Raw genomic sequence first — 72,089 nt, 5'->3', positions numbered from 1 at the left:
TCCCCTTTCTCTGCTTTTCCTCCCGTCTTCTCATTATGGTCACCAGGTTTCCTTTCTCACTCCCACATCTCTCTCTCTCACTCACCATATTTCCCCGTCTCCTCCCCATTCCTTCTTTCTTTCTCTCCCTCCTTCCCACCTCTGACCTTTAAGTCTGAAGTCTGCAGTCTACAAAGTGTGCCTACCCACACTTGCATATTCAAGTTTGTTTCATTTTGGGTTGGAGAAATTTGACAACTTAATTTATTTATTACCCCTCAGGGACAGAATTAAAGTATTACGACTGACCAATTGAGGTGTTTGTTTGTTTGGTCACAGAAGCGTAATCAAAAACCTCTAAGTCACAATTATTTCTTGAAAAAATCAGATTGGAGGACAACAGATAAAGTTATTTTGGGGACTTTAAGTGATTATGGAGACTTGTTAAATGTGGATAAAGGCTGATTGGCATTGTGGAAAGATGAGTGTGCTGATCTCAGAGAGCATCATTGAGAACACTGAGTTTGTAACTGTAAAATATTTGTCAATATGATACATGGCAATTCTAGAGCAGGACTAACAAACATTTTCCGCAAAGGCTAGAGAGTAAATATTTTCTGCTTTGAGAGCTATAATGTCTCCATCATGATTTCTCAATTCTGCCATTGTAGTGAGAAATTAGCTGCACACAACGTGTAAATAAATGATCATGACTGTGTTCCTACAATAAACCTTTATTCACAAAAATGGAGAGATGGCAGAGTTGGCACACAATGTATAATTTTTGATCTCTGTTCTAGATTCTTATCTTTCACTGCCTATATCTAACCAATCAGCATAACTTAAATAATCTACCTCTAAACAGGTTTTATCATCTTCTTTGTCTTCCTAGGTGCTTATTATGTGACATGCCTTGAGTTAATAAATGCTTATGCATTATCTCTTTTAAACTTTCCCAATGCCTGCCAGTTGTCCTTACTCTCCCAATTTTAAGGCTTAGAAAAATTGAGTAACCTGCCCTACACCATGCAATTGTTAAGTAGCTGGAATATGTCTCATGGGAACACCTATGGTTATAATAATCTCTAATCTCCCATCTGATTTTTTTGCCTCAATTCCCAGCCCTGATCAAAGCTATTAGAATAATTAACCAAATCCCAAACATACTCAGGTTCCTTACTTGATTAAAAGTCTTCAGTGAACTGGCCTCGGCTTACCTCTCCAGCTTTGCTCCAACAGGATCCTCCTTATTTTAACCCACCCCCACCGCATCACATAAACATTCCCACAGTTGAGTTTAGAGACCAGCCACACCAAACTGCTTTCAGTTTCATAAATAAATAAAGCAGCTTCCATGCCACCATAGATTTGTTCAGTTTGTTGTCAATTCCTGATTTCCCCTTTCCCTCCTCCCCTTCCTTTCTCTCACCTCTTTATTATTTTCTGCCTTTCCCTGTGTTTCCAATGTTTTTCCAAGAAAACTTTCTTGACACAACTGTTCAATAGAACCTTTATCATTGTAACCAAATGTTTTTTCTTCATAGCACATATATTTTTGTATGTTTGTTTGCTTTACTGTGTACAATTTTTGTTGTTTTTATATTGTATCTGCCTTTTCTATTATATAGACTCGTATATCATTGGTAGGGACAGAAGGCAGGGAAATTCTGGGCAGAAGAGGAAGGGTCCCCAGCAAGAGCCCCACCCTCAAGCTGAAAACCCTGGAACCACAGCCCAAAGTGAGAACTTACATCCCTGTTTTCCAACTTCAATGTTGCCTTTTCCAAAACCACCCATGGCCCACCCCACCCCCCATCTTGTGCCCATCAAAACCCCAGAACTCAGCCAGCAGAGAGGAGAAGCAGCCTGACATCAGAGACCATGGTTGGACGTAAGAGAGAAGCAGCTTGACTTCAGAGGGACAGCTTGATGGTGAAGTTTGGGAGAGGAGTCCTTCCAGGGATGGCCGGACTCCAGGGAAAGATTACCTTCCCTAGCTGTCCCCTTTTCAACTCCCCTTCCCACTGAGAGCCGCGTTCACTGGCAATAAAATTCCCCACATTTACTATCTTCAGTTCAGTCGTGCAACCTCATTCTCACTGGATGCTAGACAAGAACTCAGGTGCTATGAGTGTGGGTGCAAAAAGGTGTCATACTGATCCTCCACTGAGCTGTTAACATTTAAGCTGTCCACAGATGGCAAAGCTAAGAGGGCACTGTTACACTTCCTCTGGTGATTCAGGGGTCACAGGTACCCTCCCCTAGACACTGCCACAGGGCTGGTATGAAATTCACTCTTGTCGGGGCTCAACAGTGCTCACCCTGCCTCCTGCACACTCTCACCTGTGCTCACCCTACCACAAGGGATGGAGCAGTGAATAAGTGGAGTTCGCCCCTGCCAATGCCCATGCACTCCATTTCCCACCCATGACGGGGTCAGGGAAATATCCTGCTTCACCATCTAGGATGGAATTTTGCTCCTCTTTATGCAGCTAGAAACTTACATAATTTTTAAGAGAGTAGAGAGTCATGTGGATGTGAGGAGGGTACATGAAAAGGGTGACAAAATAATCTGGGGTTATACAAAATATATATTAAGTCTTTGTAAATATGAAAGTGTACCTTGTTGAGAAAGGTCACAGATAGGTACAGATTTATGGGGATTTTATTTGTGAGTTTTTGTTTGGGGAGAGAAAGGAGAGCTATAATGTGAGAGACATGTATTATGATCTAAGCAATGTGACCGAGGTAGGGCTGCACCTATGGCACACACATTGCTTTATAGTGAAGATTTCATCTAGATAAAATAAGTATAGTCATATAATTAATACTACAGAACAGTTATTTCATATCAAATGAAAATATTGTATGAAATAAAATGTTCAAAGCACCGCATTTAGGAGCATTCAAAAACTCTGGTGCTGATAATGACCATCATGTGGAAAATCAACTGTTACAATCTAAGATACAGATTTAAGAATGAAACCCTAAGCAAGAGACCTTTAAAAATAACTGAAACATCTTTTGAGATATTTATCATGTTTATTTTTAAACTATACTGAAAAATAATTTAACATGTAAAAGTACACAATGTTTTTATATCATTTAGGGCAAATATTATCATAGTTTATTAATAATGTATTTGTCTTTTTCTTTATTTTTCACAAGGCAGTAAATTTTACTTTTTTTAGAGTTGCTGTCCTTTTATCTCTGGGACTGATTCTTTAGTATTTCAGTTAAAAAAATTAAATTTAAAATTTAAAAAGCCCACTGATGCTACAAAGTAACATTGTAAGTTAGTTTGGAAGCTCTCCCACTAGATTTTTACCTTGCTGAAGGGGCCACATGGAGGTAAATAACACATTCTAGAGAAATTAGCAAAAAACAGTCACAGTGCTGGCAGTTATATAGCTAGGGATCAACAAGTTGGGGAAAAAGAAGCTTCTTTGTGAATTTACCTGAGAATAGTGTCTACTAATGAACTATTCCAAACACACTGGTGGCCTGAGAGAATCTTCTCCATGTCTCAGAAGTGTAGTGCTTGATAGCTCACACACTTCACTCATAACAACTGTAAGATGATCCCAGCCTGCAGTCCTGTCTCTTAACAAGTATGCAAGGAATTCCCCAGAGACACCCCAGGAGATACATTTCTGCATTATTGTTCACAATCTCAGAAAAGCAAACAGAACATAAAGAAAACTACAGTATCTTATAAATCCCAATTCCATAAAAATAGGAATATGAAGTGCCAGCCTTGAAATTGTCAAAAGATTTTTTTTATCTTTTTTTGGATAATAATGAGAAATATTGTGTAAAGCATCATATCTCATGAAGGGTAACATTGCCTCAAATCACTTAATGGAATACCGTGTCTAAGTCCATTGCTGTTCAACCATAATTAACAGGTAACCATGGGATACGGTGATTATATATGGTTTTTAATATGACTGACTTAATCTACATAAAGCGTGAAGGTAGACAATGACCTATTAGATTTGGTGGCAAATTAAGATCCATACATATATCAACTGATGGAAGTTTACTTCTATTTTACAAAAAAAATTTAATGGTAGTGGTGTGTCCTGAATTGGTGGGTTCTTGGTCTCACTGACTTCAAGAATGAAGCCGCGGACCCTCATGGTGAGTGTTACAGTTCTTAAAGATGGTGTGTCTGGAGTTTGTTCCTTCAGATGCTCAGATGTGTCTGGAGTTTCTTCCTTCTGGTGGGTTTGTGGTCTCGCTGACCTCAAGAGTGAAGCTGCAGACCTTCGCGGTGAGTGTTACAGCTCATAAACGCAGTGTAGACCCAAAGAATGAGCAACAGCAAGATTTATTGCCAAGAGCAAAAGAACAAAGCTTTCACATCATGGAAGGAGACCTAAGCGGGCTGTCGCTGCTGGCTGGGGTGGCCTGCTTTTATTCCCTTATCTGGCCCCACCAACATCCTGCTGATTGGTCCATTTTACAGAGAGCTGATGGCTCTGTTTTGCAGAGAGCTGATTGGTCCATTTTGACAGAGCGCTGATTGGTGCGTTTATAATCCTTTAGCTAGACACAAAAGTTCTCCAAGTCTCCACCAGATTAGCTAGACACAGAGCACTGACTGGTGCATTTACAAACCTTTAGCTAGACACAGAATGCTGACTGGTGCATTTACAATCCTTTAGCTAGACACAAAAGTTCTCCAAGTCCCCATCCGACCTTTAGCTAGACACAAAAGTTCTCCAAGTCCCCACCAGATTAGCTAGACCCAGAGCGCTGATTGGTGCATTTACAAACCTTTAGCTAGACACAGAGTGCTGATTGGTGCATTTACACACCTCTCGCTAGACACAGTGCTGATTGGTGCATTTACAGTCCTTTAGCTGGACAGAAAAGTTCTCCACATCCCCACTGCATCCAGAAGCCCAGTCGGCTTCACCTCTCAATGGCACTGGCTGTGGGACTTTGCAGCACCTAGCCCGGGCACTCTGGCAGCCCAGAGGGAGCTCTTCCCCTGATCAAGCCCAGCAGGCGCTGGCCGGCGGCTCCTAGTGTAGGGCTTGCCCAGCCCACGCTCACCTGGAACCCGCAGTGGCCCATGAGTGCCGCTTGCAACCCCAGCTCCCGCCCGTGCGTCTCCCTCCACACCTCCCCTCGAGCAGAGAGAGCCAGCTCGGGCCTCGGCCAGCCCCTGAGAAGGGCCCCCACAGCGCAGCAGCGGGCTGAAGGGCTCCTTGAGCGAAGCCAGAGCGAACGCTGAGGCCGAGGAGGCGCAAGAGCGAGGGAGGGCTGCTAGCACTTTGTCACCTCTCAGTGGGGTGATGAAATTCTTATGTTCATATTAAAAATCTCTGCAGGGATGATTGGTGTTCATCAAAGCTAATACATTAAAAAACAAACTGGCTATGTTAGTAAATTTCAAGCCTATGATTCTTAAGCTCTCCTTCCTGTGCCCAAACAAAAACTCGCAAATATAATCCCTGTAATTCTGTACCTGTTTGTGACCTTTCTAACAAAAAAATTCATGGAGATGTCACAGGATATTTTAAATGTTCAGGGGAAACCACAGATATATCATACAAACCACTAGACATTAGATTTTTCTACATTCATTTTGAAAATGTCATATTTACAAAGGTGGGATTTAGATTTTTGCTGTGATGTACAGCAAGTACTATAGGAAATGAGGGTGGTGCTCTCCAACGTTTGAAAAGTTGTACAGTGCCCAACTTGTGCATTCATCCCACTAGTAAGTAATTTTGGTTATTTAAAAATAAAATAAGTATGTATTTTTTTCAATTCAGGTCTATTATTTTTTCAAATGGATACTGTGTTCTTAGAACAAAAATAATTGTTGTTTGGACCTTTCTGCTTACTAAACATAACTGTTAGGTTTTGGGGTTTTTTTTTTTTTTGTCCTGTAATCAATGTAAAAAAAATATTGAGAGACGGAGGGTTCTGTGAATCCAGAAAGTTACGAAATCTCTTCTCTGATCTCATACAACATGAGTGCTAAAAAATATAACAAAACGACAAAGGAACAAAAATCTCTAATTGGATATTAGACATCAATGTCAAAAATATTTGATTCAAAACAAAAGGAGATAATTGTGCTATCAACATCTTCATCATTACTACGTACCTAATATAAAACTAATTACTACTACCTGTAATTTCTAATTCTTACGGCAATCCACTTACATAGATATGAATGATGTTTTTGAAGATTTTACCTGAGATCAAGATTATAGAACAAGCAGATGGTCTGTCAGAACAAGTAGATTGCCATGTCTTCTTTCTGCATCCCAACACCTATTTCCTGAAATATTTTTCTTTTATATGCTAAGCATACTTGACACTAAGAATTCTTAAAAGGATACTCAGTTCGTTCTAATTGTGTTTACTTTGGGAATTGAATTTTAAGAAGGAAGCTAATGAACTGAAATATTTGTAGAGTGATGAGGAGAGGAAATTTAATATTAAATTACGTGAAGAATTATTGAAAATGTAAGGATGTTTTCCTAGAAAGAAAATAGTTTTATGGAAACAAAATACTTTTCTAATATTTGAAGGATGATTAATTCAAAGAAACCTCACGTTGATTTCATGTCGCTGGAGTAGAGGGCCATCAGGGAGAAAGATAGTGGCTCGAGATAAATAAGGATTTGCTATAATGAGGGTTTTCCAAAATGGTATGAGTTGCATTTGGAAAGTAATGGCATTTCTATCTTTGCAGGCACTTAATGCAGAGACTTATTGGGGTAATTAGTGGGTCAATTTTATATGTGATGCCTGTGTTGGAAAACATTTGAACTAGAATACATCTAAATTTCCAAAATTACTACTTCCCACAGTCAAGGTTGTACTGGCTACTAATAACAAAATTAGAAATATGATCAAATATTGGATTCCCTATGGCTCAGACGGACTCAGAGAGTTCTGACTGAGAGAGGAATTAGAGTCCAGAAAATCAATTTAAGACAACAACAACTGAAATAAGAAATAAACAAACAAATGCTATTGAGAATTAGGAAGAGTGCAGTTCAGAGGAACCAAAGGTTGGGATTAAAGTCAGCGTAATAGAGCCAAGGAAGTGAACCTGAAAGAAGAGTAAGTCAAGATCAAATTGAGAGTTGGGAGAAGTAAGGTGGAAGGTCTATAATTTAAATTTTAGCGACAATAATTTGGTCCATTTGAGATCTGATTTAGAAATACTGTTGGCCTTGTCAAAATATCACATATTGTGATCATAATTTCATTAAGTTAATGATGTTGGCTGCCTTTTTTTGAATTGTCCCCCTGACATCAGTGTTTGTTATGCCTGAAAATCATGCAAGATGCTAGTTCTGAGAGTGCTGCTTTCCCTGTTTAATTGAAATGAATATCACTTTGCTAATATAGTGACTCAAGCAGGCAACTATAGAAACAACATTTAGATAGAATTAGTCAAAACAAATGCAATCTCTTTCAGGCATTAATAGCTTTATTATCTGGTTTATGAATTTATTTGGAATACATGGAATCCATGTATTCCATGTATCACATGGAATCACATGGAGAATGATTTTGGCTAAACAATCTAGGCAAGAATAAGAACTATGAAACAATTCGAGTGTCTTTTAAGCATACACTGCTGGACAAAAATCTCTCAACACTTTCAGTAAGGATTGAACATTTTTCTTCCCTGGGCTAGAAAAGCTCCAGAATGCCGCCAGTTGAGGCATTCTTGAATAAAGCAGCAGGGGATTGCCAACAGTCTCAGGCCTTGTAATAGATTGTAGGGGACAGAGATGCCTCATTGAGAATCACAGGAACAACTGGCTCCAAATCATCTTGTCTTAGACTCCAAATCTTTTTAACAATGGTGGAAGAGAGTTGCCAAGAGGAAGACTAGAAAAGAGATGTGGGAAGAACTAAAAGAAAGAACCTGATTTCTACTTATGGTAATTTGTATTTTCTGAAGCCACACCTCCCTGTTGTGCAATGAAATGCTGAGAGCAGTAAATGAGAACAGGTTCTTTAACACAACACCACAGTGCCAGAAGCTCTTTAACAGTACTCTCTGCTTACTATTGGGCTCAAAGTCAAATAAATTAGTTGAGAGGCAGCAATAATCTGATGAGCCAGCACAAACTCTATCTGAGTGGAATGCTGTGGTCATCAGGTCTACCTTGCTACCAGCAATTAAAAATTAACCATGGCATTTTCAAAAGAAGAACATAGCAATTCATATGCAGCTTCTTTTCCACTTGACATATGTCTAAACAGCATCTGCTTTCTCAAGTCAAGACAGATACATGCAATGAACCTCTTGTGTGTGCAATGTGCAAAGCTAGGTCATTAACACACCTGCCAGGAAAGCAAGGGGGAAGAAAAAAACATTCTGTCTCTTGGTAAACTCATTCATTTAAAACATCCAGGTTCTCCTGTGCTGTCCTTTGAACATCCCAATTATCTCCTCTTGCCCTTACAAACAAGTGGTGTGAATTTTAATCAGCTGGAATGCAATCAAGGGCTGAAATAAATAGTGTTGTTGAATCATTTTTACAGAGAAAAGACAGTTGCATACCTATACTATATGTGTTTCTGATTTTCACAAGGGTAGAATGCCCTTGCTATGGACTGAAACAAACAATGTTTTATTTTTGTTTCAACCTCTGTTGACTTTCCTCTGCTTTCCTTTCCCCTAGAATGCCAGGGCCTCAATTCCGAGAATAATTAGCAACACCCTCTGGTGATAACAGGGCCACAGCAACCCAACAGTGATATCTTACAGGCGCCAGCTGTGCTTCAGTATTTATTTATTAAGATCACAATATTTACACAGTATGAATTCATTGAGATGGTGGGGGATTGAGTAATGCTCTAGCAGCTAAATTTTATCTGTATTTTTAAATGAAGATGAAAAAACTTCTAGGCTGTGTACTGTTTCCTTCCCTGGACAAAAAAAAAAAAAAAAAAATCAAGCTTCAAATTCCAATCCAGCCCTGTTTTGCTAGCAGTTTGGTGTATATGCCCTAGATGGGCTTTCCAGGCATGCACTGCAGTGACTACTACAGTGAAACCTGCTTGTCCAACACAGAGGGAAAGCTTAACACTGCTATAGGTGCATGGAATGACAAAGCAAAGAAACCAGGCAGTAAGTTTTTATTGGCTGATGACTCTACTCAGCCCAGAGCTGTGAATGAGCAATCTAGACATTTACTCAAAATCTCCACTTCACTTGAATTACTATAGCTTTTCATTGGCTCTTCTGTAAGTATTTGTTATCATGGTGATAGGAAACACATGTTCTGATGTTCCTCTGCAAAGCGATTTGCTCTGTAAAACCCTATCTTAGGGAGGGTTTTTGATGTAGATAGACAATTTTAGGAATTTAGTTTGGAAAAAAAATGTTCAATGTATATTTCAGGTGAGAAAGTAATGAATGGCTGGAACGAGGAATGCATGCATTTTTTTTATCATATGGAACTCCCTGATATTTCTGTCTTGAAGTCCCTCAAGCAAGACTTGGTTCTATTTTTAAAATATAAATATGATTGATTAATGAATAGGAATCCGAGTGTTATAGGAACAACAGGTTCGTATGCCTGCTGTGCAATAACATATTCATTAAGCTGAGACAGCAAAGTTTGCAGCAGAGAAAGAGTTTAATGATTGCAGGACACTGAATGAAGAGAGAGGAGGAGCTCCTCAAATTCATCTCCCCAAAAAGTTCTCGGTTGGGTTTTTTAAGGAGATCATGGAATGTCAGGGGCTGGAAAATTGAAGTCATTGATTGTCAGTGTAAGGAGGGTGAAATCATCAGGGTACAGAAACTGCATTCTTTGGTGAGCTGGCTTCTTGCAGGATCATTTTGACCAGCTGATGTCAGTACTTTCATCAGTATGCAGGACCTGAAGGAATAACTCAAAGAGAAAATTTAACATTTCAAAGTGTTCAAGTTATTATCTATAGAGCAGTTAAGGAGAATTATAATCTTGCAACACAGTCTACATGATTCTAGGACAATAGGAACCAAACCAAGCAGGTCAGAGAGTAAACTGACTTAATGATTTATACTGAATGTGCTGCAAAAATGATTTACTTTTATTTCTCCCTTTCTCTTTCCCTGATTAATTTTATAAAGTTTATAGGGGCACTTTCAATAAGATATTATGGTAAGTGAAATAAGCCAGGCACAAAAAGACAAATGCTACATGATCTCACTTGTATGTGGAACCTAAAGAAATCAAACTCACAGACGCAGAGAGAAAAATGGTGGGGTCGGGTTGGGGAGGGAAGAGGCTAGGGGAAGGGATATGGAGCTGGAGGAGAGGGAAATGGGAAGATGTTGTCAAAGGGTATAAACTTTTGGTTATGCAGGATCAATAATTCTGAAGCTCTAATACAGCACGGTGGGCTATGGTTAATAACACTCTATTGTATACTTCAAATTTGCCAAGAGAGTAGACCTTACATGTTCTTACCGCACACACACACACAAATGGTAATGAAGGAAATTATAACATTTTACCCCAAAATATGGCTCTCTGGAATAATGGCTATTTTAAATTAAAAATTCTTACAGATCAACAGGCTCTGGAAGAGACTTTCCCATCTACATGAAGACAGGATGACCCACCAAGGGGAACGAGAACATTGTTCTTGTTATTATTCCTGTTCTACCTGTTGTTTCATTATCCAGGACAGGAAAGAAGACCAAAAATGTAACCATACCTGAACAGACCCTTTTTCAAGATAATTACTGTCTCCGAGGATCATTTACATTCCAGAGAGAACTATTCACATGTTAATTGCTGTTCCAGATCCAATCACTCTTTTTAGTAATCAGTTATGCCCCTCAATAGAATTTCTCCTCTCCCATCTCTCATAACCTGTTTTACCAGGATCCAAGCCCTCATTCTTTCTGTAACCTTGAGATGACATATAATTTTCTGTACCTCATTAGGAATTTGGGTCTTTATTCTGAATGCTTTAATATACACGTTAAATAAATTTGGATGCCTTTTCTCCTGTTAATCAATCTGCTACGTCAGACATTTTCAGTGAGCCCCCAGGGGCCAAGGGCCTTGGCCCCTACTGTGACTATGTTAGATGATGAATATGTTAATTTACTTGATAGTGGCAGTAAGTTCACAGTGTATACATATATCAAAACGTCATGTTGTATGTCTTAAATATATATATATATATATATATATATTTCTTTTTTGAGATGGAGTCTTGCTCTGTCACCAGGCTGGAGTGCAATGGCACAATCTCAGCTCACTGCAACCTCTGCCTTCCAGGTTCAAGCAATTCTCCTGCCTCAGCCTCCTGAGTAGCTGGGACTACAGGTGCGTGCCACCATGCTCACCTGATTTTTGTATTTTTAGTAGAGATGGGGTTTCACCATGTTGGCCAGGATGGTTTCGATCTCCTGACCTTATGACCTGCCCGCCTCGGCCTCCCAAAGTGCTAGGATTACAGGTGTGAGCCACCATGCCCGGCCATAAATATATAAAATTTTTATAACTCAATTATGCCTCAATAAAGCTGAGATAAAAAAAAGAAATCATAATAGAATGTGAGGCATTTGAATTGTTCTTTTATCATGGTTACCCCAAACAAGTCACATTTTCTTCATTAAATTTTTTCACATTATGAACATATAAGGATATTTGCCATCAAGTTATTAATAGTTCAATATATTATCACCAGCTTTGACCAGGTGTAGCGACTCATACTTTTAATTCCGGCATTTTGGAAGGCCAAAGTAGGAGGATTTCTTGATGCCAGGAGTTCAAGCCCAGCCAGCGCAATATAGTGAGACCCCATCTCTACAAAAAATTTTTCAAAATTAGCCAGGTGTGGTGGTGCATGCCTGTAATTCTACCTACTTAGGAGCCTGAGGCACTAGGATGGCTTAAGCACAGGCGCTTGAGGCTTCAGTGAGCTATGATTGTACTATTGGGCAACAGAATGAGACTGTCTCAAAAAAAATAGCTGAGCATTTTAAAAATATTTTGATTAAGAGGGCTTAATGTAGTTGCGCAGTCTTCAAAATTAATAAATCATTTTCAAAAGTTAATATGAGACATTCTGTCAATATTGAAGAAAGTAGAAAGATTCCAAAATTGAGTTTTGTCAACAAGTAATAATAACGATAGGTTATCCTAATTATTTACAATATTACATCTAAGTATATTATATTTGTAATTATATATAAAACATTGTAAATTATGAAATAATATAATTATTTAGAATAATATGATTATATAATCACACTTAACAAAGAACATTACTGACTAAAAAATCTTTCTTAAAATTGTTTCATATATTTGCATCTACTTTAAGAAAGACTTACCAGACAATAATCTTGCACAAGGTCATAAATTATAAAGTTATTCTCAAGCACTGGTTATTTTCATGCCAGCCTTCTCCTTTTTAAAAATTAAAAAGAGAATAATGCAGCAGTTCAGTTGACATTTAATATTGTATTGTCCATATTACTTTATCTTTCATAGAGCTTATTGCCTTTATTTTATTAAAATATCCCAGAATAATCTAACTTGAATAAGAAATCTAAGTTTCTCTATCATTTTAACTTCTGTTTGGAAAAGTGGCTGCAAAGGAACTTTTTTTTTTATATATAAACTTACTAGTAAAGTAATATGTGCACACAGAGAAGTGAACAGCAGATGATCACACAGATTAATGATTCACATCTGTGTATCCAGACCCAGATCAAAGAATGAATTAATATCAGAAAACAGAATCCCTCTTTGGCACCTCCCATATTCTGGCTGTGCCTTCCAGATAACTACTATTCTGATTTCCATAGGTATAGATTAGTTTAAAGAATATTAACAGTCACAAAATTTGATACTAATTTCTACTTTAACCTTGTTAATATTCTGAATGTTAATGCACTAAAATGATTAAGGATAGCGTAAAGATGGAAAGGGGGTGGGTGATCTTTCCTCCTCATTATAAGGGTCACAGCCAACATGACTATAACAAAACATGGATTAATAAAAGAAAGGCATAACAGATTTACATACTGTGGAAGCTTTCAGAATGAAGACCAAAGACCCTAGGAAAACTATCTTTATCCCTAGAGTTGATGAAGAATGGACAACTGTGTAAAACTGTGATTGGACATAAAGGGTATGATCTAATAAGAACAGACTGAGGAGAGAACCCAGCAAGGCCTATCTGTTCAGATTGTTGATGGAAAAAACAAACTCCATAAAATATTTAAAGAGGCTTATTCTGAGACAATATGAGTGACCGCAGCCCAGGGAGCAGTCTCAAGAGGTCCTGAGAAAATGTGTCTGAGACAGTTGGGTTACAGTTTGGTTTCATACATTTTAGGAAGACAGAAATTGTACATATAATTATAAATCAATACATGGAAGGTGTACATTGGTTCAGCCTAATGGGATGGAATATCTGGAAGCAGGTGCTGGGGGTTAGGGGCTGCGGGGGCAATTAGGTAGATTCATAGATTTTTCTAACTGGCAATTGGTTGAAAAAGTCAAGCTTTATTTAAAGACTTGGGGTCATTAGAAAGAATTGCTTAAGATAAGGGGGTTGCTGAAGCCATGGTTCTTACTATGTAGACGAAGCCTCATAGATAGCAGCCTTCAGTGAGAATAGATGGTAAATGTCTCTTTTCAAACCTTAAATGTGTCAGACTTTCATTTAATCTTCCCTAGATTCTGGAAAGACCTAGAAAGACAAGACCTGGCTGCATTAATGGAGATTCTCCACAGATGCAAATTTCCCCCACAAAAGAAGGGTTTGCAGGGCCATTTCTAAATATGTCAGAAAAATGTATTTTTGAATAAAATATTTTTATTTCCTTCAGGGTGTGTTCTCATGTGATGCTATATCAGCTTCAGGTCAAAAGTGGAAACTTATTGCCGCAGAGAGTCTGTTTTGTTCATCTTATGATCAGCATATCAATGCTGGTCGGTTGTATCTAAACTCCAAAATGGATCCGGGGCATAATAAGATGTGTTGACCACCCTACCTGTCATGGCTGGCAATTAGATTTTTCAGGTTTTTCTGCAGTCCCCTTGGCAAAGAGGCAGTCCACTCATTTTGCTGAGGTGCTTAAAATTTAATTTTTGGTTTACAGGATTTTTCTTGGCTTCTCTGTGCAGCATTCCTTCCTCAGAGAAATACTTTGCTTCTGAGGCCTTTACTTTGGGGTGTCATTTTCTGAGCCCCAGTAATAGCAAGAAAAATGGCTCTGAATTTTAAGTGGAAGAGCATATATGCGTCTGAATAGCAACTGCTGACAGGGAAAACTGCTGTGTTTATATTTAGAACAGAAAACAAGTCTGTTCTATCTTCACTTTACTACAGGCAAAATTCAGTAAGCTGGAAATTTACTGCTGCCTCAGACACTGAGGTTACCTTGTAAATTGCCTGCAAGTGATTTAGTTCAAAGTTACCATGCAAGAAGAGTTCTTCAGTTCTAGAGAGAACTAATAGATAAGATGGTAATATAAACACTAGCTAAAGCTAACAGTGGCTCAGTCTTAGTTGTTATTTTGTTGTTGTTGTTGTTGTTCAGTTTTAAGTAATTATATAAAGTACACATTGAAAGATATTCAGGATTTTTTGATTCTCAAAAGCAGGCAGATTTCTTTAACTTTAATGTTGAGGATTAAATTCTCCAAAATAAGTCATGAGATACATTTTTAAATTTTGTTCATCTAATGTAGTTTAAGGACTATTTTAATACTCATGGCTTATAAATAATGGAGTACATGGAGCAATTTTCTACATAAAAAGCATAGTTCACCAATATTGATATATGAAAGATGGCTTAATAATCCCCTGTAATCCCATGCAATTAGGGAGTATATTTTTGCATGTAAGTAGATATTTAGTGATATCCATTATTAAATATCTTCTTGCACTTGAGATCCTTGAATCTTCTCACTAATGAAGCAACACACCATTAACACTGGCTACTGAAACCCTGGAAATCTTAAATTATATAGAAATTAATGTATAGGCACAGGGTGTACAAACTGATGGGGAAGAAGTCTGCCTTCCTATTGTATATTCTGAGTCTTAGATTAAAATCCTCAAAATTCATCCACTTTTTGGCAGGTTATAAATGAGTGGTCCTAGGACCATGGGGGCAGACAGCCTTCAGGACAACTCCTAATGACTTGAATGTTTCAGATACTCATTATTTCAATAGGCAAGAACCTTCATTCATCAACTAGAATATTACCTCAAATGGAGATGATGTAGGATTATGCCAGCAAGCAAAAAGATAAAACTGTTTAATAATTCAGATTTTTTAAATGGTTTTTTTCTCCATTCAACTAAATGCAGCTCTCCCTAATTTTTGTTTATTTCATCTCATCAATTGTTCATCAAAGATGAATGATTATTAACAGCCTCTGACAAAGTTTTAATGCATGTGGTCAGAAGTGTAGAGTGTTAAAAATAATATCCAACAGGTTAAATAGGACAAAATAAGAGTGATGCCATAAATGCTAAATGTCAATGCTGTGATCATTAAAAACGTTAAATATTTTTCCAAAAGATTCACATTATATAATATATATTTAATATTTTTGTTTGTTATATAGTCAAATAATCCAGGTCTAATAAGTTTTTCACATATTATCTCATTTTTTAGCATTATTTTTTAAATTGATTTATGTCCTCACATAATATGTTAAGGTCGTCAATTTTATGTGTCAACTTACAGGACTAAGGGATGCCATAGAGCTGGTAAAACATTATTTTTTAGTATGTCTGTGTGTGAGGATGTTTCCAGAAGAAAATAACATTTGAATCTGTAGGCTGAGTGAAGAAGATGGTCCTCACCAATGTGCGTGGGCATTATCCAACATGCTGAGAGACTGAATAGAAGATAAAAGCAGAGAAAAGGCAAAATTTGCTCTACATTTTTGAGTGAGGATATACATCTTCTGCCCTCAGACGTTGGCACTTCTTGTTTGGGGGATTTCAGGCTTGCTCCTGGATTTACGCCATTGTCCCTCCAACCTCAGTAGTTCTCAGGGCTTCTGATTTGGACTGGGATTTATACCATTGGGACCTCTGTCCCCAGGCCTTAGGATTCATACTGAATTACACCACTGGCTTTCCTAGTTCTCCAGCAAACAGACAGCAGATTATGGCTTCTCAGCCTCCACAGTTGTATCAGCCAATTCCTATAAGTCGTCTCTTATATATATTATAACATATAATACATTTAAAATATTATATTGTATATAGCATTAGTTCTATTTCTCTAGAGAACCCTGATTAATGCATGTGTATGTACATTTAAATAAATAACTCTGAAATGTATTCAAAATATTGAAATAGGCTGGGTGCAGTGGCTCACACCTGTAATCCCAACATTTGGGGAAGTTCAAGGCAGGTGAATTGCTTGAGCTCAGGAGTTCAAGACCAGCCTGAGCAAAATAGTGAGACCTTGTCTCTGCAAAAAATTTTAAAAATTAGCCAGGCATGGTGGCATGTACCTGTAGTCCCAGCTTCTCAGGAGGCTGAGGCAGAAGGATCTCTTAAGCCTGAGAGGTCAAGGCTGCAGTGAGCCATGATTGTATCATTGCAGTCCAGCCTGGCCTGGGTGACAGGGCAAGACACGGTCTCAAAAAAAAAAAAAAAAAAAAAATTAAAAAAACTATCTATCTATCTATCTATCTATCTATCTATCTATCTATACACACACACATACACACACACACGTTTATATTTACATATTTTTGAGACCATGTCTTGCCTCTCTCACACGTGCGAGAGAGATGTGAGGATGAGAGAAAGAAAGAGAGAGAAACCTTTTACTAGATTTCTTTTCTTTTTGTTTATCTTGCTCTGTCTTCCAAGCTGGAGTGCAGTGGTGACATTTCAGCTCACTGCAATCTCCACCTCCCAGGTTCAAGTGATTCTTCTGTCTCAGCTTCCCAAGTAGCTGGAATTACAGGCATGCACCACCATACCTAGCTAATGTTTTCTGTAGTTTTATTAGGGATGGGGTTTCACCATGTTGGTTAGGCTGCTCTGAAACTCTTCACCTCAAGTGATCTGCCTGCCTTGGCCCCACAAAGAGCTGGGATTACAAGCATGAGCCATTTGCACCTGGTCCTTTCTCTAGATTTCCAAAATTTAAATTTGAAAAACATCTCTTGAAGACAAAATACCCAATGCATTTATTTTAGTCTAATTTACTGCTACTTTCTTTATAAATTGAATCTTTTCACTTGTCCAAGAAGCCTGAGCCACGTGATATTGCTTCTTCTCCCAATCTGGAATTTATAGTAAGAATTCTAGCCATTGCCCTTGGACCTATCCTCAGTGAATGGTGTAGTTTATTCCTGGGCCATGTATGGCAGCATGCATGATCTTAAAAGAAGTGAAATGTTCTTTAGAGAACTTCTATCTAGTCTGTTGTTGCAGTTGTGAAAAAAAATCACTGAATCTGAAACCTTGGGCTTATGTTCATTTTCTATCTGAGAAATACAAACAAAATTCTAAGCCCCACAACCTACTGAATGGACCCTTTCTTGGCCAGGCAACCTTGAAAACTGAGTTCTCAGCCATGACAACATGGGAGGTCAGATACACCTTGTTATAGCCTCTCCATCAATAACCACCATTAGGTTTTCTTCGATAAGGGCTAATCAGAAACTAGCCCTTTCGGAAGACTCCACCGTTGGTATAACCAACTGCCTGACTGCTGCCCCTTCCTTTTGCAGTTCCAACAAAACAACCCATCAGCATCTCTTCCTGGCAGGAGACCATCCACTATGGAGTGGGTCTGGCCGGTCTACAGAGGATGATCAGTAATGGTTTTCCTGTCCTCTGCTTCACCTTTTGACATGAGAGGGCCAGAAACTCCACCCTTGGATCATGCTAACATCTCTATGTTCTGAACATGGATCCCATAGAGAATCATGAAGCTCAATTGCACATGCATATGTTTCTCCTTTCATAAATATTCATTACTCCTCATATAGCTTATTAAATACATATATTTGGTCCCCTTGCTCAGCATAAGTTCCTCTTCCCTCTGTCCCTGTCTCAAAGTGTCTGTTTCTGGCTTCTGACCATAGGCTACTCTTCTCAGTCTGCGAGAATGGCCACTCTTCAGGCCACAACACTTCATGAAAAATAAAGTCCTCCTTTTCAAATATATAAACCTTGTCATTCTTCAGTTGACAATCAGATAATTATTTTAGGTACTTGAATAAGTTTCTCAAACTCCCTAATCATTTCCTTCTTTTTTAATAAAATGAAGATCTTGAGAATTTATTTCACAGAGTAGTAATGAGCTAAACTCTTTCTATTTTCCTCTGTTGAATACTCCATTCTTTTAGGAACCCTATATTCCATTCAATCCTTCCCCTATTGCCACAGGTGTGGAATTATCAGATTCCAGGTGGAATAATCAGACTTGCTCACTCTCTTGGTGAAAGGGAACTGGGATGCAAAAGATGAGTTAATCGAATAATGGTGGGCTTTGTAGTTTCTTATATGCACAAAACAGTGACCAAAACAGACAAAACTCTTGTCCTCATGGAGTTTTCATTCTAGTTCTAAACAACAGTGTTTTTTTTTTTTTTTTTCACACCAACCAATTACTTAATTATCAGCAAACACTGACTGGGTGTCCTACAATTTAACTCTATTCTGACCCTGACCACCTGGAATTAGAACAGGCCATACAGATTAAGGATTCAGTCTCACAAAATATTCCTTACTTCAGATGCCAGTTGCAAATAGAAGATCCCTTAGTTACTCACAACTTCTTTCCAACTTGGCTACAAGTCAGAGTTTCATGGGACTCCCTTCTCGTGTTCAACAATTTGCTGGGACAGCCAACAGAATCCAGGAAAACAGTTTACTTACTATTTACCAATTAGAAATTTTTTTTTCTGACATGGAGTTTTGCTCTTGTTGTCCAGGCTGGAGCGCAATGGCGTGATCTCGGCTCACTGCAACCTCTGCCTCCCAGGTTCAAGCAATTCTCCTGTCTCAGCCTCCTGAGTAGCTGGGATTACAGGTGCATGCCACCACACCACACCTCTATTTTTGGTAGAGAGAAGGTTTCATCATATTAGTCAGGCTCGTCTTGAACTCCTGACCTCAAGTGATCCGCCTGCCTCGGCCTCCCAAAGTGCTGGGATTACAGGTGTGAACCACCACGGCCAGCCTACAAATGCTATTTTAAAGGATACAAATGAACAGTCAGAAGAAAATATACATGGGGTGAGATCCAGAAGGGTCCCAAGCACAGGAACTTCCATTCCAGTGTGCCACCCTCCTGGCATGCACCAACCCAGATGCTCTCCAAACCCATTTTTAGGGTTTCTATGGAGGCTTTATTATTAAGACATGTTTGATTTAATCATTGGCCTTTGGTGATTAAGTCAATCTCTAACCCCACTCCTTTTTCTGAAGATTGGGGGATGGGGCTGAATGTTCTAACCTCTAATTACAGGATTGGTTCCCTTGGCAACCAGGCCTGTATTCTTAGGTACTTTCCAAAAGTCACCTCATTAACATAAACCCAGGTAAGGTTGAAAGGGGCTTGTTATGAATAACAAAAGATACTCCTTTCATCTTTATGCTTCTGAGCTATTTCAGGAACAGGGGTGTTTGCACGGTAGGGGGGCGGGGGAGGGGGGCGGATGTAATAACAAAGACATTTCAATCACCCCTACCACTCAGGAAGTTACAACAATTTTAGAAGTTCTGTGCCAGGAACCAGGGACAAAGAGCAAATATATAATTATTATTATATCATAAAAATCACAAAAACAAACATTTCACTAGTAAAGGCTAGAGTATGTCAATAGTGAAAAGTATTGAGGAGAAAAATAAGCAGCAAGTGGGGAGAAGAAATGCTAGGGCTAGGTGTTTGCAATCTTAAGGATCAGAAAATAATATCACGGAATATGATCCATTGATGTGGTGAAATAAAGAAGCAGGCTCAAGATCTCTCTGACCTCCCCGTTCCCTGCAGCCCTGTCTCAAACCCTCTGTTTCTCCCTAAGCACAAGGAAAGGCTTTACTTTAATATTCCTTTATGCTTTGAGACCACATCTGCCAAAGAAAACACAATTGCCTTCTACTCCTTCCCTGAAATTTTATTACCAGAAGACACGAATGTAACCACATCTGGATGGACTTTGTCACAAGATACTGTCTGTCTCTGGGCTCATTGAAATTCCTAAGAGAATCATTTATAGGATAATGTCTCCCTCCCGGGCCCATTTATCTCTCCTAAAATTATTTACTACTCCTCTAAAATTATCTATAGGCCCCCACTACCCTCTCCCCTATAAATGGGATATTTATACTTCCACCATCTGGCTCTTTTTTGAGTCACATATTTCATATGGCTCTCATGGATACGTGCATGTCAATAAATTTGTATGCCTTTTCTCCTGTTAATCTGTCTATTGTTAGGTTATTTCGGAAGGCTCAAACCTTCAGAGAGGGAGAGGTTCTTTTAATTCCTATGACAATTTTAAGATCTTTATGGTTAAAGAAAATGAAAGCAATACCAGTACAGCATTTTTGGTGCTTATTTCAATTAACGCCTTTGGTTGATACCTCTCTACCCCCAAAATAGTTCATACTATCAGACTCAAAAAATAAAAAACTTAAATGTTATAGAAAAAATAATATTCTAGGGACACTCAATCTCCCACATTATTATAAGAGATCTCTATTGTGATTAATATTAGGTGTCAACTTGACTGGATTGAAGGATGGCTAGATAGCTGGTAAAGTGCTGTTTCTAGGTGTGTCCCTTTGGGTGTTCTCAGAGGAGACTGACATTTGAATCAGTGGACTGGAAGAGGAAGACCCACCCTTAATGTGGATGGGCACCATCCAATCGGTTGCCAGTGCTGCTAGAACAAAGCAGCCAGAGGAAGTTGGGATAAGCTGGCTTGCTAAGTCTCCTGGCTTTCATCTTTCTCCTGCACTGGATGCTTCCTTCTGTTCCCCCTGCCCTTAAACATCATACTCTAGGATCTTTTCCCTTTGAACTCTTGGACCTAAACCAGTGTTTGCCAGAGGCTGTTGGGCCTTTGGCTACAGACTGAAGGTTGTACTGTTGGCTTCCCTGTTTTTGAGGCTTTTGGACTCAGACTGAGCCACTGCTGGCTTCTTTCTCAGCTTGCAGAGAGAGACTATCTTGGGACTTGAATTGTGATTGTGTGAGACAATTCTTTCTAATAAACCCCCTTTCATACATACATATGAAAAGGAGTACATATATGATAATAGTATATGCATTCCCATACATATATCCTATTAATCCGGTCCCTCCAGAGAACCCTGACTAATACAACCTCCATTTAAAAATTGCTGACATAGATTATCAACATTAGAAAAATTCCCTGGGCACTGAGACCATGATAAGCTCCCAGCATCCCTGCAACACTAGCAATGTGCAAAATATAGATTCACCAGTTGGGAATTCAGTAGTTTCTAAGTATATCCCTACCAGTGTGACAACTTATTTATGTGTCACAAACTGAATTGTCTATTCAGTGTCAGTTATTACTTATTTCTTATATACATTTCTCAAAGAGTTACCAGAATTAACAAGTGAATGAGACCATAATTAACCTTGATCCCCAACAACTCATATATATATTTTATACCTGCTATTTTGCATGCCAACTAGTATAAAACATAAACACCTTTTTATTAAAATAATTTTACACTGTGTGAGGGTCTGTTAGCTAAAGAGACAGTAGAGCATCTGAAGTCAGAGGTTACTATATCCCAATTATAATTAATGTGTTTGGTCTACTTTTAGTTGTTTTGATTCCATGCAATTTATTTACTCTGAATGTTTACATCTATATAAAGTCACATATAAATATTATTGTTGTAGGAGTTATGAGAGATTATTTTAGGCAGATAGAAAAAGGTGTCCTTGGGAAGTTTTTATTTTTTAAAGCATCTCCGGAAAAGTTTCTTGTAAAGCCCTGGCTCTTAGAGCCAGGCTGGCAATCTTTGATCTGCAAATTCAGGCCATTAGAAACTGGGTCCACCCAACATGGTGATTCTCATGGCCTTCTTGCCCAGGCTTTTAATAGCTTTGAAGATTGTAACATTGGACTAGAGAAGGAATATACGGGACTCATAAAGAACTAACATGTTCACAAATATGAAGCAAAACAAGAGTTAACTAAATAGACTGCAATCAGAAAGTTAAAGCAAACTTTTTTACTTTTTCTTGGAATATTGCTAACTCTTGTTTTGGTTTTCAGAGTCAAGGAAACTTATTTAAACTGTTTATGGCCTTTAATACTTCAGTAAGGTATACTCCTATGAACAAAATTTGGAGCGTGTTTATTTTTCTCTGCCTGGTTCCTCTAAAATTTGGAGACTATCTGGGAGTACTCTTAACTTATGGCAATATAGTTGTTTACATCAGTGCAATAAGAATCCATTTTTCTTTGTCAACAGGACACAATTGGAAAAACTGATTATTTTACCAAGCTTTGACTGAAAGGGTGTGTTTCCCTTTAAGGAATCAAGCTCGACATGCAGAGCCAACAAAAGCCCCTTTGGGAGAACTGGCCTCATACTTTGTCTACACAGTCCCTGCGCAGGGTTCCTAACCTGTGGTCAGTAAAGAATGTCAATTTCTAACAGGTCTGGAAGCTCCAAGTTTATCTTGGGACCTCAAGAGGAGAGGATCACCCAACTTACAGGCATTAGGGGATACAAACCTATGACTGGGCTCAGCTTCAAAAGTCTTATCTGAAATTCCTTACGGAACAGAGTTTCATCAAAGCCAATCCAAAAGGCCTGTGTAAAAATAACCATTCTTGCTGTACTTTATGCAAATAATCAGGACTAGTATAAGACTAAAGTTTATTCATAATTAGTTTTTACACAAAATGAGGACTGGAGAGAAAAGTTTTGCTCCAAAACTTTTCATACACATTGTCATTAAATCGTAGTCTCATTAATTGTTTTTTAGCTTTTTGCCTACATTTTAGATTAACCCTGCTTATTCCTGTGAATCAAGTGGTGATCTTCTGCAGCTTGAAAAAAAAAAAGAAAAGGATGAGTAATGTAAAAATGTGAATCAATATAATAGTTCTGGGTAATTATCTTGCAAATTCTGCCACGTAATGAAAGTAAGTAAGGTGCCCATAACCCCGAGGTTTCTTTGTTTGGGAAAATAAAACCAAGGAGTTTCATAGACCCCCAAAGGGGAATTCTGTATCTTGGCAAGTAAAATTTTAGATGGAAATTATCTACTACACCACACTTGTGGGAATTGCTATGCTTGCTCTACTGTTTGCTATAGGGTTATACATGGTAGCACCTTCTAACTGAAATATTGGACAGAGAGTTTCCATTGCAGAAGTATTTTGCTTAATTATTAGCCTTATAGCAGGAATAATAGTTAACAAAAAGGAGGGATAAAAGTTTTACTACCACTGAGTCTGCCAGGACTTTTTGTTGGGTTTAGTGATGCACTTTTAAATGAAACATGCTGCTTTTAGATTAACACCTCTAGTAAAGTAGAGGAAAATCTACAGGTACTTAAAGATCAAATCAAAATTATTGACAGGCTCATGGAAAATGCGGCTTCAGCACCACGTGGCTACAATCCCTCTTTAATGAATTCCGGTCTTCTTTATGAAATTGGTTAGCCCCTCTATTAAGTCCTCTTTGGCTTATACCTCTTGTATTAACATTTGAACTCTCTATGCTCAATACTATTGAGCATTACATAAACAATGTTACATTGCTCAATACTATAATTCAAATTGTTTCTTCTCTCCTAGAAGCAATCAAACTCCAAATGGTGCTGTAACCTGAATCACACATGGACATGCCATTCTTTCAAGGACCCTTATATCGACCCCAGGAGGAGCCCTAGCTGTTGTTCCCCATTCAGTGCCCCTCTGCAGCAGGAAACAGCCAGAAAGAGTCATCACCCAAAACGCCCTAACAGCATTTAGTGTGGTATCTCCACAGGGGGGAATGTTGTAGGAATTATTAAGATATTATTTTAGGGAGATATAGATGAAAAGAGGTCCTTGGGAAGTTTTCATTTTTTAAAGCATCTCCAGAAAAGTTTCTTGTAAAGCCCTGGCTCTTAGAGCCAGGCCAGCAACCTTTGACATGCAAGTGCCAGCCATTAGAAACTGGGTCCACCCAACGTGGCGATTCCCGCAGCCTTCTTGCCCTTTCTCCACATGCTCCTGGCAACATGGCCACCCCCACATATGCCCACGTGCGTAGAACATCCATGGCGCCCTGCATTTTCTTATTAAAAGGCTAGGGTGGGAGGGCCAGCTTTTTTGTGGGCTACGTGAATGATATGTCTGGTCAAACCAATCCCCTGAGCTCTGTGCAAATCATACCTCACCTCCTCCACCTGGCTGGTGTCCACCGCACTTGGGGACCTCCTCTTTTGGCTTTGGAGCCCCCTTCCCTCTGTCTCTGTACGGGGTAGCTTCTTCCTTCTGTCTTCTCCCTTCCTTCTTGCCTATTAAACTCTCCACTCCTTAAAACCAGTCCAGGTACGTGTGTCCATGTTGTTTTATCTAAACCAGCATGAGGACCAAGAACCCTGGTGTTCCTCCACTCATCAGAGCCGAATCATTTTGAGCTGTTAAATCCTATAGAAGGCAGGACTAAAGGCTAATGAGTGGGAAAATGATAGAGACAACACATTAAACATGTAGAATATCTCAGTTGTGGAATAATGGAATGAATAAAGAAAGCTAAATAGGAAAATGAAAATCCCTCATCCTCTTCAGGATCCCTCATTGCAATGGTATTTCACACATGGCCTTAGATTTGCCTGCATTACAATTATCAAGTACCTGTTTTATTTCTATTTACTCAAAAAATGGATCAAAAGCAAATAATATAATGTTATAAATTTTATAAATGATATAATGTTGTGAAATGCTATCCTAGAGTTCTATGTCCAGCAAAACTATGTCACAAATTTGTGGTAAATATAAGAAAATAATTACTAACAAAACAATATAGTAAATAGTGACTAATTTGGGAGGCAACAAGTATATATGTTATTATTTCATGCATCCACTTAAAGAATAAAGAACAGAATGTTTAGCTTATTTATTAAGGTAATGATGGAGGGTAATGAGAGGAAACAGAAAATACGTTGAAGTAAATCTCAATTTGCCACAAACATTTTGAAGAGGCTATCTCATAATTTAAAAGACAATTTGTGAGAATATTTTTAGAATGTTCAATTATGCTGTTTACAAAAATACTGGCAAATATATCAGATAAATAATAATGAAAACAAGGTAGATAATTTATAATCCAAATTATAAAATAAATATACATAAGTCCATAGTTATATAAATACATAACTGAATAAATAAGAAGAGACAAATGTTTCTTAGAAAATAATATATACACATGGAATATATACATAATATACATATATTATCTATATTATATTTTCTGTATATATATTCTGCCCTTGAAGAGTTGGACCTTAATCCCTACACCTTGAGTATGGACTGGAGTTAACAATTCTCTGAAGAATAGACTATAGAAAGGGAAAAAAGCAATTCCTTTGTAGAAAACTGGCAAACGCCATATTAACTAAGTGATCAAGGTTATATCATCAGTGATAAAGTATGTTGATATCATGTACTCCCTGACAGAATATAATGAGAGTGGCTTGTAACTGAGGGAGTCTTTTTCCCCAAAACCTATATCTAATCCAAATACAAAACACATTAGACAAACTTACATTGAGAAACATTCCATAGATATCTGAACAATACACGTTAGCCCTCTTATCATCATAAAAACACGAAAAGTGTGAGAAACAGTCACAAAACAGAGGAGGTGAAAGACACATGATAACTAAATGGAATATGGTATTCTGTATTGGCTCCTAGTACAGAAAAAGGACATTAGTGGAAAATTGGAAAAATCAAAATAGTACTTGGAGTTTACTTAAGTAATGTACCACCACTGTTGGTTCTGAGTTTTAACAAGCATACCATGGTTATATAAGATGTTAACATTAGAAGATAGAAATAAAGGAACGCTCTATATCATCTTTGCAACTTTTCGGCCAATCTAAGATTAATCCTAAATAAAAAAGTTTACTAAAAGTAAGAATATAGAAATTTAATATCAGAAAAAATAGACCCCCCAAAATATTTTAGATAAACACATTAATGTTTAATGATAAAAGCAATGATTCACTAGAAATGTATTACTGTTACAAAATATGTATCTGATATCAAGTCCTCAAGAACTTAAAGGGATACAGATTATGAAGTGAAAATTCCAATGACACTCCGAAAACTACTGCTCCAAAACATGTGCCTGATACCAAGTCCTCAAGAATTTAAGGAATACAGATTACACAGTGAAACTTCCAATGAAACCGTGAAATATTAATACAGTTCTCTGGATAACAAGTAACTCATATAGATAAAACTAGAAATTTCATTAACATATTTAAAAAGTTGACCTTACAAGTATTAATAAAGCATGGTGTATAATAATTAGAGAATATACCCTTTCCAGTATCCACAAGAAGTGTTTACAAAAGTTGATTAAGTTCAGGACACAAAGAAGGTCAAACAAAGAGTCAAATGGAAATGAAAAATTCCTGAGAACTGAGAGATAAAGAAAATACTACATCTGCATGTTTTAAGATACACATAAAGATAAATTACTTTTATAGTGTACCCTTGAACTACATGAGAGTTAGGGACACTGATCCCCTGTACAGTCAAAAATCCACATATAACTTTTTTGATTCTCCAAAAACTTAAATGCCGGTAGGCTACTGCTGACAGGAAGCCTTAATGATAACATAACTGATTAACACATATTTTGTAAGTTATATGTATGATATAATGTATTTATTTTTTGTTATATATTATTGTATTATTATATACTATTATTATTTTTGACACAGAATTGCACTCTGTCACCCAGGATGGATTGCAGTGGTGTGATCTTGGCTCACTGCACCCTCCGCCTTATGGGTTCAAGAAATTCTCCTGTCTCAGCCTCCCTAGTAGCTGAGTTTTACAGGTGCCTGCCACCACACCCAGCTAATTTTTGTATTTTAGTAGAGACGGGGTTTCACCACATTGGCCAGGCTGGTCTTGAACACCTGATCTCAAGCAATCCACCTGTCTTAGCCTCCCAAAGTGCTGAGATTACAGGTGTGAGCCACTGCGCCCTACCAATTTCTTCTTATGATAAAGTAAGATAGAGAAAAAAATATGTTATTAACAATCATAAGAAAAAATATATTTACTATTCATTAAGTGGAAGTAGATCATCATAAAGGTCTTCATCCTTATCATCTTCAGATTGAGTATGATGCAGAGGAGGAGAAAAGGAGAGTTGGCCTTGCTGTCTCAGGGGTGACAGACATGAGTGAGGTGGAGAAAGTGGAAAGGGAGGCAGGAGAGGCAGCGATACTGGGTGTAACTTTATGGAAATACATGGTAATTTCTGCCTGACTTTTTTACCTTTTCATTTATCTAAAAATGTTTCTATGCAATATCAATCTTTCCACTATTTGCTCTAGTTTTAGTGCCCATATCATAAAAAGCTGCACCCTGTGAAAGAAATCAAAGCAGTCTGGAATAATTAAAACTCTTTTGCCTGATTGTCTAATATCAATTTGTTTTCTGACACTGCTTCCTCTATGTCTTCTTCCCCATTGTCTGTTACTGATTCAGAAGCAGCCATCTCCATCAAGTGGTTTTTATTACTTCTTGAATTTTTCCAAGATCCATATCTTAAAACCCACACCCCCATTTTTTTTTCTGTATCCACAATCTATTTCATGGTTTTCTTGATTGGCTCCATTGTACATACTGAGAATTCATGTGCAACATCTAGACACTATTTATAGAAGCAAATGATTAACACTGTGTACTAAATGGCAAAACGTTAATGTAAATGTTTAATACTTACAAGTCACTCCTCCTGTAACTTTAAAATGCACTTTGAAATAGTTAAGCTTCAAAATGCATTTAAAACCTTTTTTTCTTTTTTCTCCTTTTTCCCTAGTCTTGACATGTTACTTTGAAGTAAACTGTAGAAACATTTTTTTCCTTAGGAAAAAAAGAAAAAAAAAATGAAAAAAAATAAAGGGCATCCAAATTGGAAAATAGGAAGTCAAATTGTCACTGTTTACTGATGATATGATTGTATTCCTAGAAAACCCCGAAGTCTCATCCAAAAGGCTCCTACAATTGATAAGCAATTCTAGTAAAGCCTCAGGTTACAAAATCAATGTACAGAAATCAGTAGCACTGCTATACACCAACAACGGCAAGGCTGAGAATCAAATCAAGAACTCAATTCCTTTTACAACATCTGCAAAAAAATAATAAAATACTAAGGAATATATTTAAGGAGGTGAAAGATCTCTACAAGGAAAACTACAAAATACTGCTGAAATAAGTCATAGATGATGCAAACAAATGGAAGCACATGCCATGCTCATGGGTGAGAAGAATCAGTATTGTAAAAATGACCATACTGCCCAAAACAATCACAGATTCAATGCAATTCCCATGAAAATGCCATCATTTTCCACAGAACTATAAAAAATAAATCTAAAATTCTTATGAAACCAAAAAAGAGCCCACATAGCCAGAGCAATACTAAGCAAAAGAACAAATCTAAAGGCATCACATTATCAGACTTCAAAGTACTGTATAAGCCTCTAGTTACCAAAACAGCATGGTACTGATATAAACACAGGCACTTAGACCAATGGAACAGAATAGAGAACCCGGAAACAAAGTCAAATGCTTGCAGTCAACTGATCTTTGACAAAGCACACAAAAGCATGAATTGGGGAAAGGACACCCTATTCAATTAATAGTGCTGAGCAAACCAGTAAGCCACATGCAGAAAAATGAAACTGTAAACCCATCTCTCACCTTATATAAAAATCAACTCAAGATGGATCAAAGAGTTAAATCTAAGACCTGAAACCATAAACATTCTAGAAGATAACATCAGAAAAACTCTTTTTGACATTGGTTTAGGCAAAGACCCCAAAAGCAAATACAACAGAAACAGAGAAATAAATAAATGGGACCTCATTAAACTAAAATTGCTTTTGCACAGCAAAAGAAATAATCAGCGGAGTATACAGACAACCAACCGAGTAGGAGAAAATATTCACAAACTATGCATCTGACAAAGGACTAGTATCCACAATCTACAAAGAACTCAAATCATCAAGAAAAAAACAAAACTCCCATCAAAAAGTGGGCAAATGACATGAATAGATATTTCTGAAAAGAAGATATACAAACAGCCAACAAACAAATAAAAAAATGCTCAACATCACTAATAATCAGGGAAATGCAAATTGAAACCACAATAAGATACCACCTTACTCCTGCTAGAATGAACATAATTAGAGTTGTTTTTTTTTTTTTTTAAAAGAATGTTGGCGTGGATAAGCTTGAAAGGAAACACTTTTACACTGCTGGTGGGAATATAAATTAGTACAACAACTATGGAAACCAGTATGGAGATTCCTTAAAGAACTAAAAGTAGATCTACCATTCAATTCAGAAATCCCACTACTGGATATCTACCCAAACAAAAAAAAGTCATTGTACAAAAAATATATTTGCACATGCATGTTTATGGCAGCAAAGCTCACAATTGCGAAGAACCAACCTAAGTGCCCATTGACCAATGAGTGGATACACACACACACACACACACACACACACACACACACACACACACACACCATGGAATACTATTCAGCCATAAAATGGAATGAAATAATGTCTTTTGCAGCAACTTGGATGGAGCTGGAGACATTATTCTAGTTGAAGTAATTCAGGAATGGAAAACCAAATACTGTATGTTCTCAGTTATAAGTGGGAGCTAAGCTATGAGAATGCATAGACATACAGAATGATAGAATGGACTTTGGGGACTTGGAGTGGGGAAGATTGGGAGGCAGTGAGGGATAAAAGATTACATATTGGGTACAGTGTACAGTGTTCGGATAATGGGTGCACTAAAATCTCAAAATTCACCACTAAATAACTTATCAATTTAACCAATAACCACCTATATCCCCCAAACTGTTGAAATAAAAATAAATAAATGAAAATTTTTTAAAAATGCTCTGTGATACTAATTATCACTGCTTGAGCAGTTCCTCTCTCCAGTAAATTGCAGATTGCAGTAAAAATTGATCTCTCATGGTTCTTTTCTAAGAACCCTGTGTGTTTCATTGTGTTTAGTGCAATACTGTAAACCTTGGCTAACACCACTGTACCCATACAAAGGGCCAGTATTGATGCTGAAAGTACTCCCAAGAAACAGTGAAAAGTCATGACATTACAAGAAAGAGTTGAATGCTTGACATGTACCATCATAGATTGAAGTTATGGAAGAGTTGAACCCTTTACAAGATTTTCTAGTATATCTCCGTATCATGGAAGTTCTTAATGATAATTATTTAATTGACTCTTTATAATTACAGTTTAGGATGCAGTTCAATTATTAAAAGATTTATAGATGTGAAATATTTTATTCAAAATGTTGTTTAAAAAACTTGTTTGGCTTCTGTTCTAATGGACATTATGTCTGCATCTAGCATTTTCACTTACTGAGTCCTGACACCTTCTCTCATTTGAATGATGTTGTTAGCCATTCTAAATGAAGTAAATGTTCTTCGAAGCATTATAAATTACTCATTAAGTATCTGATAATGTGTTTAAATGGGCAACTCACCAACAAAGTCTAGGGGAATCAATAAGGAAGCTTAATTCAATCTACTACAGCTCTGCTAGCTAGTATACCATTTAAAAATTTAAGAGTATTTAAACTGCTGAGACATTTCCTGGCATTTTAATAGGCTCTTTTATAACAATATTTTTCCCTTGTATAAGCAATCATGACTATTGTTAATGGAGTCAATTCAAAACTCATTGGCCTTTTATTTTTTGTTTTGTTTTCTTTTTTCTCCTCTTGGGAGGACATCCACCTTAGCCCATCATTTATTACTGACATTCCTGGCAGAATAGAATCAGGTTCACTCATCAGAGATAACAGTAGAGTACATTTCAGGGGGAATAAAGGCGGAACCTTTATAGTATGGAAGATCAATCATATGGAAGAAGAGAAAATACTTCATTCCAGAATTTTAAATAAATACCAGTAGATAGCATTGAATCAAGTTTGGAGAATATCAAAGACTTTCATTTATCTGCCAGTGGTCTATACACTGACAAACAAAATAAAGAGATTTAATCTGAGTTCCAGTTAAATTTGTCTTCACTTTTGCAGCTGCATTAGGTTTTAAAACACCTAATCTGAGTCTTAAAGTTTTATAAGTCTACTTTCCTGCCCGAGAGTTAACCATTGATTACACAAATGACAGCATATCAGCTTTTTTATTGTAAATAATAATAAACTGCTGTGAAGAGCTGTGGCGGCAACTGCAGGCTTGTTTGAAGTAATGCAATTAATATTTAAAAACAATTTGGGTAACGGGAATGTCCACATCGAAAAATCTGTGTGTGTGGGTGTGTGTGTGCACGCATGCAGGTATGTAACTCGTGTCTATCTCTATAATCCCTATCTATGTATTTAAATAAACTTAAAATAGTTCAATAATTATTGATAATTACTGATAAGCTGAAGTCTTTTTAGTCATTTCTGGATGTAACTTCTGAAGCCTCAACTTATATTCAGAAATTTTAACCATGTGTAGAAAAAATTACAACAGTTGGTTTCTTTTCTGATTTCCACAAATAGTAAATGAAAATAACAATTCTCCCTATGTCTGCCAAAAAACAAACTCTGTTGTTTTTCTTATACATGCAAAAACAGGAAGTGGTTTCAAGCTAAATTAGAAGAAAAATAGTAGCTCTCATAATGTTTAATATAGTGTATAGTTTATATGTTTTTTTTTAAAAAAAGCTTGGTAATTTAATGTGTTCCTCTATTATATTTAGTATTCCTCTCTTTTCATTCTTTCTCTTACATTCAAGAACATTAGCCTGTACAGACATTTTGAGTGCTGACTATCCAAATATTAAAAATTAAAAAAATAAAAAATAGTTTTCTTACTCAAAGATTAAGGTCAGTGTTCTATTAACAAGTACTCTGATGGCATTTTGGAGAAAACTATAATTTTTTAAAACATAGAATAGAAATGATTTGTTAAGAAATCTTACCATTTGGCTCATACTAAAAAGGGACCTCTCAAACTGTTGACAAGTAGGAGGCCAGTTGATTTTTTTTTTCTAATTAGAAGAGCCTATTAGTCTTAAAACTTAAAAACTTTCTTTTGAAAGCTAGAATAATCATATTCTTGTAACTCAAACTAGAGTGAATGCAGCTTTTAAAAGGGGCACTTAAACATAATTATTTCAGGAGTGGTAACTCTATGAACTTGTAGGTAGTAAACTCTTAAAAAAATTTCCAAGAAAACAGTAAAGTTAATTTATTTATATACTCGTAATTGATTTAATTTTTTCTTTACAACAGTGCAGATTTACTCACTCAAGTTATATAGGCTTTCAATTAAATTCAATAAGTGTACCTTAAGTACCTACCACATGGAAGGGTCTGCACTAATGCTTTAGGGAATAAAAATAATGAATGACAGTATCTGGTCCCAGGATATTTATATTTTTACTAGACAGGTTGATGAAATTTGATAAAATTTTATACTATATAAAAGTATTAAGAAATCTATAATTATTGCCAAAAATAATTGAGAATTAAAACAATTTTATTGTAATTTCATGTGATAGAAAGCAGCCTGAGCACTCTCCATATGCCATTTTAGCTGATCCTCCTGCAATATGTGTTACCTAGCTATTCTATCAGGAAAGTGAGATTGAGTGAAATTAAGTACATTTCTTTATGCTCCTAATTACTAAGTGGCAGATCTAAGCTACAAACCCAGAACTAGCCGCAAAGACACTAGAAATTGTATTAGGTGAAAATGAACAGGTACAACTTTGGCTAGCAAACATGTTCAAATGATATTTGTTCTCCCACTAAGAGAAACAAGCAAACTTATAAGAATAAATAAATAAAAAGAAATATTAACAAAAAATGATTTTTAAAAAGAACTCGAAAAATCTTAAAGAAATAAGTGGCAAGGAAGTATTATATGCAAATAGACTTTAAGATGTTCAACTTTTTTCATAGTCAAAGAAGTAAAAAGAAATGTTGAAAGTGCGGAGCGCCTCTGCCCGGCCAGCAGCTGCACGGTCTGGGAAGTGAGGAGCGCCCCGCCCTGCCGCAGTGCATCACTCCAGGTGTGAAGTGGCAGCCTTGTGTGTGATATTTCTGCCCTCCCTAAGTTTGCATTTTCGACAGTAAAGCTTACTTTTAAATTAAAATATTTAAATTGGGGAAAAAAGAAAATAAAGAAAAGTTGAAATGTGACTATTTTTCATTTTAGTACGAACTACTTCAAAGTCAATGTTTGTCTCTCTCTCTCTCTCTCTCTCTCTATATATATATATATATATGCCCATTCCCACACTGCTATAAAGAAATACCTAAAATTGGGTAATTTATAAAGAAAAGAGGTTTAATTGGCTCACAGTGTCGCAGGCTGTAAAGGAAGCCTAACAGCTTCTGCTGCTGTGGAGACCTCAGGGAGATTTCAATCGTGGCGGAAGGCAAAGCAGGCGCTGGCACTTCATATGGCTGGAGCAGGAGGAAGAGAGAGAGTGGGGAGCTACTACACACTTTTAAACAACCAGATCTTACCAAAACTCACTCACTATGACTAGAATAGCACAAAGGGGGATGGTGTTAAACCGTTCATGAGAAACGGCCCTCATGATCCAATCACCTCCCACCAAGCCCCACCTCCAACATCGAGGATTACAATTTGGGCAGGGACACAAATCCAAACCATATCAATATGCATGTGGTGAAAAGTGTTATCTCCTCTATTTCTACTCCAATATTTTCCTCCTCCAATCTAAACATGCAATCAATGTATGCCATTTTAGGGTTTTTTTTTTTCCTGTGCATTATGAATATATAGTTTACTAGACAGATAAATATAAAGACAAACAAATGCTTATAAACATAGATATATAGATGAATAAATAGAAAAATAGAAAGACACATTGACATTGATCAAATATGTAATGAATTTTGTTTCACATGAATAGGTTTATACTGTATAGTTTTTGTTTTTTTAATCTTTGTCTTTTCATCTTGACAATACATTTCAGTGATCTTTTCACGTCAATATATCTACCATATTCTTTTTAACAACTATATAGAATGTCATGATATGGATGACCAAATTTACCTAAATGTTTTTCTATTATTTAAAAATAATAGTTATGTGTTACATAACTATTCTATCAGGAAAGTGAGATTTTTTTGGTTTGTTTTTAAAAATAGTTATTTTTTGCTTACAAAATATGGAATATAATAGAACTGACTTCCTTGATTTTCTAGGTTTAATAGAGTGAAAGGTGTGGATTTGATAAATACTGCCCATTTGCTTTTCAGAAAGGCACTATAAATTTACAATATCACCAAAATTTTATGAGAGTTTATTAGTTCCTACATTATTTATGACAAGATTTATATTCAGCTTTTAAAAATTAGGTTATCTCATTAGTTTGTTTGTATTTCCTGAATGATTTGTTTATTCATCCAACCTATTTTTTTAATTGAAAATCTACTGTGTTCCAACTAACATGATTCTAAGACCTGGAGACATAGTGATAAGCTATTCAAGCCAGGATTCCACTCTGTTTTGGAATTTTAATTCTAATGACAGAAAATAGTCAAAACTTATGCTAGTAAAATAGAAATTAAAAAAATTAATAACCATTTGATAATCTTTTATTATAAATTGTGTGTTCATGTATTATGCCCATTACTTAAGGGACTGTATTTTTTACTTAAGACTTTTCTTTTTAAATACATGTAGTTTTCCCCAAATTTTAATTAATGTTTACTTTACACTATTTTAATAATTAAATCTGATAGTAATATAAGAACTGATTTTTTCCAAAACTTGGTTCAACTTTGTCCTCTCTGTTCCATGATTTAGGGCCTCACTCTCAGAATACTTTTCACTTGTAATGGCAAGGTGACTTGGAGTCAAAAAGTCTTGAATGCCCTGAGGTTAAATAAAAAACACAGAGACTCTTCCTGGTCGCTGAAGCAATATTCAGACTGGTTATATCTGGTTTGAATCATATGCTTATCCCTACACTTTCACTGAGATTAAGGAATAGAGTGCTTTAATCAGCTAGAAGTAAACTTCAGCCACAGGCTCTACCTCTAAAGGAGGTGAAGAGAATTCTACCAGAATTCTGTCAACTAAATCGGGGACTATTTCTCCTGAAAATAAATGTTAGAGGGTGAAACCAGAAAACAAATATTAAGATTCTTTTGGAGAACAGATACAGTAAGGGTTTTTGTTAAATTTAGGAACACTGTCATGTTTTTCCATATGGAGTAAGCATAAATATCAAATGATAATGTACTTAGTACCATCAGAAAAATCACCAAGACTATATATTCAAAGCTCAAAATTTTTAGTAAGAGCTTTATTGCTTCCTTTATTTCCCATAATTAATTTATTTAATTTGACCTTGACTGTGAACTCTGCATGAACAAAGATTACACTCATTCATTCATCTTCATCTTCCATTTTCAGAACCCTAGCACATGGTAATTAAAAAGTGTTTACTGAATTAATCCAATGGCTCAAAAATAAACCCTTCATTGATTTATAAGCTCTGCCAATGCTCTCTATTCACATTACATTTACATTAGTGTATATCCAAAATAGATTTCATATTTCTCTGTTCTCCTTGTTTAATCTAGTCAAACTTAGAATCATGTAAATTTAAAGCAAAATTAACCTTAGAAATCACATTTCACTTTATAAATTAATAGAAAATTGACTGAAGGTAAATAGTTGAAACAAGAGAACCTAACAAGTTTCCTCTCAGCTAAGTACTTTATTTGCTATATTTTGAAGAATGATTCAGGAATTTTAGTAATTCTTCCAGAAATTACAGTGCCTCCGTGTTCCTTCCCCTAAAATGCATGTAAACTCAGAACCGTTATTATTAAAACTTTTTATCATCTAGGATCACTCTATTGGCTAAATCTCAAATCCAGTGTGGGTTTGCACTAAAAAGCCCAGTCTCCTCACTCTTTGTTAAAAATCCATGCAAGCGACATGTAATAATACCCTTGATTTCATAGATAATTAAGAACTTCGTTGGATAATACATTTTATCATCTAGGATCACTCTGTTGGTTAAATGTCAAATCCAACGTGGGTTTCCACTCAGAAGCCCAGTCTCCTCTCTCTTTGTTAAAATCTATGCCAGCGACATGTAATAATACCCTTGATTTCATAGATAATTAAGAACTTTGCTGAATAATACATACTAAGTCAAAAATAAGGCCATTATGGCCTAGTTTCCTTAGGCCCTAATGTAAAGGATGTGTGCAATGTGTGGGTAAGTTTCATTTCTGATTTGTATGTTAGTAATTCAACTTAACTTTAGACTTGAGTAAAACTTTCAAGGAAAAAATCTAAATTAACATTCTAGATATAAATAAATCATGGATCATAGTTCCTTGGAAATATAAATTAAAATAGACATTTTCCTACATAGCTTTAGGTGGTATGGGTATCATAAATGAAAGATACACATACATTCAAATCTATGAAAGTTAATTTAATGTTTCACATTTTGCTACAGAGTTTTTCCACAGGTTTTGAACAAACTACTGCTATAAATGATGAATGAGAAATACGTATTGAGGACAATAGCTTTGTTAAAAGCAGTCAGCCAACCTGGGTAGCTTCACAGGTTAGGTATCTGGAAGCAGTCTCTGAAATATATATATATATATTTCTTTTCGAGAAAGAGCCTCACTCTGTCACCCAGGCTGGAGTGCAATGGTGCGATCTTGGCTCACTGCAACCTCCACCTACCAGGTTAAAGCAATTCTCCTACCTCAGCCTCCCAAGTAGCTAGGATTACAGGCACCTGCCACCATGCCCAGCTAATTTTTTGTGTTTTTACTAGAGATAGGTTTCACCATGTTGAGCAGGCTGGTCTTGAACTCCTCACCTCAGGTCATCCACCCGCCTTGGTCTCCTAAAGTGCTGGGATTACAGATGTGAGCCACCATGCTCAGTCTCTGGCCTCTGAAATATTTACATGGAAAAAAATGTTCATTCAGGTAGTTAATCAGGGAGAGTTCTCACTGCCAATACCTCTCTTGGAGTAAGAGTGGAAGGGTTGGGAGAAGGGAGAACATGGGCCACCATATAGCCATAAAGAAACAAGACAAAAAGACCTCTGAATATCATAGCGGCATGAAGCTAAGATGGACCTGCAGAATTGGCCTAAATTGGGGCAAATAATTTGTGCATTCAATATCATGCATATTGATCAGTTATAGGACATATGCTGCTTCAGGAAGATTCCATGACCTTGGGTGGAACAGTTTCCTTCATCTGGGAGCAATCTTCATGAAGAAGTCTGACATGTAAAGTTTTCCTGCCAATAGTCCCAGCAGCTAGGGAATCTCATTTGCCAACTAGGTTCTGCTCTGCAACTAGATTGATGACACTGGGGTAGAATCTTGGGGTTTCTCTAAGTACCCTCTAACACTCTAACATTAAACGAGATGAAAGCACACAAGTATTGCTGTAAAGGACAAACCATTTGTCTAGCAGGACAATGAAGAAACTCAAAAGATTACCTGTTTTTAAACGAGTATAAACATGCCCCAAACATGACATTTTTGATGCCATAAATACAATAGTTTATACCAAACAGTACTCATTTGAAATGACTGACAAAAAAAATGGAATTCTGCAGAAAGACATCATACTGAAGAAGCTTCAAATTCTTTCTGAACCTATTTCTCTGACTCACATAATTTAAACAGTCCTTTATTTTTAATTTTACAGTGTGTGATTTTTGAGATCATGCTTTTCTTAATATATTCTGTATGTCATCATGGGCAGAACAGAAAGGAAATGAAGGCCTATGAAAATATGTAATACAAGTACACATTTTAGCTAAAAATATTTAAGACTTTCAATAATCCAAAATAAATAGTACAGAACAGCACAGGGGATCACTTAAAGGTCAGTTTTCAGTATCGAGTGCTGTTAGACCTAGCAAACTAAATATAATGTTCTTGCGCTTATTATGCTAGAACAGTTTAAACATGAGGCATGAACCAATTAGATCTGCCTGTAGTACATTATCATTAAAAACAGTAATTACCTTTACTGCTGAGTGAATTAGTAAATTGCTCCTGACCCACTTTCCCATCTATTCATAAGACAGGCCAGATTGCTATTGTTTTCCTAAGGATTATATCCAGTATGTTGTCCTCTGTGTAATAAACCTAAACTCTGAATGAAATTATCCCAATAATGTATGAGGCTCTGTCATTATGGAGTTGTGTCATTGAGCAGAAAATTTCTAAGCCCCCGAAATGTCTGTTACTGCTCTACCTATTTCACTGTAAATCAAAAAACTGGTCCTCAGCCTTTTCCTCCAGAGATGAATAAACCTCTGATCCCCGAAAAGACGATCTGAAACATACTCTACATTCTTAGTCGAGAATCAGAGTATTTTCATCAGATATCTCATTCTAATAAAAGATATTTACACGTTTTAATACACAGTTTAGCATGGATGAGATACACCTAATTGTTTACAAATATATACTCCTTCCCACATTTGTAATTGAAAAATTGACCTGATAGAAACACTTTTTGATATAAGTGTATAATTTCCTTATTCAAGTGATGACACTAAATCATATGCAATGTTTTAATGTTGTGATTTTATGTTCATTTTGTCTACAGTATATATACAGAAATCATATATTTGAGTAAATTTCCATGGAAACCCATTTTATATAAATAGCATTTTATCAGTGACTTGAAAGAACATTCACTTCTGGTCCCAAGAGACAAAAGGTTTGTTTAGGTTCAGGTTAGGCTTTCTCCTTCACCATGTGGAGGAGGCTGATTTGGCAAAAGGCCAGGGCACAGACACATCATGCAATGGGAGAAATCTTCTAAGAAAAAAGAGCCATCATTGGCAGATATCAAAGATTGACTGCCCAGATGAAAATGTTGGCAGATTTTTAATGTAGTAAGTCAATGGAAGAGGAAGTTTGTTTCTCTACTTTCCAACCGAAGACCCCTAAGTGCCCAATGACCTAAGAGACACAGGCAGTCAAGCATCTTAGCTATTTCAAATAGGACCCTTCCTGCACCAAAAAGAAGTTCCTTTCATGACCTTAAATATTTTCAGATTAATTCAAATTAACTTACTTCTGTTACTTCTGTTTGAATACAATTTTATTATTAATATCTCCATTAATACATTCATGGTGGAAGGAAAAGATAATGGGTACAAGTGGTGTAGATTAGTTCAGTAATATTTCTTTTCCAAATCGAGGAGGAATGTGGAATTTGCTAAGATGCCTGAGAAGTGGAGAGCATTCCTTGCAAGGGAATGGATGTGCCAAGAATCTGAAAGCAGTAAATCACTTGGTGTATTTGCGGACTGAAAAAGACTTATGGGGCTGAAATTGAGTATTTGAAGAGAACATGTAGTTGGAGGAGTATAAGGGTCCCTCCATGCAGACATTTATATCCCCTGATTAGGAGTTAAAGCTTTATTTCAAGTTTATATATGATGTATCTTGTGATACAATAGTATTTCAACATATTAATTGAGATTTGTTTTAAAATTTTATGCGGTCATTTTGACATTAATTAATTGTACTCTGTCTCCCTCCTTAGCTCAGTAAGATAGGATACTTCATGCTCACTGCCTCAAACAAAGGGTGACATACCAAAATTCACAGAAAAAAGAAGGCAAGTAAATCTTTGGCCTTTGAATTTCAAAATGAGAGTAAATTCCAAAAATTAGGGGATTAAATGCTAGTTTAAAGAAGATGTTCAAGTTCTTTGAACTAGGAAGAGCTGCTCCCTTATATAATGTTTGGTGTGGTGGGAAAAGGAATATCAGGGATGAAATAGTGAAAGATGTGACAATGTAGCAAAGAAAGCAAGTTGAACTAAAGAAGTCAAGCCCTGGGAGTGGTCATGGTGAGGAGATCACAGCAGTGACCTGGGTGTCCTATTGTCACTGTCCAAAAGCTGGATGAAATGATGGATATCTTTGCATATGTCAGCTTCGATAAAAATGACCTTAACCACATCACACTGTCATTTGTCACGATTATTCCCCTACACAGTCTGCATTAGTGAAACATGGCATGTAAGCTTCCTGAACTGAGATGAACTCCTGGGGAAGGAAGTATGAGGCTCAATTTGACTGAGATTAGTTTCTCTCACTTAAAATTGGCCTTATGATTTCAGTCAGATCTTGGAAGGCACATTGCTAGCATCCTACCAGGCTTTCAAAAGACAATGAAGCCAAGAAATACAACCTTTTATATCATTGCTGATAAGAGATAAATATCATTTATAGACAATGCAGAAAGAAACCAAGCTGTTATATACAAAATAGTAGCAGAACATGAATATAGTATTTACACATAATACAGTTGACCTTTAAACAGAGGTTTGGGTAATCTACCCTCGTGCAGTTGAAAATTAGTGTAGAACTTTTGATTCCCCCAAAACTCAACTAGTAATAGCCTACTGCTGACCAGAAGCCTTAGCAAAAACATAAACAGTTAATTAACATATGTAGTACTTCACATGTTAAGCCAGAGAAAAGGAAATCATATGGAAAAGAAAATATATTTCCTATTCATTAAGTGGAAGTGTGCTATCATAAAGGTCCTCATCCTTGTTATCTTCAAGCTGAGTAGACTGAGGAGCAGGAGGACAAAAATGAAGGGTTGTTCTTGCTATCTCAGGGGTGGCAGTGGTGGAAGAAAGACTCATGCATTTCAGACTTGCATTGTTCAAAAGTCAACTGTATTTAAGAAATGTTGCTCTCTAAATTATATGACAGTGCTCTATTTTACATTTTTATATGTAAAAGGATAACCCTCTCAAAAACTTTCCTAGAAAGAGCAAAGATTTCTCAGAATGTGTGTAGGTATATGAGCTTGTGTTTGTTTGTGCACTCATGCATTTTTTAAAACTCTATTTTTGGCACAACAATAATTTGGCAATCTATTTTATAATAGTCCTATTGCCTTTAAAATGTTATCTCCATAACACAAAAAGCCTGAAACCACCACATTAGAGATGTAAGTCCAATTTATTTATTTTGTTTAGGTTATGTACAGTGAAATGCACAGACGTTAAGAGTGAAATGCACAGACGTTAAGTGCAAAATGCAATTAATGTTGACACATATATACCCTCCTGTAACTCGAACCCCTATCAGTTTATAAAGCATGTACTTCATGCCAGAAACTTTGCTCATGCCTCTCCTTCCCACTACTGCCAAGATAGCAGTAGCAACCACTATTATGATTTCTTAAATGTTGAATACATTCTGTTACTTAACTTCATATAAATGGAATCATACCATATGTATACTCATAATCTAGATTTTATCCGTCAATGTAGTTTTTCTTAGTTTTCATTCACGTTGTTTCATGTATCAGTAGTTTATTCCCTTTCATTTTTGTGTAGTAGTATATAATGGTCATAATTTGGTCATTTACTTTCCTTTTGATGAGCATTAGTTATAATTTTGTTTTGATTATTATCAATAAAAGCATCTTTCTCTTGACATATTTTTAGTTTTCTTGATTAAACACCTAAAAGTGGAATTACTGGATAATGAGGTAGATGCATATTTGATTTTTTTTTAATGCCAAACCGTTTTCCAAAGCGGTTGCACAATTTTACGTTCTCACCAGAAATTTATGAGAGTTCAAGATACTCCATATCACTGCCAACTTTGGTGTTAATATCTCAATCTCTCTCTTTCTCTCTTTCATTTTAGCCCTTCCAGTGTGTTTGTAATTGTAGCATTAACCCTTTTTCCATTTGCCCCAGAATACAGGCTGGCAACACTTACAGCTCCAGCATTACCCCAAGATAACTTGGCCATGCAATATCTCACTTTTATTATTATTTTTGCATCACTCTAATATATTGACTTCAGAAACAAAAGACATCATTCTATTTATAGCTTTCTGTTTTTAGTAGTGGCATTTTCATTTGCAAAGTATAATAACTCTCCATCGCTGAAAATGTCAAATCCTAAAAAAGGTAGCATTCCTACGCGTTATGTTAACATTGTTCTCCAACAGTTGGCCAAAGATTCATTTGATATATACGATTTTTCTGAAATAGACAATTTTGATGATTCAGATGATTCTGCTGTTAGTTCTGCTTAAAATAACTCGAAGAACAGTTTTTATATTTTATTTCCATATTGCTTCAGCCTCAAAGAGCATGTTTATGTAAAATTAAATGAGCGCTGGCAAAGAGCTGTTTTTTTGTTTGTTTGTTTGTTTGGTTTTTTGTATACAGGAAGAAGGTTGATTTGCATGCCCGACCTTTAATGATGGTAGGCATCTTTCTATGTACTTAATCATTATTTATAGATTTTCCTTTATAAAATGTATAACTTTTTGCAAGTTTTTATAAATTTGTTTGCTCTTTAATTATTGATTTGAAGATTTTTATGTAATTCATATGCAAATCTCTTGTCAGACATGTGTACTGCAAATAATTTCTTCTTCTTTTGAGCTTGGTTTTTCTTTTCTTTTGTATCTTTAGATGGGATCTCACTATCTTGCCCAGGCTGGTCTTGAACTCCTGGCCTCAAGTGATCCTCCCATCTCGGCCTCCCAATTTGTTGGGATTACAGAAATGAGCCAGTGCATCTCCTGGCTACTTGTCTTTTCTTTTTTTTTCCTTTTGTTTTTTTGTTTGTTTGTTTGTTTGTTTTTTTGAGATGGAGTCTCACTCTGTTGCCCAAGATCTGGAGTGCAGTGGCATGATCTTGGCTCACTGCAACCTCCTCCTCCAGTTTCAAGCAATTCTCCTGCCTCAGTCTCCCGAGTAGCTGGGATTACAGGCACCTACCACCATGCCTGGTTAATTTTTGTATTTTTAGTAGAGACAAGGTTTCACCATGTTGGACCAGGCTTGTCTCAAACTCCTGACCTCAGTTTATCTGCCTGCCTCAGCCTCCCAAAATGTTGGGATTACAGGCATTAGCCATCATGCCAGGATACTTGTTTTTCCTTAACGTTGTTTTTGGATGATAATTTTATAATTACGGTAGTAGAATTTATCCTTTTAAGATTTTCCTCTTAAGATTTGTGCTTTTATCTATCCCAGGATTGAAAACAGCATCTCCATGTTTTCCTACACAACCTTTAGTGTTTTAGCTTTTATGCATAAACCTATAATCTACCTTGAATTAATTGTGTATGGCCTGAGTTAGGGGTTGACAATTAGGTTTTGCTGTATGTTAATTCAGTTTTTCCAAAGCCATTTCTTAAATATAATTTCCTTTTCCTATTTCATTACCTTGGCACTTTTGTTGAATATTAATTGACTGTATATGTGTACATCATATTTCTAGAATTCCTACTCCTTTCCATGGATTAATCTATGTAATGTACCAGTACTACACTATCTTCATTACTGTTGCTTTAGGGTAAAAGTCTGAATTCCCAACATTAATCCTTTTTCCAAAATTGAACTATTCTAAGTCATTCAATTTTCACATACATCTTAGAATTATCTTCTTTAATTTCTATGTAAAATTCTGTAGGAATTTTAATTATTATGCTTTTAAATTTGTAATAAATATGTGGATAATTGATACTTTATCAAAACTGAGTTTTCCAAATTCATGAAGATGACATATAATTCCATTTTTTTAGTCTCTATTTCTCTCAGCAATGTTTTTAGTTTACAGTGGAGAAGTGTTGCACACATTTTTCTAATTTTTTAAACTACATTTGTAATCCAGTTCTAAATACAATTGTGATTATATTTTAATTCCAATTTCATTTTTTTTGCTGCAAGTATATAGAAAGTTAATTGATTTTTTAAAACTTGGCTTTGTATCTTTTGAACTTTCTAACTTCATTTCTTACGTCTAATAAGTTGTTTTGGGGCTTTCTTAGGGCTTTCTACAAAAATATTCAAGTTGACTGGGAATAAACATCTACTTCTTATTTTCTTATTTCTATGCCTCTGTTAGTTTTTCTTTTCTTACAGCATGCACGGTTAGGACTTCCACTGCAATGCTGAAAAGATGTGAAGAGAGAGATATCCTTGCCTTTATCTATATCCCATTACACCATTAAGAGTAAAATTAGCTGAAGGTATTAGTACCTTCTTTGTATCATTTTAAGGAAGCTCTCCTTTAATCTTTGCAGAAATTTTTTTAAATCAATGTATTGATTTTGTCAAATGCATTTCCTGAATCTGGTGAGATAATAATAGGTTTTTTCGATTATTCTGTTAATGTGGTGAATTATATCAATTCATTTTTAAATGTGGAAATCACATTGCATTCCTAGAGTAAACCCCAATTGTTCATGAGATATCTTTCTTACGTATCAATGTACATGATTTTTTAATATCTTGTTAATGTATTTTGTGTCAATATTTGTTAGGAAGTGGTCTATAATTTTCTTAAAAAGTCTTTTTCAGGTTTTAATATGAAGTTCATGATGGACTCAGAAGATGGTTTGTAGATTTTATTTCCTCCTCTATTTTCTAAAAGACTATATAATATTTGTGTCATTTCTTCCTGAAATATTTTTAGAATTCATCAGTGTAACAACATGTATCTATCTAAAGTTCTTTTGGTGGGATAGTTCTTAATTAAGAATTTAATTCCGGCCGGGCGCAGTGGCTCATGCCTGTAATCCCAGCACTTTAGGAGGCCGAGGTGGGCGGATCACAAGGTCAGGAGATCGAGACCATCCTGGTTAACACGGTGAAACCCCGTCTCTACTAAAAATACAAAAATTTAGCTGGGTGTGGTGGCGGGCGCCTGTAGTCCCAGCTACTCGGGAGGCTGAGGCAGGAGAATGGCGTGAACCCGGGAGGTGGAGGTTGCAGTGAGCCAAGATTGTGCCACTGCACTCCAGCCTGGGCAACAGAGCAAGACTCCGTCTCAAAAAAAAAAAAAAAAAAAGAATTCAATTCCATACATAAAGAGCTACTGGGATTTTCTGCTTTTTTCGTTGGTCAGTTTGGTGTTATGTTATTCAAAGAATCTGTCCATTTAATCTAAATTATAATATATATTGGCATAAAGTTGTTCTTAACAGTCTTTTTTTTTTTCTTTTAAGGTCCTTTGGACTTTCTGTAATATTCCTCGTGTACTCCTAATATTATATTTGGTGTTTTCTCTCTCTCTTTTTTATTTTTCTTCTCTACAACAGTCTCCTGAGGATTTCTCACATCCATAATGCTTTCAAACAATGAACATTTAACACTAATGACTTTATCCCATGTTTATTCTTTTTATTTTAATTAATTTTGGCTCTTTATGATTTCCTTCCTTCTATATACTTTAGGTTTAATTTTTTCATCTTTTTCGGGTCTTACAGGGAAACATGAATAATTGATTATTAAACACTTATTCCTTTTTAATATGAGTACTTAAACTGTACATTTCCATACATGCAACACTTTAGCAGCAATCAACAAATTTTGATATGTTTTATTTTCATTTTCATTCCCGTTAAGTTACTTTCAAATTTCCCTTTAATTTGATAGATCTTTAATCCAGAAGTTATTTAGTACTCTGGCAGTGGTCTTTCAAATATCCAGATATTCTAATTAAATTCTACTTTGGCAGAAAATATTATGTGTAATACTACATTTTTAAAAAATACATTTTGACATATTTTATTGTCCAGTATATGATTCACCTTGATCATTTCCCATGTGAGCTTGAAATACATTGGTATTGAGCTGTTTTCAAATTTTCTTTATCTTTAATAAATTTTGTCTGGTTGCTCTGTCATTTACAGAGTAAGGGTTGTTAAAATATTCAGCCGTGTATGTTGATTTGTCTCTGTCTCCTTTTATTTCTGCCAGTTTTCGCTTCATGTATTTTGACACTCTGTCATTAAGTACAAAAATATTATTATATCTTACTGATGAATTGACCCTTTCATCATTATCAAATGTCCCCATTTTTCTCTGGTAATAGTCCCAGTCTCAAAGCCTATTTGTCAGAAAATTATATAGCTACAATGACTTCCTTGTGCCTAATGCTTTCATGCTATAGCTTTTCCTATCTTATTGCTTTCAATGTCTTTGTGCTTACTATTAAACTATATTTCTTGTAATCAGCATACACTGTGTATTCCTTTTTTTATTATCCTGTTTTATAATCTCTGCCTTTTTAATTGAGATATTTACCCTATTTGAATATAATTAACAGTGTGATTGTTTTTAATTCTATAATCTATACAAATTTTCCCACTGGTTTCTTCTCCCTCTGTTTCTCTTTTTCTGCCTTATTTTGGGTTAGCTAAATATTTTCTAGTACTTCATTTTACTTCCTCAATTGCTTTTTTGGCTATTCTTCTGATGCCCTTTAAGTATTTGTGGTGGTTTTTTTTTTTTTTTTTTTTTGTCTTTTTTCTTTTGTGACAGTGCCTTGCTCTGTCACTCAGGCTAGAATGCCGTGGTGCGATCAGAGCTCACTGCAGCCTTGGCATCCTAGATGCAGGCAATCCTCTCACCTCAGCCTCCCGAGAAGCTGGGACTACAGGTGTGTACTACCATGCCTAACTAATTTTTTAATTTTAATTTTTTGTAGAGACAAGGTCTCATTATGTTTCCCAGGCTAGTCTTGAACTCCTGGGCTCAAGCAACCTTCCCACACTGGCCTCCTAGAGTTTTGGGATTACAGGTGTGAGCCACCGTGCCTGGCCAGTATTTGTTTTTAAATATTAACTAATCCCAAACAGGGTGCCAATTTCTGTAAAAAGTAAGAAACTTGCAACAATAAATCCCAATTGAACTTTTTTTTAGTTATTGATGACACATATTTTTCACATTTATATGTAATAAAATCTATTATAAAAATATTATTATTATTTTTTTTTTTTTTGAGATGGAGTCTAGCTCTGTCACCCAGGCTGGAATGCAGTGGCGCGATCTCCACTCACTGCAAGCTCTGCCTCCTGGGTTCACGCCATTCTCCTGCCTCAGCCTCCAGAGTAGCTCGGACTACAGGCGCCTGCCACCATGCCCGGCCAATTTTTTTTGTATTTTTAGTAGAGACCGGGTTTCACCGTGTTAGCCAGGATGGTCTCAATCTCCCGACATTGTGATCCGCCCGCCTCGGCCTCCCATAGTGCTGGGATTGCAGGCCTGAGCCACCGTGCCCGGCCGCTAGTTCCAATTCAGGTTATTTCTTTTCAGCCCAAAAATTATTTGAAAAATTTTAGTAATATATGTTTACTCAGAATGATTGCTTTCAATGTTTGTTTATCTACAATATAACTTTGGCTCAAGCAGGAGGATCTCTTGAGCTTAGGTGTTAAGGGCTACTGTGAGCTATGATCACTCCACTGCACTCCAGGCTAGGTGACAAAACAAGACCCATCTCTTTAAAATATATATATATTTAGTATTATTTACCTTAGCTTTTATAGGATATTTGTGGTAGTTGCAGAATTTGAGATTGACTATTTTTTTCTTTCTGCACTCTAAGATACTATTCAAAATTATTTTTGCTCTTTGTCAGTGTTTATGAAAGGAGGTCAGCCATCATTCCCATCATTGATCTTCCCTGATGTCTTTTTTCTCTGGCTGTTTAAAGATTTTCCCTTTATCTTCATTAGCATCATGCTATGATATTCATATATATACAATTCTCCTTATATTTGTCTTGTTTGGGTTTCACTGAGATATTTTGATCTGTTAATTAAAGTATTTTCACCAAACTAGGAATTTTCAGTTTTTATCTAAATATTTTTTCTGTCACACTATATTTCAATTTTCACTTTGAGACTCAAATTTTATGGATGGTCCAGTGCTTGCTAGCACTTGATTCTTTTCTCACAGTGAGGCTCTTTTTATGCTTATAGTATATTTTTTTTCTTTTCTTTAGATTGAAAAATTTATATATATATTTTGAAATTACTCACTCTGTCTCCCTAGTCATCTACTGTGTTAGTCAATCCAGAAAAATCAATAAAAATATAAAAGATAAACAATTCTATTAAGAAAGTTAATGCAATTAACATTTATAGAACACTACACAAAATACAGTGTTTCCAAGGTTTTATGGACCATGCCCCAAAATAGACTATATTTAAGGCCATAAAACATATCACAATAAATTTCAGAGGACTTAAGTCAATCAAAGTATGTTTTACAGGCATAACAAACATTAAATGATACATTTCTAAATTACCCATGGCTCAAAACTAAAATTATAAGTGAAATTAGACAAAATTCTGAACCAAACAATCAAATATAAATGAAAAGAAAACATATCAACATTCATGTGATACATTAAGGTTAACAGTTTTTATGTGGAGATTTATAGCATTTAATGCTCATAATGGAATACACAGAAAGGTCCTAAATCAGTGACACAAGTTCCTAAATCCACCTTAAGAAACCGGAAAGAAAATAAAAAATTAAGCAAAAGGATGTAACTAATAAATGCAGTTTATTAGTCAGTCTGTTCTCTCACTGCTATAGACATAACCCGAGACTGGATAGTTTTTAACGAAAGCGGTTTAATTGTCTCATGGTTCCACAGGCTATACAGGAAGCATGGCAGCATCTTCTTCTTCGGGGGGGCCTCAGGGATCTTTTACTTCTGGCAAAAGGCAAAGCAGGGGCAGGCGTCTTACACAGCAGGACCAGGACCAGGACCAAGTCGGAGGGGAGATGCAACACACATTTAAACGACCAGATCTCACGAGAACTCACTATCATGGGAACAGCACCAATGGGGAAATCCGCCCCCATGATCCAATCACCTCCCACCACGCCCCACCTCTAACACTGGGGATTACAATTTGACATGAGATTTAGGCAGGGACACAGATTCAAACCATATCAAAACATAAGAGAGGAAGTCAATAAAATAAAATCGAAACAAAGCATAAATAAAATCAATAATGACAAACATTCTTTTTATAGGATCGATAAAATTAGTACATCTCTAGACAGACTGACTTTAAAAAACTGAAAATACAAATAACTAATATTTGAATAAAAATATCCTACATATATCCAATGAATATTTTGTCTTAATACATTGATTGTAGTTTTAAATTCTAGAGTTTCCTTGTGGTTCTTTTTTGTTGTTTTCATTTCTCTATGGAGATTTCTCAAATATTCACTCACTTTTGCTATCTTTAGCTTTAAATCATTGAAGATCTTTATAATGGCTGTTTAAAAGTTATTGTCTGATTATTCTAGAAGTTGGGGCATCTGTGTGTCTATTTCTATTGCCTTTCACCCACTTCCTCTTTGTAGTCACATTCACCTGCTACACTGCATGTTTAGAAATCTTTTATTTTTGGATTATATATTTTAGAGACTCAGGATTATGTCACTTCTTTTTATGGGTTGAGATTTATTCTAACAAACTGTTACAAATACTGACAGATACTTTTCATTCATTGAGCTTGTGTTTATTCTTTGTTTGGACACATCAATTTCTGTTTTACCCTTGGAATTTACATGTGACCTTTACTCTAGGGCATGGAAATGACTCTTACTCCTAAGGTGAAGTTTCCTTGGGTCTCAATTTTTTATCTTTGGTGCTCAGGGAGGTTGCTACTACTTGGCTATTCCAGAATTCTAATGTCTCCCAGAATTGCATGTCCTGTAGTATCTCTGTTCAACTCACACCCACACAGAGGCCATTTCTGTTAATACCTAGTCTTCTTTCCTTTTGCATGAGTAGCTCAGCCCTTGGCCAAAGACCAAGGTAAATTCCCACACAGACTTCTGAAATCCCCTTTGTGTAGTTCTCCTTTTTCCAGAACACTACTCCAGAAATTCTGGCCATATGTTCAGGCTGGAACTACAATAACTGCTCCCTTCACTCAGAGGTGTACTTAGTTCTCCTCCTTGTAGCAATAAGATTATGTCACTAGGCAAACACCTGGAGAGAGTTCAGGGCTCATCTTGTGTATTTCCTTTCTCTCCAATGTGAGAGTCCTGTGCTGAGTTTTATTAAATACCTGAAAATAGTATGTTTTCAACTTCATAGTTGTTATGGCAGCAAGGTAACTCTGAACCCATTTTCTCTGTGAAGCCCAATGGAAGTCAACACTCCATTATTACTTTGTAAAATATTTTTCACCCTGCTGCTTATTATTTGATAATAACTGCAGTATACCTATAACCAGTGGCCAGTTTATCTTCATTATATTGATGTATTTTTATGTTGGTGAAACTGTAATATTAGACACTCTTTTGTAATAAATAAAAAGTATTCATATGTATCCCATAGTTTGAGAATATCTGTTTAAAACATTTTAAATAGATCCAGGCACAAGAAAAAATAATTTAGAATTTGCCAAAAAATTCTCCCTCTCCCTCTCCCTCTCTTGTCACATTTAGTGTTTCCTCAAATTCACAGCAAACTCATAAATTATTGTTGGCTGGCTTATGCTTATCCTCTCGGCTTTGTATAGTCAATTTTATAGAGAAGACTTTCTTTTTAGCTCCCAGCAGATATTCTTTCTATTTTCTCTACTTATAAAATATTTATTATTGTTAATGAAAATAACAATTTCTATATAAATATAATTGGACATTTTAGTTTCATTATTGTCTGTTATGACCTAGTCACCATATTAGGTACTCGACATCTTGTGCAGGTTTTTAAAAACACTTTGTGCTTAAATTATTTACGCATCTATAAACTGGGGATAAATTAATTCCTATTAATAGGATCATGAGAATTTAGCAGCATAATTTTTACAAAATCATTTTGATAGTGCTTGACACATAATATGCATGCATGCATTAAGTCATTAGTTAGAGGTTTATTATTTACATCTTACAAACCTTATGAATAGCTACCATTTTCATAACTCCATTACTAATCATCCCCTGTAATAACTCTCTTCATCATTCATTGACTTAAATTATTTACCACACATTTCCTAGAAAATGACGTTTGTCCATTTTAAACTGAACCTACTTTAAACTGTACCATAGTCTCCATCCAAAATACAAGAGTTTTGCTACTGCATGATTTGTAGGTACTAATGCTTTATTTTTATCATGACTTACGTCAAGAATCTTTTTTCTTCTTTTACCTCCCACATCTTCTCATCCTTCTTGTGAGTTACATCTACATTTTACATCAACTGTATTTTCTCTGTTAGCATTCTTGTTAGCCCTATACATTCTGTTTTGGGAAAGGACAATAATTTTCTTTAACTGTTTTGGATTCTTTTATTTCCTTCTCTTTATTTGGTAAACCAGAGATATGTGAGTCTCCACAAACTGTAAATGTGTGTTTTTAAATTATTATTTAATTTATTCCCAATGACTTAAGGCTAGCGTTTACACTGCCTTTCTTAGTATTCAATAACCAAAAAAACCCATTGGGGAATTAACTATTAATAATTATTTTAGGCTGGGTGTGGTGTCTCATGTCTGTACTCCCAGGACTTTGGGAAGCCAAGATGGGTGGATGGCTTGACTTCATGAGTTTGAGACCAGCCTGGGCAACATGGCAAAATTCCATCTCTTCAAAAAAAAAAAAAAAATTAGCCAGGCATGGTGGCACATGCCTGTAGTCCCAGCTGCTCAGGAGGCTGAGATGGGAGGATCTTTTGAGCCTGGGAGATTGAGGCTGCAGTGAGGCTGTAGTGTAGAAAGATTCTTTCCACATGCATATCAAGCAAGTATTACCAATCCCTTAAACAACTACCGTAAATTCCTATTATTAACTGTACAATACAATTCAACCCACATAGATACTGACTGTACTAGATATCCTTAATATTACACAGTACATACATTTATTTAACAGACATAGCACATTTAAGTCAAGATATTTCTCGTCAACAAAGTGTCCCCTACCAACCCTGGTTTCTCAACCACCAAGCTTTGAGAAATCATCATCCCGCTTGGGAAGTTCTTCCCTCCTAGCTCCAGGCCCCTAACACTTGGGGGTGACTATACTGAAACTATACCTGGCATCTGGTTCTTACTTCAGGGCCATAACATCAAGATCATCCACACATTCCCCTTAAATAAGACATCTCGATGGATTAGTGACTACTACCCTATTAACCAGTCATAGGAGCACTTTCATGCATTTGGTATTTTTTAACTTTGGGGGTGCTGTGACTCAGCATGGAGGGAGCCTGGTAACTGCCGAATCAGCTGTAGCTGAACTTACCTTGAACATTCCGAATCAACATACCAACAGGTGCTAATTCATTCATGCTTGCAGGACATACCAGATTAATCAATAGACGTTTGCGCACTGACGTTTACGCATGCATGTTTACGCACCCACGTTTACGCACACTATTTCAAGGACCACTTCCAATTAAATCCGCAAAACCCCCCTCCCCTGATATCTGAATTTATTATTAACTTAGGTAAAACGTACTCCTGCCAAACTCCAAAAAACAAGGACTAAAACACAATCTAGTCAGCATCCTATACAATCATATTTTAATCGTGAACAACCTCAACACCACCCCTCAATTAACGTTATTTTCTAAAAATTCTGTTTTCTGACCAAATAGGATCTTCCTATTTTTTACGTCAGCTAAATGTCTGTCCTAGTACTTACATAATACTTCGAGCATTCCTTTCTGAAAAGCGTGAACTCCACATATTATATTCCTAAACTAATACGATTTCAACTATAAATGACCCCTCAGACTAAACCTCTATCAACTCAACTTTTTTAAATCCCCTAAACTTCCAGGACTGTAGACAACCATCATGCCGCTGCACTCCAGCCTGGATGACGGAGTGAGACCCTGTCTCAAAAAATAAATAAATTATTATTTTAATGTGACTGCTAACATTTGTAAGCGATTATTATTTGCATATGTATAAATGCAAGTATGTGTATGTCCATACACATATTTATAAATATAAATATATTTATATTGTCACAGAAACACATAAGTAATATTTGCAATTCATGTCTAAGGAAATAGAAAACTAGATGAACAGTGTGCAATGTTTAATGGCCTAGATTCTGGTGCCATAATCCCCCTGTGCCTAGTTTTATCTTTATAATACAGTGGGTAATAATTACACCAATTTAATAAAGTTTTTGTAAGGACTAATTAAATTAGTGTATGCAATAGCTCGGATTTGTGCCTGGTATGTAGTAAGTTTCAATAAATCATAGTTCTTATTGTTTACACAGATTTCAGTAACAAACGTAAGTAACAGGACTGGATACTGGAACCCATTACCCTGATACTGTGGCTCAAAGACCAGAGTTAGACCCTACTGTCTCCCTCAGAAGGCCTGGCATACTAGGTTGGTGCAAAAGTAATTGCAGTTTTTGCAATTAAAATTAATTACAGGCTGGCGCGGTGGCTCACGCCTGTAATCCCAGCACTTTGAGAGGCCGAGGCGGGAAGATCACCTGAGATCAAGGAGGTCGAGACCAGCCTGACCAACATGGAGAAACCCCGTCTCTACTAAAAATACAAAATTAGCAGGACATGGTGGCGCATGTCTGTTATCCCAGCTTCTCGGGAGGCGGAGGCAGGAGAATCACTTGAACCTGGGAGGTGGAAGTTGCCATGAGCTGAGATGGCGCCATTGCACTCCAGCCTGGGCAACAAGAGTGAAACTTCGTCTCCAAAAAAAAAAAAAAAAAAAAGTAATTACAAAAACCACAATTACTTAACATTCCAAGAGTTTTGCACACATTATCTCCCACATCCCCAATAAGCACATGTTCAATTAAGGCCAATTTATTTATTTCTTGAGCTCACAGTAAACCTTTTTACCTCCACTCACATGGGCACCACCCACTGAAATTTTTGAAAACCTCAGAACACTGCTCAATTTTTCATGGAGCCAGGCTTCCCATAATACTTTATTATTTCTTTTATTACTACACAATTACCTCATTATTCCCATGATGTCAAAGAACATGCAGTCAATAACTACAAGTTCCATTTCTCTTTATTGTCTATAGTACTGTCTGTTATTTTTGAATCCATAACACTTAATATTTGAATTGATTTATGAATGTGCCACTTTCAAATATTAACAATCTATTGTGTGTTTACATTTCTTTACAATCCAATCTAACTCTGAGTTTAGAAACATTGAAGGCAGTGATTTCTTTGTATTTTTACCACCCATTCATTGCATTTTGTACAGTGATCCCAACATGCCTGGTCATTATAAATACATATTTATAATTAATAATAATTACATATATTTAGATAAATTCATAACTAATACATTCGTGATTTATATTTTATTGTTACACTATAATTCTCAGAAGAATTTAATGTTACATCATTTTACAAATATTCCTGTTTAAAATACTTTGAATCAGACAGACATTATATTTTTCTACTATAATCTGTGAAGCAATGAAAGCAAATCACAAATTATGTAGTCAGATAGTAAAGTAAAATATTAAATTTAAGAACATAATCAGAAATCACATCAAGTTTTGCAGATAATGTTAGTGTTTCCTGAGTTACACACCAGAGATATATTTTACCAGTAATTCTATTATAAAATATATAAATTCAAGTATTATTACTTCATAGCAAGTGATTAAAATTCAGTCCTTTCATTACATAACTTTGCCAAATCAATTTTTTTTTGTTGGAGACATGACTTGGAAATTTCTCATTTGTGAGACATTTAATTTCTTTAGCAATAATATTAATTGTTGTTATTAATATCAAATTTCTTAAATTATAGAAACAAGAAATGAAATGAAAACAAATTATTTCCCCCTTCCTCATAACAATAATAATAATAATAATAATGATAATAAAAACCATTAGCTGTCTTTACTACTCTACTTGGATACAGCTCTAACATAAATTTGGCAGGGTTTCTAGAGAGTTCATTCTGAGAGCTTGCTCGTGCTGCCAAAAAATACTTTCTCATCTTTAAAAAATAGAAATGTAATAAGAAATATGATTTCCAAATATTTAATACAAATAACCTCCAAAGTTTCTGGCCTGAATCCAAATTAGTATTTTATAAAAGTCAACTCATCTAGAAAAGAATGTTGGAATCCTGACAAACATGGAATAAATCCCGAGTCTTAAGACAGTTTCTACCTGAGTAAAAATTCTACTTTTTCTCTTAAGCTTGTCTTTTAAAATGCTCCATTTTAGTTCTGAAAATTCTGGCTAATGAAAAATAACCCTAATGCTTTTATTTCTCTCTGTAAAGTATCAAAAAAATAAGAATGACCCAGGGATCAATTTTGAAGAGTGTTACAGAAACAGTGAAAATATGAAAACTTAGAATTTTCTGTACTAAAAATCTATATGTTGATAGCTGAGTAGATAAAAACAGCAGATGAAAAACATGTAAATATAAGTTTATATTTTGCTTATATTAAAACTTGTCTTCTTTTCTATAATGTTTTGATATGGAAATCTAATATATATTTACTCATTTAATAATATTAGGACTTATCTGGCTGACAATGTTCTTTCTGATTATTTATGCAATCACTTTTAAATATTTAAAAATTATTTTGGACATACATTGCAATTAATGGTTTTAAGAAGTCATATTTTTAGTTGGAAAGCTTTTCTAAGTGACTTCTGACATGGTAGATCCTGCAGAGTTTTCTTCAAGTTCAAAAACAAACAAAAAATATATAAAAATAAATTTTCACTTCTGGAAATGGCTGATTCATTTCCAGAATAAGCTCATTTTGGCTTACAGTTTTCTGCCCAATCTTAAATCATCTGTGCCATTTTTATACCTGTGAATCTTATGTGGAATCAGTACTGGAGAAATATGTAGCAAGTATATGGTGAATTAATTATTCCTTTTTACAAGAATCTCTTTCCTAGTCCAGCTACTGAGCAAATTCTTCACCATTATTCAAAATACTAGCAAACCAATAGCAATGCACATTTTCCTCTAGAGACAATGCAGCAAAACAGTGAAATTTATATTCTAACAATTGAAGTTTGAAAACATATTGAGAAAGCAAAAAATATATTATTAAAGAAGATACAGATTATTAAAATAAACAAAATAACAAAATAGGTGAAAACTAAGTTATATACATTAGGCAAAATAATTACAATTCAAATTGATTTTTCAAAAATAAAAGTAAAGCAGAGGGATATATTACTTTATTAAGGAAAAACATAAAACTAGGTATAAAATTACTAATTTAAGTGGGGAAATAACACAGGTATATGATATCAAAATAATTTTAAGATAAAAATCTATTCAACTTTATGCAAATTCTTCTAAAACATAAATTTTCCACAAAAATATAAATTACTTAATATGACTTTTAAAACAGGAGATAATACGACCCTTAAAAACAGAGCTTTTTTTCCTTTTCCTTTTTCTTTTGTTTTTAATGCAGGGTCTTGCTCTGTCACCCAGGTTGGAGTGCAGTGGAGCAACCATGGCTCACTGCAGCTTTGACCTCCCAGGGTCAAGTGGTTCTCTCACCTCAGCTTCCCAAGTAGCTGGGACTACAGATACATGCCACCATGCTGGTGGTGTAATATACATGTAATATATATGTAAATTATATATATATAATTTTATATATTTTTTTTATTTTAGAGACATTGTCTCTTTATGTTGCCCAGGCTGGTCTCAAACCCCTGTCCTCAAGCGCTCTTCCTGCCTCATCCTGCCAAAGTGCTAGGATTACAGATGTGAGCCATTGTGCCCAGCCAGGAGATTATTTAAACAGAGAAATTATCTTGGAAGAAATTGAAGATTTTGTTACGGAGTTAATTTTAAAAGCACCAGCCTAAATGCTTATATAGAATTCTATTAAAAAAAATGAGACAACCATGATTTTAACATTATTCAACTGACCATAGACAATGAAGGGTTTGAAGTGGAAGGGAGAATAACTTATTGCAACCCCTTAAGTGCTATTTAAAATGTTTAATTTTTCATTAAAATGTGATATAAATATTTTCATGTTAAATATTAAATAAAAGCAAATAATAGTCACAGTTACATTCATTTTTTAAATTCCAAAGTAGGAAATATTAATAAACTTAAAATCGTCAATCCCGGTAATAGGTTTTAGGAATTCAAAAATGCTTTCTCTGGAAATCAAGTATTTTGACAAAATTTGTCTATCAAAACCGTAATTCTTTTATCCCAATATTTCCACTTGAAATTAACATTATAACAAAATATTAGTTTCATATATTTTTCATAACATCATTTAAAAACAAAATATTCAAGATTAGCAAAAACTTTAAATGTCCAACAGCAGTAAAATGTCTAATCAAATCTCTAGCAAACTAACTTTAGTAGATTTTTAATCTTCATATGTATTATCATGCTGTATGTATTGTCTACTGTCATTCACTCAGCATTATGAGTTTTTCATAGTATTAAAATAACTGTAGTTTGTTATTTATTGTTTAGACTATTCTGTTATAAATATATACATGAATTTATTAATTCATTTCCAATTATTCCACTGTTGATGGATATTTAGCTTGTTTCTTGTGTTGCTATACATATTTTTCTATGTACATTGTGCACTTTTTGGTGGACGTGTACATGCATTTCTGCTTTGTGTGTGTGTGTGTGTTTGTGTGTGTGTAGAGAGAGAGAGAGACAGGGAGAGAGAGAGACATGAAAATATTGGGTGTTAAGATATGCATTTATTTAAATTTAGTAGAAAATACCAAATAGCTTTTCCAAGGGGCAGTATCAGTTCATATACTGTCTGTGAAAGAACGTATCTTCACCTACACTTGGTATTAGCAGACTTCTGAAGATAAGCCATTTTTGTTAATTGTAGTAGTATCTGTGTATGTTATTCTGTATTACTTTGAAACCAAACATGTTGAGCAAACTTTGCTATTTTTAAAGTTTCTATTTCTATTCAAGTCTGCTGCCCATTATTTTACTGATTATCACCTTCTAATTGATTTGTAGAAATTCTGTTTTCACATATATGTGGTTGTAAATATCTTCAACTTTTTCAAATATTTTTCACTCACTTTATGATGTGTTTTCACAAACAAGTATTTCTTAATTAATCATAATTTAACTTCCTTGGTATCTCTCTGATTCCTTTGTGCAGATTTTATTTTTAATGTTTTGTCTAGCTTTTCCAGTTGTTCTCACTGGGAGAGTTGGTCTCAATTACTCTGCTAACCCCTGCCATGATACAGTGTTTTTAAAGTATAATTCCAATGGTTACATGAGTATTTTATCATCCTAATATTTTGTTCAAAATCTACATTTCATGATATATTCTGATTTTTACTACTTATCTGATAATGGAAAATATCCTCTTTGAGGAAAGAGAAGACAAATGGCGAACTTCCTCAATGAGATGAAGAAGAAAAATTCAAATGCACACCAAAAAGCATATGATATCCTGTTATCTCAATTATTTAACAATATATTGAAGCATTATTTATGAATATGAGACTTTTAAAAATATAATATGTAAGTTTCATGTGTTAACCTTTGTATGAGTTGCATCTCCTTCCATGACAGTACTCAGCCCCCTCCATCTCTTTAGCATGACCTACCTTTAGCTCAGGAGTACTAGTAGAGGGGCTCCAGTGAATTTTCTCAGTAATAACAACAAATGGCTTACATTTCAAAAAAATTCAATATTGATTGAAACATTTTAAAGGCTAACAATTATAGAACACAAGATGAAAGCTAACGAAAAGTATTAAAGCTTTGCTATGTGTTTGCTTATTATTGAAAGAGGTTAATAGAGGGGAAATAGAGAATTTTAGCAAGAAATTCTGACTGCAATCCCAGGATAAAACCTGAAATTGTTTCCATAGCCAAACTTCTGTATATCTTAGGGACCAAATAATACCACTTTGGGTTTCTGAGAAATAAAGCTTAGCAAGAATTTGACAGAACCTTCTGAAAGAATGTTAAAGTAAATTGACAAGGACGAAGCTTTAGAGGCCATTTTGAAATATCGCAAAAGGGCATTCACATACACACACACACAAAAACCATCAAATGCAGCTGCTTTTTAAATTATATTAGTATTGCACACTTAAATAGAACCTGACAGTGTTCATAAGAGCTGTACAATTCCTAATCAAATAATGCTAAACAATAATAATTATAGTATATTGCATTTATAATTTATGTTATAATATGTAGTACCTTTTTACATAATTTAAGCTCACTACAAGCTGTGATTTAAAAAATAGTCATCTCTGGTTGTCTGTTTCACAAAACAAATGCAAGGCTAGACAAATAGCCCCCTTATCCCCACCTCCCTGCTACCTCAAACACACACACACACACACACACACACACACACACACACACACACTCTCTCTCTCTCTCTCTCTCTCTCTCTTCCAGTAACTAAATAATTTAACTCACATCTTGATAGCATCGTATGTTGGATAACCCAAAATATAAATAAGTACTCATTTCCAAGTTGTTACAGAAAGAAGCCTACAAAGGAAATAATTACCTTCAACATATGAATTGTCTGCTTGCAGTTGGGAAATATGAAAAGTGAAAGGGGATGTGAAATCTACCTTCGTTTTCATAGAAGATAAATTCTATTCAAGGAACAGTATAACATTATAATTAGTTTCTTCAATCAAATATTTCTGTTTCTAGACATTTTCTTAACATAAAAAGTTAATTATCAAAAGTAGAATATACTTAACAGAGAAAAGCCAACAAATTTATAATTCAAAAATCTCTTCAATATCTAAAATACCTAATTGTTTGTTTAGCGGGGAATTACTGATTTCACTTTAGCAATTTCTAATTCCATTTCTTTCCACTAGTGAGCATTAATAATGTATTCAAATGTTTTATTAAGTAATATTATGAAAATTAGGCATTTGGGGCAAAAGTGGTAGATATGAAGCCAGTTGACAAAACCTGCCCCTCTAAAATCTAGTAAATTAATAAAATCAATTTTTAAAGTCAGAAAAGAAAAAATAAAACCATGATAGAAACAGAAAAAGAAAGGAGAAGAAGGAGGAAGAGGAAGAGAAAAAAACAACTTTATGGCATTTAATTTTTATTTTCTTTAAATGTTTGAAGCCATGTTATATTGTAAAAGTGTCAGGACAAGGTCAAGTTTGCATTTGACAAGTAATTCAAATATTTCTATTTATTTTATATCTTTAAAAAAATTGCCATGATAAAAACCTACATGATACTCTTTCATTTGGTACCTTAGAAAGAAAACACTGAGCCACAAATCTTTTTGATTATGTGGATTCTGGTTATTACACCATCATTTTTAATCTTCTGAATACTTCATTGCCTTCTGGCATTTTTTAAAAGGATTTCGAATTGCAAACTTTGATTTAGGAACAATATGAAAAAGGTTAATGATAAAAATCCTGAGAAAAATTATTAATGACTGCACATTTTGAGAAAATGAGAGAGACAATGAGCAGTGTCACAGCTTGTATCAGGTCCTTGTGAAAACACGCACAGTGGAATTTTCATGAGTGTTATGGTACTGTGTAAAAGTGGAAGTGATGGTTGAACCTTTAAGAAATTTGCCTGTAAAGAGAGAAAGATGCAGAATTAAGGGAAGTGGGTTTTGTTATTGTTATTTGCTTTTTTTCTTTCCTTTTGTTTTGCTTTAAGAAGTCAAGAATGTCTACATAATGAAGAAAGGAAGTCACAAATTACCAGAAAACGGGAATTTGAAATTTACTAAGGAAAGAGACAAGGAAAAGAGTTATAGTAATTTTGAAATTACAAAACATCAGACTTTGGACCAGCATAACAAAAAACTTAGTGATAGGTTAGTTGCATTCAAAAGATAATCTGAAACCAGAAGTGTTTTAATAAAGTGTAACCAAGTATTAAATATGATTTTAAAAAGAAGTCTTCCAGTAGAATTCCATTTACATGAGATTTAAAATACTTTCCAATAAATAGTTTTTAAACTCTATTATTTAAACAATACAGACTGATTAAACCTTATATTTGGCATTAGAAAACTCTAGAGACATAGGAAGGAAATAAATATAAGAAATTGACAACAATGTTTGTAGTATTTGGATCAATTTTCCTAAATTCCAATAGGACATGAATAATAAAAGGAAGGAACAAGAGGAATGATATTTTTAATGAGATTAGTTTGCTTTTGTTGGCCTGAAAAAGAGTTTGACTTTCAAAATTCACAATAAAAACATAGTAAAAACAAAAAAACCCACAAAATACCAGCCATTTAAAATGAACTGTACTGCTTAAATGTGGCAAAAAAGCAATATATTTGACAAAATTAGTGTCACTCACAAAACAATATCAAGTATTATTTCATATGTTTTCATTTGAAGATATTTATTTCTGTCAGTAGTTACTGCAATAATCTCATGTGTGTGAGTATTCAAAGTACTATTCAAGTGAGGACTGGAATTTCTCAGATTAGCCTTATCAGAAGTGCTTGGCTTTTCATACTCCTTTCTATTTTGTATACCTTTTTGTTGTCCTTATTTTTATTGGCAATAAACTTGCTCTTTCAAAGTTATAAAGTACCAGTTGATTGATAGATTTTTTATTTGAAGGAAACTGATTTCTTCATAACCTTGAAATTTAAAGATTCACTAGTAATTTAAAAGAAAAAAGAATGAAATAACTGGAAATGAATTCATTTTTAGAAAAAGATTTATTCATTTTCTTATCTATCATATAAATAAAATTCTTGCAAAAGTGGTACAATTGTTGGAAAAGTGGTATAACCAAACCTTTACTGTGAAATTATTTTCTCTACAAGACAGAGTCTTGTATTTATGTTAATAGTTTGTTCTGCATTTCTTTTCGTAGGTTTTATTTTAATTATTACTTAGATTGTAATAAAATAGTATCTTTATTCCATAGTTTACTACTTTCATTGCCTTTTCATCTACCACCTTCCTAACTTTTTAAATGCGGCACCATTGTTGCTTCTATAGAAATGACTCCATTGTCAAAATATAGATATGCTCAACATGGGCAAATTGACACCGTGATTCCTTATTCCATGAAGAAATACCTATTAAATAGTTGCTGATGTATATACATTTGATTGATTTCATCAAATGGGTTTATAAGCAAAAGTTCATTTTAGAAAAGTAAATATTCCTGAGGATTTTCTAAAGTAGAGAGTGTGCTAATTTTCATGCTGCTTAGCAACTAACCAAAGGGACTTAGTCAAGGGCTGAGTTACCAGATATTCAAAATGGAACACACAAAGCCTGCTTTCTCCTTGCACACAAGGTCAGCAATGGAGCTCAAATTGAGACATTCTTGTATTTTCTCAGATAAATTTCCACATAGTTCCTGGTGAATATGAATGGGCTTGGAGCTGTGAGACATCACGGAGAGCCACAGGACTTCCTCATGATGAATTTCACAGCCAAACAGTCTGAGCCTGCTTCAGACTGCCTTCAAAGTGTGCATGGCAACAATATGGAGACATGAATAGGCTGAGTCAGTTCTTCTCTTACTTCTGGAAAATTAGCTTTGGGAAAGCCAAGCAGCATCTAATGCACACACATTTCTTGGCATACAAAAGCAATTGGTCTTTAGGGAGATAACATTTTTCCTTTAAATCAAGGTGAAATAAAGATCTGAAATTAGCCATTTTAATGGCACATGCCTCAAAATGTAATTGCATTAAAAATTTCTAGATTGGCAATATATGAAAAAAGTCTCATACAAATCATTGAAAAACAAACAAAGAAAAATATTTTTCCTTCTATAGATTCTAGCATAAGTGTAGAAATAAGTGAGAAAACGTGGTATCTTTTGCTATTTTTTCCCCTTTTGGAAATTACTATCACTGTAGAGTTTTAAGGCAAGGTAAAAAATAAATTTTAAATATCGTTACATTTTAGGGGAATGGGGAAGACGATTATGGTTCAGCTTTATCACCCATTGGAGTTGCAAGCTTAGACTAAATACTTTGATTAAAAGTATTAAGAAAATGACAAACAACGACCAAGAATAAATGAAGTGATGAAATAATGTTGAATTTTCCTCTTCAACATTTTCCTCAGCCAAGCAACATTTTGGACTCCTAAAACACCAGCCCTCGGTTTATGCTAATTTTATGTGTCTTCTATGATTACACATTTTCTTAGACAATATCCAGGCTCCTGGATTTATTTCTCCAGTGAGTCCCATTGTCTTCTTTCTTCCAGGTTTGTTCCTTTGCTAGAGAAGTATATGTTTGTTGATGGGTTCCCTTCTGGATCCTTTGTTTTCTCCCGTGGTTACTGTGAGTTTGTCTTACCTCTTTCCTTTTTACTACCTTTAGTAATCATGAAAATGTCTACTCTATAACTATTGCTTTTGCTGTGATTTTTGCTGTATTCAAGACTTCAAACTAAAGGGTGACATATAGATATTTGAGTCAGACTCTCCCCAGATAATCATATCACCCTGGTTACATTTTAAATTGATTATCTGTCATTTCCAGATAGCCACATAACCAAGAGGGTATGATATACCTAGTTTAAAACACGAGGCATTGGGAAAAAATATATATATACATCTATAAGTATTATGTCACAATTCATATACAATACATATAAGTTGTATGTATTGTGACATAATACATATAAATTATATATGTATATATACAATTTTTTTAATGTTTAATTTTTATTTTTTTGTAGAGATGAGGTCTTGCTTTGTTGCCCAGGTTGGTCTCCATATCCTGGCTTCAGATGATCCTCTTTCCTTGGCCTCCCAAAGTGCTGGGATTACTGGGATTACAGGCATGAGCCATTGTTCCCTGCTGGAAGAATATTTTTGAATATATTAGTTTTCGATTGATTTTTAACCATGGCTTAAGTTGGAGTTTAGAAATTACACATTATACTTGTTGGGGTGATCAGACAAAGAAACAGGTGGTGAGGCATGTTCCAAGCCCTGCCTCAGCTTCTCTTCCAACACTCAGCTTTTCTCCCAACAATGCTGACTTCAAACTTAGTATTTGGAAAGTGAAACCTTTGCTTTGGTAAATAAAATTTTATCTCAAATTGATAATTCTTCTTAGAAGAATTCAAAATTATTTGAAAAAAAAAACAGTTTTTTTAAGCCAGCTATTTAAGAAGATTGGTTTTATCTCAATACTTAAAGATGAATCTCAGAATGAGAACATATAAAAGAAAATAATATTTCTATATTCAAATAATGTTAAAACTATGATTAATTACTCAAAATAGCCATTATTTCTTACATTATTTTTACCTACAAAGTTACTATTATTATCATACATTTATATCATATTTAGAATGGCCCGTGCAAAACTATCTCTTTAGGGAGTATAAGAATAGTCATTTAGAAGTTTATTATTTTCACCTCTATAATTTGTCAATTGAAAACTGCTTATGAGACATGGTTTGCAAAGTCATGTTTTTAATTCTCTTGAACTGTGAACATTTGTCCTTCAAAAAAGGAGACATTTTAAAAGATATTTAACTAAAACATATTTTATTAAACACCAAGAGCAAAATAACCACCAGAAATGACCAAGGCTGTTCATTCAAAATGAAAGTGAGCAGTTTGGCCCTGACACAGCTTCACTGTCAAATTTTCTATGCATTTAGTTTCCTTAGTTTAGAAAAAGAAGTGATCCAGTGGTCTTTTTCATTTAGGTAAAAAGTTGTCACTCTCTTCAATAATGCACTCTTCAATATCTCTTCAATAATGCAATAATGTATATGGAAGGCTTGTATTAAAATATTTATTAAGCTATTATATTCAGAAGCCTTATATTAAAATATTAAATATTCCAAGCAAAAGCTGAATTAATTTACACTACTTTCAAATGTTTTTGTGCTAAAACTACTTAACTGAAATATTTTAGACTTCTAAATTTAAAAAAAAATGTACAAATAAATCAAATCGTGTGCATGAGCACCAATAGACACAAGGCACATACACTGTACCAAGCTATCCTGGGGGATACAAAGACAGCAAGGAGGATTCCTCCTCTGAGGTCAATAGTGTAGAAAAGGACACATTAAAAAATGTGTTGACTTTTAAAATTTGTCCATAAATTCTTTGTCATTTCCTTTAAAAGATGGAGCCTAATTTTTCTTTCCTTCAGTGTAGGCTGCATTAGTGGGTCACTTCTATTCAATAGAATAAGGTAAAGTGACTGTGTGTGACCCTGCAACTAGGAAATGAAAGACCTTGTGGATGCCTCTCTCTCTCAGATTACTTGTTCTCAGGGACCCTATCATGAGGACATGTCATATCCTGAGGAAACTCAAACATACCCATTTAGAATCTCATGTGGTAAGGAACTGAGCCCTTTGGCAACAGCCATGCAGGTGAGTCATCCCAGGAGTGGATTTTGTAGTCCCAGTCAAGCCTTTAGACAATGACAGCTACAGATGACATCTTGATTCCAACCTCATGAAAAGTTCTGAGCCAGAATAAGTCAGCAGAACAACTCCTGAATTCCTGCCACACAGAAATTAAGAGAGAATAATTTTATTATTGTTGTTTGAAGCCACTGGGTTTGGGATAATTTTTTAGGCAGTAATAGATATTAATTAAAAGAGTGATGCAAGGGTAATCATGCTTACTGTTAGAGGAGAGTATAAGTGAAAATAAGTTAGAGGGAAGTAATTACTTATAGTTTGGGAAGCAGAAAGAACTCTGGAGAAGGTATGATATGAACTGGATCTTATGAGATTAAAGATGGGTAATAGTTGGATATTTCCAGATGGGGGAAAAGACATTTCCAATACTAGAATAGCTTGAGAAAAGACTCATATGAAGAAAAAGATACATATTTTTCTCATTTGTTACATGTCATAAATAACATTGTAATAAATAATAGTCCTACTTTATCAGCTTGTTGTAATAAATTGAATGTAATATGCCTATCATAGTGTTTTGACCATAGTAAGCATTCAATAAATTTTAACAGCCATTACTGTTTCAAAATGAGATGTTGGAGTTATTTTAATGGTCATTTTAATCAAATGGATCCAAGACAAATCTTGGATAAATACCTCCACTTCAAACCCGAGTGTGAAGTCTACTTTCTACTGATGATAGTTACATGGTTCTGTATTCTTTTTCCCATTTGTTGCCTAACAATAGAAAACATGTTTAGCAAATAACTGCATTCTTCTCCAGTCCCCTTTCTCCAAAACTAACCTCATCCAAATGTATTCTTTTTTTTTTTTTTTTACAGACCATAAAGTTAGCTTTAGCTCTCTTCCATCTACCCATCCCATCACTTCACCCAGGCCTACATCATTTTATAATGAAATCACTTCAATAGAAGCCCCCATCGTGTGTGATACTTGATCTGCTGGAAACCAAGTACTCTTTGCTATATTCCTTAAATTCTACTTACCTAAACCATGCTTTGTCAAATAATTTATATCAGTCCCTAATTCATATTTCAATAGTTTTGTTTTAAAGTCCGGTCATAATCTGGCCTCCTTCTAACTATATAAAATGCATCTTCAGTGTAGATTTTTCCCTCTATTCATCATGGTTTCTATGATGCCAAGCACACAGATGTTGGAAAAATACACACACACACACACACACACACACACACACACACAAATACACACATATTTCTTTGTTCATATTTTCTTCCTCACTTGATGTTTCATAGTCTATCTTCATTTACCTTCCATGACTCAGAGAAGTCCTCCTCTATGCTGAAGTTTTTCCTGACTCCTCTAGTGCATATTTATCTACACATCCTCCACAGCAGACAGAATCATAACTGTATTCTGTTATGTTCTTGTGTTGCTTGCTTTTATTTTTATCTCTCTAAATATATTGTAAATTTTTTCAAATTGTTTTTCTCCAACTCCCTCAGTAAGTATTATAGATTTCATTTCAGATCAGCTGCGTAAGACAGGAGGAAAAAAAACCTAATTTTTTAATTAATTGGAGTTATACATGAAATACAATTTATTGAATAGGTAATCTTTTTTCAAATCCTTTTTTACATAGAAACTAAGCATATAGTAGCTCATTTTTATTTACTATTTGTTTGTTTAAAGAAATAAAGAGACAACAGAGGAGATTAGAAAGTCATTTTGGAACCAGAATCATTAGACATGGGTGAGAAAAGGCAGGAGTTATGGACAATGGCTCTAAGGTTTCTGGCTTTGGTGATCATTGAATTACAGAGAACCACAGGAGGAAACGGAAGCACATTTCTAGCCAGGAAAAAGCATTTTGATAAATGGAATCTTGGGATTTGTAGGTTTCAGTGTAGCTGTGACCAGCAAGGACACTCAAAGGCTGTTGTTGGCTGGTGGAGAAATATACACACGGAGCCAGCCCTCAGCAGGAGGCAGTTTTTCCAACTCACAATTACACTTTCAGTAGGGAGAGAAGCTGATGTCAGAGCTTTCTTCCACTGCTATTTCAAGCATGCAGCCATGGTGGCATTCTTATGCAGATTGAGGCATGAAATTGTGCAGTGAACCAGAAAGCAGTACAAGAAGAGTAAGTGAGCCCCCTTTCAGAAAAAGCCATTCCAGTTCGGCTCCTGGGAGAAATTAACTCTGGACTCTGATCATTTTTCTTGGTGAGGAAATACTGATTAACAGAACCCTATGCTAAGGTGTAAACACACATATGCATACACACAGACACACACAGACACACAAACATGGGATTGTTCTCATTTGTGGCAAAAATAAAAATATCTTCTGAATTATTGGTAATTTTAAAGCTAAAAAACTTGGTAAGCAAAACGAGTGAAGATTTGGGAGAGTTTATTTGGTAATTGACAATTTGCATAGTTGTTAGCTATGTAAGAACTTGTTCTTTATCACTACATAAAAATCGCTCTTATTGTCTGTGAATATTACAAGATTTCAAGGTGTGGTGATAAATTTGGTCTTAGAAAAAGCCATTAGAGAAAGATTAATGCAGTGAGTATATTTATGATTTAAAATATATAGAAAGAACACCACTATTTTATTTTAATTTTATTTTTTTTCTTCAACTTTTATTTTAAGTTCAGGGGTACATGTGTAGGATACACAGGTTTGTAACACAGGGAAATGTGTGCCAAGGTGGTTTGCTGCACTAATCATCCCATCACCTAGGTATTAAGCCTATTGTCCATTAGCTATTCTTCCTGATACTCTCCCTTCCCCTACAGCCCCCTCAACAGAACCCAGTGTGTGTTGTTCCCCTGCATGTGTCCATGTGTTCTTATCATTCAGCTACCACTTATAAGTGAGAACATGTGGTGTTTGGTTTTCTGGTCCTGCATTACTTTGCTGAGGATAATGTCTTCCGAATCCATCCATGTCCCTGCAAAGGACATGATCTCATTCCTTTTTATGGCTGCATAGTATTCCATGATGTATATGTACCACATTTTCTTTATCCAGTCTATCATTGATGGGCATTTGGGTTGATTCTGTGTCTTTGCTATTGTGAATAGTGCTGCAGTGAACGTATGCATGCATGTAATTTTAGAATAGAAGGATTTATATTCCTTCAGGTATATGCCCAGTAATGAGATTGCTAGGTTAAATGGTATTTCTGTCTCTTGGTCTTTGAGGAATCACCACACTGTCTTCCACAATAGTTGAACTAATTTAACTCCAGCCAAGAGTGTAAAAGTGTTCCTTTTTCTCCACAATTTCACCAGCATCTGTTGTTTTTTGACTTTTTAATAATAGTCATTCTGACTGGCATGAGATGATATCATATTGTGGTTTTGATTTGCATTTCTCTAATGATTAGTGATGAGGTTTTTTTTCATGTTTATTGGCTGCATGTATGCCTTCTTTTGAGAGGTGTCTGTTCCTGTCCTTCGCTCACTTTTTAATGTGATTGTGTTTTTTCTTGTACATTTGCTTAAGTTCCTTATAGACTGTGGATATGAGACCTTTGTCAGATGAATAGATTGCAAAAATTTTCTCTCTTTCTGTAGGTTGTCTGTTCACTCTTATGAGAGATTTTTTTTTTTTTTGCGTGCAGAAGCTCTTTAAGAAACATCATTATTTAAAAAGCAATGTGTATATATATGTCGACAAAATAAAGAAAAATTTGTGAATGTTACCTTTAGATGGCATTCCAAGTAGTTTTCAAACCTCTTTCTAATTTTCTATTTATTACAGATTATTTTTTATAAAAATATATTAATTGATAATCATGGAAAGGTTATCCTTTTTAGAAGTGCATGATGGAAGAAGGAAGACAGGATGATTTCACATACACATCTAACATAAAAACTGGGGAGATAGGCAGAATGTTGATAAACTTAACTCCCCAAGCAAGTAGTATAAGTGCATGGTTACACTTTTTAAATAATTTTTATATGCTTACGTATCTGAAAATCTTCAAGTGTGTGAGATACAATTCAGACATTTACTTTGCCAATTCCTTCTGTTAAGATTTTTCAAGTTTTCCTTCTTATGAGAAGTAATAGGCCATGATTCACCTGGATGGTTTTTGATAGTATATACTAAAGTCAATATTAAATCTTATTTGAGCCCCATGGATGGATGATTCTATTTATCCACAAGCACCACTTCAGATTGGTTTGGATGCTAAATGAATGGTTCATTTCTACTTGCTAAACTTTCATGAGTCAGTGAATGCCCCATTAACTCCTGAGAACATTATTACTCATTCTTCCTAGAATCAAAACTGGAATAGTCCATAGCTGCTTTTCATTTACTGTGTGATGTTCATTCAATTATGACTGTTATGTTGTCTACTGTAATTGTTGAAAAAAATGACTCATTTTCTTTATCAATACTATCATTGTGCATCCATTCCAGCCATTGTGTTCACTCCATTTTCTTTGCCTTTATCATTGTTGGTCTCTCAATACATTATGGTATTGATTAAGATGAAAGCTAAGCTACATAAGCCTCCTGGAATGAGACAGTTTTCAAAATTACAGTCTTTGAGTACTTGTATAACTGCCATGTTTGACATCTATAAAAGTCTATATATGTACAGATTTTACAAGTAATTTTGTCAATTAGTAAAAATCTCAGAAAATATTATTTATAGAGAGATAAAGAGTAATGCTATGTTAGTTTATGTTTGTAAATTATAACCTTTCTGTATCAGCTGAATGAAATTAAAGTAGAAAAACTTTAAATTTTATATTAAATCTATTCTTTAAAAAGTAGGTTTACCCATCAAATTTCAAGTAAGACACCAAGGATATGTTCCATATATTTTTTCTGAAAACAATGTTATCTTATGAGATTTTATTTGATTTATATTTTATTCTAAACTACTGAAGTAATATTTATGGAAAACACTATTTATAGGGAATTTATCATTATGAAATATAAAACTCTCAAGGAAAATAATGATGCTGAGGAAAACTTAGTTCACCATTGATACTGAAAACATTTTGTCCTAATAATTTTATATTTGTTACAATTAAAGTGTGAAGATAGAATAGTAAGGAGAATGTGAAAATGTTTAATAACTGGGTTTCTATAACATCCATACTAATTTCTATTTTTATCCTACAGGGAATTTTCAATATCTATCTCAGTTAGAATAATTTTGCTTACAAATTTTAAAAAACAACTTCAGTGGCTTAATCAGTAAGGATTTATGATATTTAACAGGAAGTCTGGAGGCAGACTTGGCTCTGTGGTTGTTAATTTAGAAGCTCAATGATATCGTGAAAGATTCAGGTTTTTTCCATTTCTCCCTCTGGCACCTGTACTTGAACTTTCAATTCACTCTCACAGGATGGGATCTGCAGTTCCAGGGATTCATGCAGACATTATGCTGTCCAGAAGATGAAGTTAATTCATCTTTCTCTGTGTCTGTTTATGAGGGAAAGAAAACATTTTTCAGAATCACCTAGCAAACTTTGTCATATCTCATTTGCAGATGATGGGTTGGTATAGCCACTCCTAAGCCACCTGCTTGTAAGGAAAATGAGGTTTAAACTGTTCAAGATTTCTACCCAAACTTAAGAGAGGAATAGTTAACATGAATAAAATTATAAGATTTTTTTCCCTAAGAAATTGGGGTAAATAGATATTAAGTAGGTAGTCAACAGGTCTCTTGCACCTCCAGAATTTCAATAAAATTATTGTAAATTTTTTTCTCATTATGTGCAATTTAAATTCTGTTTCTCCATTCTGTATTTGTCTCAAATATTCTTGGATTTTATTGTTTGTTAGGCATTATTTTTCTGCTAACACACATCTGAAGAACTATAAGTATTTTGTCCTTCCTTAAGCACTTTATCATCCTACCTCCTTAGGTTAATGCGCTGTTTAAGAGCTTGGGTTCTAAGTCAGACTGCTTGGACTCATCAGTTACAAGCTGATAGATTTTTGGTGAATGACATAGTACTTCAGTTTATTGTCATCATGCGTGATATTGAAGAAAGTAACAAAACTCACAGGAGGCTGCTTTAGCCTGTTCAGGCTGTTATAACAAAATACCAAAAACTAGGTGGCTTAAACAACAAACATTTATTTCTCACAGTTAAGAAGGCTGAGGAATCCAAGACAAGGCACAGACAGACTCAATGTCTAGTGGGGACCTGTATCCTGGATCGTAGACAATCGTCTTTTTGCTGTGTCTTTTGCTGTGGATGATGGAAGTCTCTGGAATCTCGTTTTTAAGGGTATTAACTCCATCCATGAGGGCTCCATTCTCATAACTCAGCCATCTGTGAAATAAATCACCTCCTAATACCATCACATTGGGGTTTAGAATTTCAACATATGAATTCAGGGAGGACACAAACATTCAGTTTATAATATTCTGCCCCTGCTTCCCAAAAATTCATGTCTTTCTCATATGTAAAATACATTTATCCCCTCCCAGCAGCCTCAAACTTCTAAACTCATTCCAGCACTAGCTCAAAAATCTAAAGCCCAAAGTTTCATTTATACGTTATCTAAATTAGATATGGATGAGACTCAAGGTATGTTTCATCCTGACACAAATTCTCCTTCAGCTGTGAAACCAACCATGTGGTGTGCTTCCAAAATATAGT

This window comes from Gorilla gorilla, chromosome 5, assembly GCF_029281585.2.
Source record: "Gorilla gorilla gorilla isolate KB3781 chromosome 5, NHGRI_mGorGor1-v2.1_pri, whole genome shotgun sequence".
Classification (NCBI taxonomy): domain Eukaryota; kingdom Metazoa; phylum Chordata; class Mammalia; order Primates; family Hominidae; genus Gorilla; species Gorilla gorilla.
This window is presented reverse-complemented; position numbering follows the sequence as displayed.